We start from the raw sequence: 72,089 nt of genomic DNA, 5'->3' as shown, positions 1-72,089 counted from the left end.
GAAGTTTAAAAAAGAAGTAATCGATTTACTTAATAATTAAAAAATCAATCGAATCGTAATCTTAGCATACTACTTTTAAGCGAATAGAATAATAAAACGCGGCTACGGAATAATTAAAAACGCATTAAATAAGCTTAAAAGCACCGATTAAATTGCGCAATTGCTAGCCGTTTTATTCGCCGACCGTATTTCGGTGTATAATCTTACCGGATTCACCTTTTTTTATATAGTATATAACAAAAAAGCAATACTTTCGATCAAGACTCGAATCTAATCTTAAGCTACGTTATTTTAAGAACTAATAATTAATCGTATTAAGTTTATCGAATTAAAAGCACGCTAATTTCGAATGCGAAACGAAGATGCTACGGAAGCTATATTCAAGAAAACCCGCTACCGTTAAAAAGAAAAAGATGCTTTTAATAATAAAAAAAACCTTCGAATTAAACCTTTAAAAGTAAGTGACTTAATCCTTAAGCACGATTCGATACGTAAAGTAAATATATCTAACGTTAAAAAGCTAGATTTTCGATAGCTTAGCTTTTATTAAATTTCGTCGGTAAATACAAAAAGATATTATAAGTTAAAAAAGCTAAGAAAAGACGAAGCTGTTGGATTGCTTCTAAGCGATTGGGAATATATTCGTAAGGTCGTAACGGTCGTTAAAGTACTTGCAATTGCAAAACACTCGGTTGATAAGGTATCTGAATTCTGTCTGCTCCTTAAGACTCAAAGGAGCTGATTCCTTCTATATGATTAAAAGGAATCACGTGCACTAGCTAGCTAATAAGTTTACTAGTCAAGTTGAGGGTCCCTTGACTGCTGACATGCTAAGCGAGGCATGCTAAGTGACCCGTAAATCATAGTTCACGGGTGAGCTTCCTTAACTACTACTAGCTAGCTAAGGTCGATATAGATATACCGACACCGGCAACTCTTTCTTTAGCAAGCAGTGCCTTGCTAACTATTATATCGACCGAAAAAAGAAGGAAGATAACTAAACAAAGGTAATCAAACAAAGGAAAAACAATCTCCTCCTTCCTTCTTCTACAGCGGCCTTTCCACTTATCTATCCACTTGCACCTTTAAGGTGTTAGTTAAAACTAGCTCTTGCAAAGAGGTATTAGCCTCGATTTTGGTCATAGCGTTAGCAGGGTTGGATTTTCCTTCGATCTAGCGTACTTTAAAGAGCTCCCGCCTCTCGTATGACTCTCGAATAGCTATAATATCGATCATAAAGCGCTTCTCTTTAATAGTTCTTAGCTTTACTATGCACTCGTAAAGCGAGTAAGAGTTAATGCACACTATCACGAGGAAATTAAAGATTTTTAACTAAGCTGTGATTTGAGCAAAAGTGGTCGATATAGCAATAGCTATATCGATACTTAAAGACATAGCGTATAGCTTAAAAGCTAGTACTGCCTTTGTTACTTTTTTGCACTTTTATAACACTTAATAAAAGATATTACCCGTTAGAATAAATTCGTTTTCATTTACGTAAGCTTTATTATTAAGGATAGCTACGAAACTGATTTAAAAGCTAAGGTTAGCGTTATTAGCAAACGCTCCGTCTACGAATACAAAAAGCTTCGCCGTCCTTAAGTTTAAAAGCACGTAATAGATCTTTCGAGTTGAGTGATCGATTAACTATTAAATCACTTTATTAAAAGCTTTATAGTCTTCGTCTTTCGGTTTTTAGTACTAAGCAGTTATCGATAGAGCATAAGATGCCTTTAAGTAATAAATAGTAGCCAAATACGCTTTTCGAGCACGTTGCTTTAAGTACTCTTTAGCCCGTGTTATTAAATCGAGCTTGATTACGGCAAGCTTTTTACTTTGCTTTTTTTGCTCGATTAATAGTCCGAACTCGTCTTTATTTAAAGATAGCTTGCATTTATTAAAAATTATCGGCTCGACGTATGTAAAAGTCTTTATTTCTTTGTTTCTTAGTTTAGATTTGATTAACTCTTTCTTTTCTTTTGCTTTTATAACTCGATTGATAACTATAAGAATATCGTTCGTTTATAAAGCAGTTATTTTTAGTTGATCTTTATTAATTAATATAAAAAAGCAAGAGTTAAAGCTCGATTGCTTTATACCGAGGTTGTTTATAAAGTGCTTAAAGAAACGCTTATACTAATGCGTCTTTGCTTCGAAGATGCCGTATAAAAGGCTAGTCATAAGGAATAAAGTGCCGGAAAAGAATCGATAAGTGATCTCTTTAAGTAATCGCATAACGATTATTCAAATGAGCTTCGTACTTGATTAAGTGTAAGCTTGCGTGATATCCTTATTATAGACTTAATACTCGTAGTCTTTTATTAAAGAAAGAGCTAAAGCATAATAAAGTCTTTAGCCCGCTCGTTGCACCGTAAGTGACTCGGTGAGTACTTTCGTTTTGCTTTTGTTTTAAAAGGCTTAGACTATTATACGAGACTTCTCGTATAGCGTAAGTGTTCTTTTGCTTTTGATCTTATTAATAAACTTAAATCCGAAGATCTTAGCGCTTTTAGCACGTAGATCGGTGCTCGAGATTATTTAAAGAATGCTTTAAGCTATTAATCTTGCTAATTCTTTTGCTTTAGACTTTTAAAACGGTGCTTTAAAGCTTTTGATAATTCTTTCGGCTCGTAACTTAATTAAAAGCTTATAGTTTCGGCGTTTTTTATCGGTAACAAATACTTCGGAGTCTTTAGTAAATAGAACGTAAGAATCGCTTTCTTCTTCGTCGAGCACGGTCGAGATATTAAGATCGTACTTTTAATAAAGTATTTAGACTATTAGTATTATTAACTTTTAAAGATTAGTAAATTAAGAGTTAAGAAAGCTGTTTATTAATCTTAACGAGCTTTTTAGATTAAGCGACTTCGGTAGATTAAGCGAATGTTAAGGTTTAAGCGAATTTTGTAGTTTTAGCTCTTTTTCGCTTTCGCTTTAATCTTCTTCTACCTCTTCTTTTACTTTTACTTTAAGTACTTGTAACTCTTTTAGCAGCTTTTCAACTTTAAAGTAATAAGGTTTTATTAAGGTTGACTTGAATTCCGTAAGTCTCGGATATGCTATTATGCACGTGTGCCTTTGCTTGTTAAGCAGTTAAAAAAAGCCTTTCTATCTTTGATTTTCCCGTTATACGAGTACCCGTGAATTAATAAGGAGGTCTAAAGTATGCTCCGTAATTAGTCCATTCTTTCTTTTGAGCGCGTCTTTAATTTGCTTCGCGGCGTAGCATTTTCGTACTTTTTTTATAGCTTTGTTAATAGCAGTAGCACGCTTTTAAATAGACGCGGCAAGTCGATCTTGTTCCGTCAGCCTTAATAAAGTCTTAAAAACGAAGAGCGTAAGGACCAGGCTATTAAGTCCCGCCGTGTCGTTGATCGCTTTAATAGCCATTTGAAGCCGGTCTTTCTTTAAGGTTTTTAGAAGCTTATTTGTGACGATCTTAAAAGCGCGTCGCACAAAGACGTAATAGCGTTTTATTAGCCCGACGCTGTAATAAGCTTTTATAAGCATCTGCTTTAAAGTGCTGCTAATATCCTTGAGGTAGCTTCGGAACGTTGCCGAATTGAAGTTGGTGTAAACATCTTGCCTGATGGGGTACCTGCTATGGCTATTAAGGCCACACTAGACGGACCCATCTTTTATAAGAAGGCACATATCTCTTAGCTAAAACAATCAACGAGCTTTTTACTTATCTTTTTTAGCACTTCTTTTGTGAAACTATAAGGTCTAGCTTTAGAGCTAAGCTTTTATACGGCATATCTTTTTAAGTGCTTTTACATTAGTAACTTACGCAAGGATTCAAACTTTTAGTTTTTATTTTTATATAGTTTATTATAATCGCTTGATTCGTAGTCAAGTTGACTTTCGTTTATTATTCAGCTTTCTTTATATTCTTTATAACTATAACTTTAATACAATTAAAACTTTATTCTCGATAGGTTCGGACATCGAAACGCTATAATAGCCGACGTGCAATATTTTAACTTTTTAGCAAAAACTCTTTTTTATTATTAATAAGAAAGAATTTTCACTTATTAATAAAAACATCTTTTTATATCTTAGCTTTTATTTTAAATTAAAGCATTTAATATAGTCCGGAGTTATTAGCGAGGTTAATTAATTGATTCTTAAGTTTTTTATAATTTTAATCTTGATTATTAGTTTACTTTTGTAAAAAGTTTATTTTTTTTAATTTCGGATCGAAAATACTTTGCGAAAATCGTTTATTTAACTCGTGAACCCGGTTTACGAGTTAAAATCAAACAATTTAAAAACCTTTAATTAACTTGATCATTTTTAACACATATATATATTTGATTTTTAGAATATCGAAAACCTTTTTAAGATTTTTAATATCGAAGTCGGCGCAAAGTCACTTTTCTTTTCGTTAAAATCTTTTGAATTTATTGAATCTTTTAATCGTATTTTTATAAGCTTCGGACCATTTTTATTTTACTTCGACTTTTAATTAAAACTTTTACTTTTATTAAAAACGCTTGCTTCGGAAATGCTTTTTAAAATTAACACCGGTTTTAAGATCTATACCACTCTTTTTCTTTTTGCTCTTTTATTAAGCCTTGCGTTAATTATAATCGACTTTATTATCTTTTACGCTTTTATAACTACTCGCATACTATTGCTAAGTGCTTTAAGAGCTCTTTGCTTTAATAATGTTAATATTATCGACTTTATCGAAAAGTACGAAAAAACTTATAATAACTTTAATATTTTTTAAAAACGATCGGTTCGTTAAGCTCTTTCGTTACTGCGATAACTTTCGCAAAGAAGTTATTAAAAGCTTGCTCGAATAGAAAGCTAAAAAAGATTAAGCTGCTTTCGTTAAAGCTTTAAGAGCCGAGTTTCGTAAAAACGATACTTAACAAATCAAAAACTCGATCGCTTTTTTACGGAAATTTGCTATATAAAAACGGGATATCAATGACTTGAAAAACTATTATCGTATTTTCTTTCGAGTCTTCGAAAAGCTTACTTTAATATACTTTTTAAGCAAGACCGAACAAAGCCGCTTATTCTTTTTCGGATTACTCGTCGGAATTCGAAATAAAACGATTAAGCATTATAAGATCGACGAACTCGATTTAAACTTTTATACCGCTTTCGACGACTTCGTCGCATTCGCTTTTAAAACCGATTAAAGTGTTAAGACTATCGAAGCTATAAATCGAAAAAAGTCTTTTTTAATCAACTTTATTAAAGATATTTAAACTTTAATCAAAGAACACATCGAGCTAACGAGCGTATTTAAGTTTATTAAAAAAGCTTTAGTAATAATGCCGTTCACTCGTGAATCACAGTTTACGAGTAAAAAAAAGGAAATTAATAAAGTAAGTTCTATAATTAAAAAGTTTTTTAACTTGCAAATCGATGCGATTTATAATCGAATTGATTACTTTAAAGACTAAGTCGCTAATTTAACTTCCCGACGCTTTATTTAGTCTTAGCTTTAAGTTCGATTCGAAGATTACGACGAAGCTTTTATTAAATATATAACTTAAAATGCTCGAAATAAAGTCAGCTTCGAAAGTAAAGTTTATATTGCTATTACCAGGGCAAAGGACCAAGTTCTTTGTAATGTCACCAACGAGCTAATTACTCGATTTATAAGAATCTTAATATATTTAAATCAAAATTATAAAATGAATAATAATAAAAATGAAATAAATATAAAAGTATTATTATACGAGAAATGATTTAATATTTTATTATAAAAAGAAACCTTTTGAAACCTTTTTTTTTTCCGTAAAGACTTAAGATCTTATTGCGAATTACTTATATTTCGATAATTTATTTTAAAAGAGGTATCTTTTAAAACCCTCCTCTTTACTAAGGAAATCTTAGACCTTTTTGCAAATTACTTATACTTAATAATTTAATATAAGGGGGGGACCCTCTTAAACCCCCCTTTTTATTAAGCAAACTTCAAACCTTTTTGCGAATTACTTATACTTAATAATTTAATATAAGGGGGAGACCCCCTTAAACCCCCCCTTTTTACTAAGGAAACCTTAGCCCTTTTTGCGCATTACTTATACTTAATAATTTAATATAAGGGGGGGACCTCCTTAAACCCTCCTTTTTATTAAGGAAACCTTAGACCTATTTGCAAATTACTTATATTTAATAATTTAATATAAGGGGGGGACCCTTTTAAACCTTCTTTTTTTAATAAAGAAATCTTAGACTCTTTTGCGAATCACTTATATTTAAGGCAGCAGCGTGCGTTACGTATAGCAGCCTTACGTAAGCTACGTGTGGCAGCTTAGCTGCAATGCTTTACGTATTACGTAAAGCAATGCTAGCGACGTGCGTTATGTAAAGCAGCGACGTGCGTTACGTAAAGCAGCGACGTGCGTTACGTATAGCAGCCTTACGTAGGTTACGTATAGCAGCCTTACGTAGGTTACGTATAGCAGCCTTGCTGCAATGCTTTACGTATTACGTAAAGCAGTGCTAGCGACGTGCGTTACGTAAGGTAGCGACGTGCGTTACGTGTAGCAGCCTTACGTAAGTTACGTGTAGCAGCCTTACGTAGGTTACGTATAGCAGCTTTACGTAAGTTACGTGTGGCAGCTTAACTGCAATGCTTTACGTATTACGTAAAGCAGTGCTAGCGACGTGCGTTATATAAAGCAGCGACGTGCGTTACGTAAGGCAGCGACGTGCGTTACGTATAGCAGCCTTACGTAAGTTACGTATAGCAGCCTTACGTAAGTTACGTATAGCAGCCTTGCTATAATGCTTTACGTATTACGTAAAGCAGTGCTAGCGACGTGCGTTACGTAAAGCAGCGACGTGCGTTACGTATGGCAGCCTTACGTAGGTTACGTATGGCAGCCTTACGTAGGTTACGTATAGCAGCTTTACGTAAGTTACGTATGGCAGCCTTGCTACAATGCTTTACGTATTACGTAAGGTAGTGCTAGCGACGTGCGTTACGTAAGGCAGCGACGTGCGTTACGTGTAGCAGCCTTACGTAGGTTACGTATAGCAGCCTTACGTAGGTTACGTGTGGCAGCCTTGCTGCAGTGCTTTACGTATTACGTAAGGCAGTGCTAGCGACGTGCGTTACGTAAAGCAGCGACGTGCGTTACGTATGGCAGCTTTACGTAGGTTACGTGTGGCAGCCTTACGTACGGCAGAATTGATAGCGGTGGCTGAATTAAGCTTAGCTGTATTTCATATTTAATTCGGGCCGACCCGTTTTGAAAAAAGTTCAATAGATTAATATAGAATAAAAGTCTTAGCACGCTTATAAATCTTGCTAGATCCGTATAGAAAATTTCACGTGATTGAATAACTAATCATTATCACAACTACTGGAATTAATCTTGGGTCACCGTTAGTGACAATTAGCTACGGATTATAAAGACGAAAAAGAAAAAGAAATAGAAGATACGAGAATTAAATGCAAGATTATAGCTTTTGCGAAAACTTCGAAGATATAACTTAAGCTTTTTATTAATACCGGAATAAATATAAAGCTTTTAAAAACATAATTAATAAAAAATATATTTATATTAATAATTACGAACGCTTTTGCTTAAGACTTAAAAAGATCGATGCTTTTATTATTTAAAAGAAGCAAAGAAAGACTTGGTTTAGATCTATCGTGCTAAACGTTCGTAAAATAAAATACGATAATATTTTAAAAAATCGACTTACTAGCGGACTTAAGACTTATAAACACTTGCTTTTTTATTAACAACTAATCTAATAGCTAATTTAGTATCAGCCCGATCAAAATGCTTAACAACTAATCAATTAGTTAAAAGAGCTTACTATTATCTTTAAAAGACTAGTCGATATTAAAAATATTAATATTATAAGATAGATTAATACGCTTAACTATTTATTTAATATAAAGGTCGCTTCGATCGAAATCAACGCCGCCGCAAAAGATAAAGTTAAAAAGCTTCTTTTGCTTTCGAAAGGATCTAAGCTTATTAAAGTTAAGAAGAATGTCCGATAATAAAAAAAAAATAATTACGGCACTCTTAAGGCCCGTGCTTTTTAAAAATCGATTATTGCTATAAAGATAGACTTAAAAGATAAGTTGTTCGATAATGTAATTAAAGAAAAGTTTTTTAGACTTTTTAAATTAATTAAAGCCGACGAAGTTATAAAGGATATAAAAAGAAAAGTTAAGATTATTTAACAAATGTTAAGAAAAAAGAAAAAGAAGACTTATAAACGAAAAAAGTTTATTAACTTTTACGTTATTATTAAAGCTTAAGAAAAAGTAGTAGCGGCGATTATAAAATCGAAAATCGAAGTTTAAATTAAAGACTTGTTCGGATTCAGCTTTCGCTTCGATAAACTATTAAATTATTATATTTTAATAGTTCTCGATGTTAAAGAAAACGTAAAAGTCTTTTAAGGTAAGCTTATTTTCATAAACGCTTTAATTATTAAACGTTTAAGTCGGAATAAAAAAAGCAAGCTAAACTTTTTAACGACGTAAATTCGCAAATAACTTATCTTTCGCAATTGTTTCGAAGTAACGATAAAGACTTTAAAAGTTTTTATTAATATCGACGGTATAATTAAAAGTAAATCTCTTTTTGATAATAGATTTAAAGTTAACGTAATAAATAAAAAAGTAGCTAAGATAGCTAAACTATTTATTATAACGGATCGAGCTTTAATTTATATTATCGTGTTTAAAGATTTTTATAACTTCGATAAGTAAATAAACGACGTCGAAATCATTATTAGCGGAATCATTAACTACGCTGATTTTTTTATTATTAATAATAACAATTACGAAGTTATTTTAAGCATGCTTTTCTTTTTAAAATCTTAACTTTTTTTTTTTATTTCGATAATAATACGATAAAAGCTTTTTTTTAAAACTACGATCGATTTACTTAAAGATAAATTACTATTGTAAAGGATAAGTCGGATTTGATTAAAGACTCGAGAAATTAATAACTAATATGCAAGCTAAGATAGATGCTAAGCTAAAAAGAAGTTTAAAAAGAAATTCCGCTCGTAAACTATAATTCACGAATAGATCGGTATAAAAACAACAAAATTATAAAAAAACAATTCAACTTAATGTTAAGCAAAGTTCGTTAAAATTAAAAATATTAAAAATATTTGCAATTAAACTTAATAAATCGAAAAATTTTATATTTATTATCGATAACGATAAAAACTTTTTAAAAAAGAATATAATAAAAGTTAATACGATGTATAAAAAGAAAGCGGAAAAAGTTAAACCGATAGATTTAAAAGTATCGGATAAAAAAATACTTAAAAAGATCGACGATTAGTTTAAGCAAGATAAGAAAGCGAGACTTTTTAAATTTAAAAGACCTTTTTCGAAATACTTTATTAACAGGTTTTTAAACTTAAAAGTTAGATCGAAATTAACGAAAAAACGATTCGAAGCATTTACGATTAGCTTTTAAGTCACTTCGAAAGAAAGAAAGCTGCTTTACTAATGCTTTTTAAATCGAGAAAAAGCGATAGCTTAAGATTTTACTTATCTTAACTAAGTCCGAAAGAAAGTTATACTACTTTAAAAGATTAAGACGATACTTTACGAAGCTTAATAAGAAAAAACGTTTATAATATTAAAAGCTTTATAAGAAATAGTCATTATTATATTAAAAAAGCGATTAAAGCAAAAGGTTTTCGAATTATATTAAAGTTTTTACCGGAATAAATAGTTTATTATAATAAAAAAAAAAAAAGAAAATACAAGCTGATTACTATTGTAATTAAGATGAATTGTATTATAATTAAAGACGCTAATATTGCTTTAAACGTAAATTAGTTTTCGAACGAATTTACTAGTTTTATAATAGCTATACTCTTAAATTTCTTTTTTAAATACAACTAATTCTTTTTCGACGTTAAGTCTAAAGATATAAAAGCTATTTAAACGCTTATCGGATTGCTTCGAATGATTCGGATACTTATAAATGTTATTAATTCGATCGCTTAATTCGTTAAAATCATTTATAAAATCCTTATAGATTGTATTCTTAACGTTTGCTTGCTTTATATAAATAACGTAAGAGTTAAAAGATCGCGATCTTTTTATAATTACGAAAAGGTTTTGCTTGAAATACAACGATTTGTTTTAAAACATATTTAAAACATCAATAAAGTGCTCGTAAGGTTCGAAAGAGCTAAGACGATCGTCGGAACGAAGTCTTAATATTATATGCTTAGTTTTAATATCGTTAGATTCGTTACGGATAGCGAAAAACGCTATTTTTAAACCGTTAAAATTAAAAAGATATTAAAATAAACTAAGTACGAAGATGTATCGGAAGCTCGAGCTTTTATTAAGATCGTAGTTTATTATAAAATCTAAATTAAAAACTTCTTTACGATTGCTGCTTTAATTTACGCGATTATAAAAAAGAAAGTCGAATTCGAATAGTTAAAGCTTTAATAAAAAGCGATAAAGCTGCTTAAAAAAGCTTTGCTTTTTGCTTTCGTTTTTATTAAGATCGATTATAATAAAAACGGAAAGAAAATCTACTTAACGGTAAACGCTAGTCTTAAAAGATAAAAAGCAGTATTATAATAAAAAGATTCCGATAAGAAGCGATACTTTGCTAAATTCGAAAGTAGTTTTTAAAACTTTGCGAAGAGCAAGTACGACGCGACTAAGCGAAAATGCCGCGATGCTTTAAAAGTTATAAAAAAAATAAAAAGCGAATTATACGAAGTTTATTTTATCTTAAAAACCGACGTTAAAGTATTAATTAATTAATTCAATAAATTAGCGAGCGATTTGCTTAAAGCTTTCGTTACGAATTAAATTGCGTAAATAAGATTAATAGATTTTAAAATTAAGTATATCTTTAAAACTAAAAATACGACGGCGAACGGTCTTTTTAAAAAAAAAAGAAAGCATTTTTCAAATATTAAAAAAAGAAAAGAAAAAGATATTAACGATTAAATTATTAACGAGTTAAGCATTGTTTTAATATTCTTAATTAAACGATTCGTAAATTATAATTCACGAATTAAAAAAAGAGTTTTAAAGCACGATTACTTATTCGACTCCGAGTTTATTACTTAATTCTTTATTACTTTTAAACGTTTTCTTTCGATCAAGACTTACGACTTTTAAAAGTTTAAGAATAAAGCACTTAACTACTTAATTAAAGATAATTACTTTTATAAGCGAGCAGATAATTCTTATTCGATTAAGTTAATTGTCGACGGAACTTAAAGACGTTATATTATTATTTCCGACGCTTATCGAAAATCTAAATACAAAAGAGCTAAATCAATTTATTATCGCACGTTAAAACTCTTCTTTTAAAATAAATGCTACGAAGATTGCAAAGCTTTCGTTTAAAACTATAAGCTTTATTAAAAACGTAAAGCTAACCGAATAAAAAACTTTTTATATTCGACTTAGCTTATTTAAATGTGATTAAAAGTTAGCTTAAACGTATTACGAGTACTTATTATCGATAAAAAAATAACTTGCTTCGTATTAATTAAAAAAAATCTATTTAAATAGTTAAAAAAGCGATTATTTCGATTAGCTAACGCCGAATCTATTATTAAGTTCTTTTAAAAAGATATCGTTTATCGTTACAAACTATTTAAAAGATTAATTATCGATAAAAGATTCGAAAATAAAGCAATTGTTAAAGCCTTCGCTATTAAGTACGAGATCAAAAGGGTTTAAATCTTAAGTTATAATTTAAAAGCTAATAAAATAATTAAAAAAAAACATAAAGACATCTTGGATAGCTTATTAAAAGTCATAAATAAAAGATTTAAAAATTAAGTTCGCAAATTTAATAAAATGTTCTTTGCGGTTCGGATATCGATATACGCATTTATTAGAATTACTTTTTTCTTTTTAAATTACGAACGAAAAGCTAAGCTACTTTTAGAATTACGATAACTAATTTAAAAGTTATTACTATAATAAAAAGTTCGATCTCGCGCTGACTTGCTTGCTATAAAGTTTAGATAATTAAAACTTCGAGATAAAGATATCGACGAGATCATTTTAAGAAAGAAGCGCTATCGACTTGCCGCTAAAGCTACTTAAGAACGAGTCAAAGTCTTAAAGTCGGAACTTATTAAAAAGAAAGACTTAGTATTGCTTTACGACGTTAAACGCAGCATCGATATGTCCGCGGATATTAAGCTAAATTATAAATAGTTAAGACTTTATATCGTTTTTAAAGCTTACGATAAAAGATATTATAAGCTTTAAGAAACCGATAAGATTAAGCTTAAAAGCACTTTTGCAGCTAACCGCTTTAAACGATTTTATCGCCGCGATTAAACTTTTTTTTTCTTTAACGAAGACGATAAAGAAAAAGAAGAAGAAGATTCGAGTTCTTCGGACAACTCGGATTTTAATAAATACGAGCCTTTAGACGACGGCAAAAGTAAACTATTCAATTTAAAAGTGATTTTTAAACTTAAGTCCGTTAACTTTTAAATTATTTTTTTAATACTTTCGAAAGAATAAAAACTAGCTTATAAAACTGTTTCTTAATCTATTCTTTATTTTGTTTTCTTACTTTTTTATCTTTTCTTTGTTTTATATTTATTTTATAAAAGGACGTGCTTTTAATAATCATTCTTTTTGTTTTAATAAAGAAAAGTATTTTTTACGTTTGTTTTTTTACATTTAAACTTGCTTTTTAATATATTCATTATTCTTTCTTTGTTCTTTTTACTTTATTAGCTATTCACTTATCTTATATAGATTATTTTTATTGTTTAATTGTTTTTCACTTGTTTTAAGCTTATACGGCTATTTTTTATTTTTTATTTAAGATTGTTCTTTTGTTTTAAACGTGCTTAATTACGTATATTCGAAAGTGAACTGCTATTAGAAAGAGTAAGTCTTTTTTATAAATATACTTATATAAAAAAGCTCTTTCTTTTTTTTTTTTAATATTTTCTTTTTTTATATAATAACAATTATAATAATACTACTACTACCTTTTCTTCACAACTATATAATATTATATTAATACTAACGACTTTTAATCATTACTTAATTAATTACTACTATTATTAGTTTTATTCCGTTATTTTATATTTAGCTCGTAAACTGTAATTTACGAATCAAATATGCTTTTTAAGTCAGCCGCCGTTAAAAGAAAAGCTTTTGTCCGAGATATACTTTTTAGCTTATTAATAAGCGAAAAGCAAGTTGCTTTGGCTCGATAATCGAGTTTCGAATTAAAGTTCGAAAGACAAGTTATTAAGACCTTTAATAAGTTCTTTTAGACTTACCGTTAAATAAGCAACTTTAATCAATTAGTTATGCTTAAAATAATAACTTTTGATTTTAATAACAGATTAAGTAAAGAAGACGACTTGATTTTATAATACGATTAGTTCTTGCGAGCCGAATGCGTAAGAAAAAACATAAACGCTAAAGACTTTTTTTCGGCTTACGACCAGTTTATTATTAAAGTTACCGCTATCTACTTTTTACGTAATAAAAACGCTAAAAGATATAAACGAATTAAGAAAGCTTTCGACGGCGCTAAAAGCTAATTGCTATACGACGATTACTTTAAAGCTATATGCACTTTAATCCGCAGCGCTCGCTAACTAAGCGTTATTTTAAAGACTTGCACTTTTAACGCTTACGCTATTTAAGTTATTAATTATTATATTATTGCTTACGTCGCTTTTTAAAAGATTATAATTAATATAGCTCGAAAACGCAAGTTTATTAAGCTTAATGCTACGATAGTTAACCTCACTTGCTAAATCGTAGAAAACAAAATTAATATTAAATAGAAAGATAAGATTGCTATTCCGAACGAAAGACTTTTAAAGAAGCTAAGATTAAAGATCTTATTATATAGCTTGTTAGTTTTAGCTTTCGATAGTATTAAAAGCGAATACGACGAGCTTAAAAAACGTATAAAGTTCGTCGACGAGAATTAAACTTAGAATTTCGTTTTATAAAAAAAACTCGAATCCGAAATTCTATTCGTAAATTATAATTTACGAATACTAGATGATTTAGCAATTAAAGCGAGATTAAATCAACTTTTTGCTTTTAAGACTTTATTGCTTAGATCACTTATTACGCGCTTTTCGCTATTATTAGCTTTATTTTAAAGATCGACGTTATCTTTTATTAATAAGCTTTCGAACGCTAAACTAATTGCTTCGATTATATTTACTTTACGTAAGTTTATCGACGCGAGCTTTTTTTTAGCTTTTGCATTTAAAATGCAACGCGACTTTTTCGAAAATTAACTGCTACGAGCATTACTCGTTAAAAAAAGAGACAGCTTCGAATACGAACTAATTAAAGCCGTGTTAAACCGTTGCTTCGGACTCGTCGAGATTAAAGACTTTATAAGTATAAACATAACTTTTATTAACTTTTATTAAAACTTTTATTAATCAACTTTCGACCGCTTAAATTTAAACGAGAATATCGATAATGCTTTTTAAGTTGCCGCGGAATTAATTAAAAAAGCTATCAGCTAAATCCGTAAGCTTTTAAAAAACGAATTTTTTAATAACGCGATTTTACGACTTTTCGACCGTCGTAGCTAAGTAAAAGTAAGTAAAGAAGAAAGCAAAGTAGTGAACTACTTTTTATTATTCGAGATCTTTAATTTAAGCTTTAACGACGACGATTGCGATTGCATAAAGATCTTTTAAAAAGTAAAGAACGTATTAGAATTTAAAAATAAGTTTAAAAAACTCTTTAACTTAAACGTTTAGATAAAGCTCCGTTTTAGCCGTAAAGTCTTATCGTTCGCTATCGAACTATTAGATAAAGTCTTTTGCGAAGTTTATACTTTCGAATACGTTAAATATCTTAAGTTAATTACGAAAAGCTTTATAATAGTAATAATTCGTTTTAACTTATATCGATTTATCGAAGCTTATTAAATTAACGCTTTTAATAACTTTATGCTTTACTCGAGCAATTAATCGATATTCGCTATTAAGATTAAAAGCAGTACTTTAGTTAAGAAAATGTCTAGCTTAAGCTCTTTTAAGTTTAAAGCTAAGCCGATGTCTTTTAATAATGTAAAAGCACCTAAAAAGATGTGCCGTATAGAAGCCTAGCTTTGAGGCTGGACTTCATAGTCTTACAAAAGAAGTGCTAAAAAAGATAAGTAAAAAGCTCGTTGATTGTTTTAGCTAAGAGATGTGTGTCCTTTTATAGAAGATAAGTCCGTTTAATACGGCTTTAATAGCTATAGCAAGTACTTTATTAAGCAAAGTGTTTATATCCGTCCTTTTATAGAATAAGTAAGCGCTTCCGCTTATTATTAAGCAAGAAGAAAAAAAAGAAAGTGTAAAAGAAAGAAAAATCTAATATATAAAAAAAAAAAGGAGTATCTTGTTTTTAAACTCTAAACATTTAAATTACGCTTCGGCAGCTTCTTTATAGTCTCTTTCCGTGCTTACGTCTTTAACTCTTTCGTTCTTTTCAAGCTAAGAAAGTCTTCTTTTTTTAGTTAAGCTAGCATTAAATGACGACGTGTTAGTAGCAGTATCTTTAAAAATGAAAAAGCGCGTGTCGTTTTTACGTTTATTGTTAGTTGCATTGTTAATAAGTATAAACTTGGCCGACGGAAGGTTAGCAAAGCTAGAATAAAGTCCGGAGCTATTAGTTAAGTCGTTTTCGTTTTCGAGCAAGTCCATTTAAGGCTTTTATAGCTTTATCGAATACGCGGTTTAAAGATTCCGGCTAAGAAGATAATGTTTTAAGATCGTCGATTTAGCTCGTAAACCGTAGTTTACGAGTAGATTTCGCACTTTTTAGATTGATTTTTATACTTGAATCGAAGTCGTTAAAAGACAATTTAATCGATCGCATGCTTTTTTTAAAATCATTTAACTTATCGGCGTTTATAAAGTCGTTAGCTCGGCGGTTCTTGCTTTTAGAAAAGGACTTGGTTCCGTAAGTCTTAGCTTTAGCATTTAAGATAATAGCAAATCCTTTTTTAAATGCCGAAAACAACTTCTTTTTATACTTGATAAAGTGTTTTTTAGGCTGCTCCATGGGGTGGGGGCCCCATGGGGTTTTCCTCCTTATTCCTTTTATAAGGTCTTGGCCGATAAGGGACTTTTTTTTTTAAACTTTATAAGGAGGATTTTTTTAAGTCAAATTCTTTACGAAGGATAGGGAAACCTTATAAGTTTAAAGTAAGACAGCTAAAAATAATATATATAAGGCCGTTAAAAATAAAACAAATTTACGAATATTTATTAATTTTACTTAATTATTATATTTATTTATTATATTTATTAATCATATATATTATACTTTACAATTATATTATATTATATTATAATAAATTAAAATTACTAAATAAAACTTTTAATTATCATTTTTCGCAATTTCTTAACTAACGCTATATCTTTATTTTAAATCGTTATTCGTTTAACGTAAATAGCACATAAGTTCGTTATTAAAAGTGATTAGTAAATCGATTAGTAAATCGATTAGTAAATCGATTAGTAAATAAATATATAAGTATTTACTTTTAAACTCTCTTACGAGGAATGCTTTTAAAGCTTCTTGTAAACATTTTAAAGCATCGCTTTGAAATTTAAAGTCTTGTTTAAAATCGTAAGTAATCTCTCGAACAAGACGCTAAAAGAAAGTCTTTTTAATAAGAAGCTCGGTGCTTTTTTAGTATCGTCGGATCTTTCTTAACGTAATAGTTATATAAATTAATAATTGTATTTAAGAATTAATTTATTAATTAATTGAACTTACTTCTTAGCTTATAGCGACGGCGCTTTCGTTAGCTTAAACTTCTTTTTTTCGTAATAATTGCAAACTTCTTAAGATACTTGCTTTTTTTAGATTTTTAACGAGAAGAAATTTTAGCTGCCGAAAGTGATTTGCTAGCTAATAAAACGGAGCGAGCAGCTTTAGCCGTCGAAAGTAATTTTTTAACTCTTTTATATTAAAAGAAAAAAATATCATTTTCATTTAAGTTTTCTTTATTATCGCTTTGTTCTTTTTCATTTGTATTATTATAAAGCATCGTTTTCGTCGCGGTTTTTGTAATTATAATTAGGCTCGAGATAATAAAAGACTTTTTAAGAGCTTTTTGCGCGAAAGCTTTTTTAATACGATTGCTAATAAAAGCAAAAGAAGGTTTAGCAACTATAAAAGAATTGTTTCTAGCACTTAAGTCGTAAAACGGATCTTCGTTTTAAAGCTAAGCTAATGCACTCGCTTAACTCGTCGATTATTATATTGCTTTTAAAGCAGTTTTAAAACAATTAGCGAACGAAAAAAAAAAGTTTAAAAAGATTAAACTTTTTAAAAGCTATTAATACTTATATTAATATTATTAAGAACGATGCTTTTGTTCATTTCGGATTAAATAGCTGGAGTAAATCTAATTGCGTTTGTTAAAAAAAAATTTAATTAATAAATATTTACTAATTATAAGTCAAAAATATTACCGGATCGAAGTTTAAGAGATAATAAGTGTTAGTTTGTATTTACGCGAGAGTTTATTAGTGTTTAAAAAGCGTTACTTAAAATAATAAAAATTAACAATTATTAATTAATAAAGTAATTAATACTTATTAGCTTAACTTTAAGAAATTCAGCGAAAAAAGGACGAAGATAAATCGGTTTTTTATTATAGACTTACAATACCGCGCGAAGTTTTAAGAATTTCTGTAAATACTTATTAGCTATTTGCAATTGATTTATTAATCAATTTACTAATCAAATACTAATCGGATAGCTATCGAGTTATAATAGCGCGGCGCTTAGTAAAAATAAGGTTAAGAATTTCTATAAATGCTTATTAGTTATTTGCAATTAATTTATTAATTAATTTATTAATTAAATATTAACCGAATAACTATCGAGTTATAATAGCGCGGCGCTTAGCAAAAGTAAGGTCTAGCGCATCCGTAGCTAATTAAGCTTTGCTAAACTAAAGATAAGGATTTGCGTTAAGCAAAGTAATTGAAAAAGTATTAATAATACTTTAATTAATTAAATATAAACTTACTTTATTTATCTTGCAAATTTAAGTTTTCTTTTTCTACGCTTTCGCTACGTATTATATTTGCTTTACTTTCTTATGCTTCGTCCTTATCTGCTTGATCTTTAGCCGCTTGACCTTTAGCCGCTTGACCTTTAGCCGCTTGACTTTTAATCGCTTGATTCTTAATTGCTTTATCAATTAACTTATTTTAGCTTACGTTATTTCTTTTAGCCGTAGTGCTTAGTATATCGGTAAAAAGAAGTCGGTCCGAAAGTAAAAGTTCGTTTAATAAAAAAGCTATTTAAAAGTATTAGTAAAAAGACTTGATCGCGATAATCAAGTTTACGATTAATAAGTTGATAATTTTAAATAAAAAAAGGACGACTTTATAAAGCAATAAATAGCGTTATATTTAAAAGCGTAGCAAATAAGAAAGCGATAGTTGTAATTGATTATTAAGTAATAGTAAAAAGAAATCAGACTTTACTTTATAAAGTAAAAATTGCGCGAGGCGGCCGCTTTATTTTAATTGCGGCCGCTTTATTTTAGCTGCAGCTGCTTTATCACTTCGTAAATTCATTAGCGGCCGCGCTAAGATGTTTTAGAAATAAAATGTACGAGTTCACTTTTAACTTTAACACTTTTATTTTATTACTTTTGATTTTACTTTAAACAATTACTCTTAACGTTTAGCTTCTTTATAATACTATTTAATATGGCCGCTTATTAGCTTGATTCGATAGAAAGTATCATTGCAAATATAGATCAGCTTGATTTAATAAAAAAGATTAAAAAATTTATAATAAAAATCATTTTCTTATTTATTAATCTACTTACTAATTAAAAACGTCTTTTTTAAAATGCGGCCGATACGACGGCAATCGTAGCGGCAAGCAATTCGGTATTAAGAAACTTTAGCAAGCGCAAAGTAAGTATCTTTTTTACGTAATATTTTAACTTTTATTAATTTATTAATTTTTTTTAAAAAGAAAGGCTAAAAAGAAGCTAATTATCAACTAATCCTTATACGATAAAGGCTAATGCTCGTATAGCAAAGCTGAAACAAGATCTTTAAGCAAATAAGCTTCGAAAAGCTAAAAGACGAAATCAAGCAGCCGTTAATTAGCTTTTTGTAATTTAAAAACAAACTTTAAAATATTCTTAAGCATTAAAAGCTAAAAAGAAAACTCGATAAGCCGAAATGCGAAAGAATTTTATAAATGAACGGTACTTTTTCTTTTCTTTAATTTACTAAGCAATTTATTAATCGATTTTAAAAAGAATCGAAGCATTTACGCGGATAATCTTGCTATGCAAGCCGCTTTTTATATAACTAGATTTAATAATAAAAAATACTTAAATAGCGATTGAGTTAATAAAGCATTTAATTTAAACGAAAAAGCTTATAAAGAATTTAATTTACGAAAAGACGAAGAAAAAAATAATAATATACTTCGCGATAAATACGTTTCGATTACCGATAAAAAGATAAAAAAAGTTATTCGGCAATTAGCATGTTAGCACGTATAAGTAAGCTTTTATTTTATTTAAATATTTATATTTTGCTAATAATATAAAGTCACGCTATATAATAACCGTTTAGCAATTTCGTCGCTATTAATAAAGTATAGCGCGGTCTTTATTAATAAAGTGCCGAGCTGCTAATTTAAAAAGTAAAAAAGCTTTTTTTAAATTGATAGTTTAAAACTTAATAAGCACGGTTTTAAAACGAACTAAGTAAAAATTCATTTTATTATGCTTTTAATCAATTGAATTAATATTATAACTTTTAATCTTTATTTAATCAAGCTTTTTTACGTTTACTTTTCTTTTAATAAAAAGAAGTATTAGCGAGTTAAAATTAAAGCAAATACCGATAAGATTAAATACGAATTACCGAGTCTAGCCGCTTAATAAAATATAAAAGGATTCGAAAAGAATATTGAATTTAAAGAAGCTGATTGCGATCTTATTTTATTTCAACGCGTTATGCAATTGATTTAAAAAAAGGACGAGCTAGCTCCGGAGTTGTTTTACGGCGTTAAAGATAGCGATACGGAATTGAAATCATTCTTAAACTTAATGCTTAAGTTTATATAAAATAGAATTTACGATTAATTATAAATTTTATTTTTTATAAAAATACTTTTATTTATTTTATTTATTGATTATATTTATTAATAATACTTATTAATTATATTTACTTATTATATTTATTAATCATATTTACTAATTATATTTACTAATTATATTTACTAATTACATTTACTAATCGTCGGTTTTTTATATAACGATACGCTAAGTCTTTTAAACGTACTTTATATGCGCTAAGCTACTTTCTTCTTTTTTTCTTTCGTATTTTTCGTATTCTTTTATTCTTTGCTTTTGACTTATAAACTATAGTTTACGAGTCTTTAGCGCTTTTACTTTCGTATATATAAACCTTAACTACTTTCGACTTTTACACTCGGTAATTATTAATTTTAAATTATTACTTTAAAATTTTCTTAAGCTTTTATATAAACCTTTGCGCTTTCGTAAGTTCTTTTAAGTAATCGCTTAAAATCGTTACATTTTAAAGTTTTAAATCAAAAGAATTAATCGACTTGCTATATTTAAAATCGATATAAATATATTAATAAATTATTTTAATATTTACATTTATAAATTATATTTAAAGTTAATTATATATATATTTTATTTAATATAATAACGATTTTAAAATTATTTATATAAACTCATTTATTAATTTATAATAATGAAATTCAAAAGGCCTTCGCAAGCTATCGAATTTATTACTTTCTTTTTTTGCGATACTTTCTTTTTATATATAAAAAGTCTTTTGCTTGCTAACAATACTAATTTTATAATATCCGTCGTTATATTCGTTTTTATTAATCTATTTAATAGATAGCTTAATTTTATAGCTATTATTTAAAAATCGCTTAACTCGATATTCGTTTATTTTAATTAATTAGCTACGATTACGCTTTTTTTCGTTTAGCATTTTTATTATACACCGAGCGTTTCGACCGTTCGTTCGTTTAATAAAAAAGGAATAATAAGTTTCATTATCTACTTTAATAAAGATCGAGTTTAATTAATTTGCAATCTTTAATAAATTAATAACTTAATTAATATATAAATAATAAAACGGCACTTATAAATAAATCGGCAAGCGTCCGTTGAAATATGAATTTCTTTTATTTATTCTTTAATTATAATAGATATTCGAGCTTATAAATATAATTATAAGTTAATACGATTATAAAGTGTTTTATCGTTTTATATAATAAATTTTTAATTAAACGCTTTTATTTTTAATATTTATCAGATTATATTAATTTTATTTACCGTATAGCAGCAGTCGAAAAGAAAGCTGCAAAGATTATATTTAAATTAAGATTTTTATAAGCACTTTATCTTGATATACTAATTAAACTTTAATAAATTTAAATAAGTATTTGTTATAACGACCTTAAGCGATTATTTAAAAAATTTATAAAAAAGCGAAAGGATTATATAAAGCTTAAGAAGATTATAAAATCATTATTTGAATTTGAAATTAATAATTATCGAAAGTAAAAGTTGAAAAAAGCTAAGTGTTAGAATCTTTTGAAGCGATTAAAGAATGTATTCGTAACTTCGTAACGGTCGTTAAAGTACTTGTAATTGCAAAATACTCGGTTATAAAAGTATTTAAATTCTAATTGCTTTTTAAGATTTAAAGAAGCTGATTCTTTTTATATAATTAAAAGGAATCACGCGTATTAGCTAACTAATAAGTTTATTAATTAAGTTAAAAGTCTTTTAATTAGTATAATATGCTGAGCGAAGCATATTAAGTGGCTCGTAAACTCTTTTAAATACTATTAGCTAGCTAAGGTCGATATAAATATACCGATATTAAAGTCTATATATAAAAAAGCTATTCGTAATAGTCAACTTAAATAAAAAGAGCTTAAAAGCGTTAAAAGATATAATTATAATTAAGCTTTAATAAAAAGGAAATAAAAAAAAATGAAAAGATAAAAAAAAAAAACCGCTAGTTAAAACTTAACGCTCGCAAAAATGCTATTTAAAAAGAATTAAGTATAAGCAAAACTTTTTTTAAAAATAAACTAACTTAATAAAATATATTTAAATTATAAAATAATATTATATAATATTCAAGTATATAAGACGTTAATATATAAGTTTAAATCAATAGTTTAATAGCAAATTCGCTAGAATTTAAACATGTCTTTTCAAGCTACTGATTCGTTTTTATCTTAAATTACTTTAATTATTTACGAAAATACCGATCTATTTTAAAATCAAAAGTTCGAAAGCTCTATAACTAGTTTCTTTAGCCTAATACTATTAGCAACTATTAGATGTTCTAATCAATATTATATTTAAAACGTTAAAAAGATTAAGACTTTTAATACTTAATAATTATAGACCTTATAGTATTCTTAATAACAAAAGGCTAATTAAAATCCTTTGCGAATCGATTAGAATAAAAAGAAAACTTCTTTTATATAAATTAAATTCGTTCAAGCAGTTAAGAAATCAATAAAAGAGCTTATAATATATTATAAAAAGTGCGACCGAGCTTTAAAGCATCCGAAGCTAAAAGCTTTTAAAACGAAAGCATTAGCCGATCATTAGAAAACGGACGTTTGCAAACGCGTTGTAAATAGGCCAAAACAAAAGCTTTAGCAAACTTAATTAAGATTTAAATCTTTTTAACGCAATTTGATACGTTTGTTTTTATTTATAAATTCGATTAATAAATCTAATAAATCTAATTAATAAATCTGATTAATAAATTTGATTAGTAAATCTAATTAATAAATTTGATTAGTAAATCTAATTAATAAATCGGATTAGTAAATCTAATTAATAAATAATAAAATCAATATTAAATAAACATATCTATTACGAAGAACGCTTTCGTATTAAAACTTAAAATCAGCATTTCGAAAAAGTGTTTTAAATGTTATATTATTTACGCGAAGCTCGTTTCGAATAATTAATAACTCGAATTGGAAATCTCTTTACGAATTACAAAACTTATATCTTAAGCTCTTTAATGCTTTAACTATTAAGCGAGACTTCGACGATAAGATTTTAAAAATTGATCGCTATTTATTAAACAATTTATTAATTAATTAAAAACTTAGCATTTTATTAAACTATTAGTCTAGCATTAAGCGCTATTCTTTTATATGCATAATCGGAACTGCAATTATAAAAGATTAATATATGATTTAACTTATACTTAGATTTATATACGTTGAGTTTAATTATATAAAAAAAAAATTAATAAGAATTATTTACGAACGCTTTATTAAATTAAACTTAATAAAAAAGATAATCGCGATTATAACGGATAACGTATCTTTAAATAATATAATAATAAAAGAGTTGCTTAAATGCATCGAAGATGCATTTAAAAAAAAGCTTTTTATAAGCTAAAAGATTCTATACATTTCGTATATAACTTACGTCTTGCAATTATCTTTTAAAGCGTTGCTCGAATCGCGATTATCGTTAACGAACGAAAGCTTAAAAAAGCATTAAAAAGAAGATTTTAATATAAACGAGCTAAAAAGAGCAAGAAGACGCGATAAACGAAAGATTGCATATACACTTGCGATTATAAGTTTTTTTTTTAAAAAAAAATATTTATTAATTATATTTATTAATTATTAATTAACGTATTTAAGTTCGGAAGTTTGTTAAATGTATTACAGCTAGCTAATTTCGAAAATCGCGATTTAATAAAACGATAAAAGCTTTTATTAACGATTTAAAGCATTTTTTAACGAAAAGCTTAAAGCTTGTTTTAAATGTTATTATAAAATAAGATTCTATATTTTATATGCTTAATCGATTTATAATTCTTAAAGATATTATTTAAAAATATTATATAAAGATCGATAAGATAAGTATTTTTAAATTATCTGATATTTAATAAAAGCAAATCTTATAGCTAATCGATATCTTTTAACCGTTTCACTTTTTAATTATGCACTTAAGTAAAAAGCTTAATCTTATTATTTAATACGGATTTTTAATATTCGATAAAATATTCGAACGTTTAAATAAAGCATAAGTACGATTAAAGTTTAAATATATAAAGATTTCGAAAGAAGATCGCAATGATTTTAAATAGATCTTACAATTAAAAAAAAGCGTTATTAATGCTATCGAGAAATTAAATAAGTATTATAAGAAAACGCAAAAGCCGTTAAAAGATATTTTTGCTTTCGCGATAATCTTATATCTTGCTATTAAGCTAAAGACTTTCGACTTAAATTTTTCTTAGCTTTACGAAAGTAAAGATTAATCTGCAATATATCGAGCGAGATTCGAAAAGCTTTTTAACGAATATTATAAGTCTTTAATATCTATAACTTAACGTATTAATAATATTAAAGCAATCGATCGTTAACCGATAGCCGCTTTATTACTCCGCGGTAGATTAATATTAAGTTTTTTTTTATAAGCTTTTTTCGAAAATATAAATCACGAATCGTCGAAAGTGTATAATTATCTTTTAGTTCGTAAGTTTAAAATTTTAATTCAAAACTTTAATTTTATTGATTTTTATTAATTAAGTTTAACGGTCGACGGACGAAAGATTTTAACTTCTTAACGAAACTTTAAGCTTTAGTACTTTAATTTAGCTCGAATAGCTAAAGATTTTCTATGCATTTCTTTAACTAGTGTTTGCGTAAAAAAAGTATTTAATATTATAAAAGATATTTGCGATTATCGTCGTAATAATTTATCGCTATTAACAATCGCAAAAGAAATAACTGCTTTATATTTTAAGATGTGTAATACTCGCTTAAATAAAGCTCGGCATTTATTCGAATCGATTTTAATAAATTATAATAATTTAAATAAAGATCAACTTAAAAAAGAATTCGAATAAAAAGTACAAAAGTTTTAAAAATAGTAAAATCGTTAATTTCAAAGCTTATCTTGTTTTAAATATATCTTTGCTTACGATAATCTTACGATCGATCAAGACTTTCGAATAATAAGTTTTAAGTAACGAAAAGTTAAATTGATAATATTAAAAGCTAAAGTGCGAAAATTACGTAAGTTTAAATAATATTAATTTCATAAATATTTATTAATTATATTAAATAAAAGAGAACTTAAATAGGTTTTAAGATATTGATAAAAATATTTCGTTTAAAATGCGATAGCTACGGTACGGAAAATCTTTAAATTACGAAAGGCATTTAAAAAGTAAGTTAATTTACTTGCGATATTTTTACTTTTTATCGATTTACTAATCGATTTATTAATCGATTTACTAACTATTATATAAGATTATATAAAGCGCATTCTTCCGCTTTTCAAAGCAAAGTCGTAGCAAATCGATTATATTCTTTACAAAGAAAACCAAGCAAAGTAAATCAATCGAAAGTAGCTACGGATATACTTTTCGATAAGTAAACTTAAAATGATATAAATTAAAACGTTTTTAATAATATAAAAAACGAAAACGATTTAGAAAATTCAAATTCGAACGGTACGAACGAATCGATTAGCTTTAAACGCTATATAAATTATAAAAATAAAATGCAACGAAATACGATATTATATAATATACGCTTTTATTTAGATATAAATTCTAACTTAAATATTAACGATAGTAAATTTATGCGATCAAAACGATTCGAATAATATTTCTCGATAAAATTATTTTAACGCAAAAGAAATATTAAGTTTTAAGCAAAATAATAAAAAGATAATAAGTAAAAAAGAAGCTAATAAAATACCGGACTCGGCTTCGCTATCTTATAGAACTTTAAATGCCGCTTAAACTTCGAAACTTAATATTTCGAAACTTAAAACTCTTTTAATCGTTATTTAAAGTCAAAATAAGTTAATTATTATATATAAGTTTAACGACCGTAAATTTAATACTTTTATAAGCGAACGAATTATAAATTTATTATCAACTTTAAAGCGCAAACGAATAAAAAAAAAAGAAGATGATAAAGCGGGATTAGTATAAGATAAAAGGAAAAAAGCTTCTTTTGGAATCAAGCGTTTAATTGCAAAGAGTATCGCTTTTGCTAAGTTTTATAATTAACGAATTTTATTTTATTTATTAAATTGCTTTTTTTATATTATTAAGTTTTTATATTTACTTATTTACAATTGATTACAATGATTAATTAAATTCTTTTTTATCGATATCTTTAGTTTTTTTATTATTATTAATATATTTATATCGACTTTAGCTAGCTAATTAAGAATACCGGTAATAGTAGTTAAAAGAAGAGTTCATTCGTAAACTATGGTTTACGGGTCAATTAATATGCTTCGCTTAAAATATTATATTAATCAAAAGACTTTTAACTTGATTATAAAACCTTTTAATTAATTAGTGCACGTAATTCTTTTAATTATAAGTATTACTTTTATTAAACTTTAAAAGAGCTGATTCTTTTTATAATTATTAAGTTTTTTAATAAAGTTAAGTTATTCGTAAAGCTATATAGCCCGTAAACTATAGTTTACGAGTAAGTTACGTATAGCAGCTTTACGTACGCTACGTATAACAGCTTTACGTAAGTTACGTGTAGCAGCCTTAAGTACGTTAGGTATAGCAGTCTTACGTAGGTTACGTATAGCAGCCTTACGTAGGTTACGTGTGGCAGCCTTAAGTAGGTTAAGTGTGGCAGCCTTACGTAGGTTACGTATAACAGCCTTACGTAGTTTACGTGTGGCAGCCTTAAGTACGTTAAGTGTAGCAGCCTTACGTAAGTTACGTATAGCAGCTTTACGTAGTTTACGTGTAGCAGCCTTAGGTACGTTAAGTGTGGCAGCCTTACGTAGGTTACGTATAGCAGCCTTACGTAGTTTACGTGTAGCAGCCTTAGGTACGTTAAGTGTAGCAGCTTTACGTAGGTTACGTATAGCAGCCTTACGTAGGTTACGTGTGGCAGCCTTACGTAGGTTACGTATAGCAGCTTTACGTAGGTTACGTATAGCAGCCTTACGTAGGTTACGTATAGCAGCTTTACGTAAGTTACGTATAGCAGCTTTAAGTACGTTAATTCTTTTTGTACAGCATTTATTAATTAGATTTACTAATTAGATTACGTACGGTAAAGCACGTGCTATAGCCGAGCTATAGCCGAGCTATAGCTAAGCTATAGCCGAGCTAAGCACGTGTAGCAAAAAGACGTGCAGTATGCAAAGTTTCTTTTCGTATAGTATTTATTAATCAGATTTATTAATCAGATTTACTAATCAGATTTACTAATTAGATTTACTAATCAGATTTATTAATTAAATTTATTAATTAGATTTACTAAGCAAAGCGTTTTTTTTTTGTTCCGCGTCGAGTTCGTATTTTAAATATTGTAATTCACTTTTGTTAAATCGAAGCATTGCATCGATTATTATTAAGCGACGCGTTATTTTCTTTGTTCCGCGTCGAGTTCGTGTTTTAAATATTATAATTCACTTTTGTTAAATCGAGGCATTGCATCGATTATTATTAAACGACGCGTTATTTTCTTTGTTTCGCGTCGATTTATTGTTTTAAATATTACCAGGGCAGAGGACCAAGTTCTCTGTAGTGTCACCAACGGGCTAATTACTCATTAGTATATTATTAAATTAGATTTTTATAAAATTAATAATTAGCCCGTTGATAATATTATATCGGACTTTATGTTTTGCTAAATATCAAACTTATTAAATAGATCGTAAAATAAAAGTAAATATATATAAAAGTATTATTATATTAAAAACTATCGAGTTTATAATTTATTATAAGGGGGAGACCCCCTTAAACCCCCCTTTATTACTCATCTTTTCATTTTTATACCGGGGAGACCCCGGACCCCCTTTATTACTCATAATTATATATTTACTTATATTACGAAAATATTAGAAGTTACAGAAGTTACAAAAATTACAAAAGTTATCATCGCGTTTATATTTTATTATAAGGGGAGACCCCTTGAACCCCCCTTTATTACTCATCTTTTCATTTTTATACCGGGGAGACCCCGGACCCCCTTTATTACTCATATTTATATATTTACTTATATTACGAAAATATTAGAAGTTACAAAAGTTACAGAAGTTACAGAAGTTACAGAAGTTACAGAAGTTACAGAAGTTACAGAAGTTACAGAAGTTACAGAAGTTACAGAAGTTACAAAAGTTACAGAAGTTACAGAAGTTACAAAAGTTACAGAAGTTACAAAAGTTACAGAAGTTACAAAGGCTATAAGATCATACAAGTCACAAAAGTTATAAGAGTTATCAGGTCCAAGAATATGCATTAAAGAGGGTCTAAACCCGAATCTCTAACCCAGCTGTAGGAGGTGCACCTGGAGGAGGGGGGGGGGGGGGGGGAAGGTCTCGAGCAGGAGAAGGGGGTCCAGGTCCACGTTTCTTACGTGGGCTCTTTTTAGACGCAGTACACTTCCGAAGAGACCACCGACAGCGAGCACACGCATCCCCCGAATTAGATATTTGTGCCCTACCGGCCGAAGAGTATGCCCAGCACTCTTGGCGGGCAGCAGCGCACGCATCGCAAGGCGGGTCCACTGGCTCACCCCTATATATTTGTATTAGCCTAAGGTTGCTAGAAGATAAGGGAGGGTAATTCTTACAATTCGGTCTCCATGATACGGCCGACGTGGCCGATGACAGCACGGCGAGGGGGGGGGAGCTTTGATAAGTCCGATTGCTCATACGACCACCACATGCTTATAGCGGAAGGCGTGTATGGGTCCTTGTTCTTCTTTTGGGTAGTCCAGGCCCAAGGGAGCCGCGCAAACCCGGCAGTCGATTGGGCTTGTTCAAGCTGAGCCCTAGTAAGGGGGGTCCCCCCACCAACGGCCGGCGGGGACGCAAACATCTATTGATTTGATCAATAGGCATCAATAAAGGATGTGAAATATACTTACGCTTGTGCCCCATTGTAAAGGTAGGATCGGTCCAAAGCTTGTAGGGCGAGGGGTGGCAGGTGGCGTAGCAGGGGGGGGCACGGCGGCGGCGAAGAATATAGGAGCCGGGGCGAGGCTGGAGCCGGGACGCTGATAGGAATCGATGGCGCGGAAGGGACGAAGAGAAAAGGGGAGGGAGAGCGAGAGATCATTGGCTCAATCATATCGTCGTCGTCTTCGAATCTATATATATATATATCATTAGCGTGGGTAGCGGGAATGTATCACTTGATCTCAAGATGACTTACATTGCGGGCCCAGAATCCTCTATCACCTCATCTTCCTTTACCTCTCTCTCAACCTCAGGGAGAGGGAGAGGGAGAGAGAAGGGAAGAGGCAAGGCAGCAGCGGGGACGGCGGGGACGGTATGAAGGGGGGAGAGGGAAGGAGAGCGAGAGATCATTGGCTCATTCTCATCATCGTCGTCCTGATTAAATCTATATATAATATTAGCGTAGGTAGCTAGAATATATCACTTATCACTTACACCGCGGGCTCAACCAAGGCAACAGGCAAGGCAAGAGGCAAGGCAACAGGCAAGGCAACAGGCAAGGCAACAGGCAAGGCAACAGGCAAGGCAACAGGCAAGGCTTGTTGAGGGGGGGGGAGGGGGTGTAAAAGCAGCCACTGCTGCCTGCGAAGTAGTTGTACCTGCCGCCTATAGGCCGGATCCGGCCGACCCACCCGCCCTGTATAAGGTCCGTCTCGAAGGTTGCGCTGGCGGAGTGAGATCATATTGCTGATGTAGTTGTAATCGTAGTTGTAGCTGCAGTTGGGGTTGAGGTTGAGGTTGGAGTTGAGGTTGAGGTTGGAGTTGAGGTTGATGTTGATGTTGATGTTGAGGTTAGGAAGAATATTTGGGTTATAGTAAATATTCAAAAGTGACAGACGAATTCACCTTTCAAAAAGGTCCGTGCTCAGCCAAATTCTCATACTTGCCGTATTCGTCGGTATAGCAGTATATCTATACTATATTTTATAAAGTAACTTGTAACTCTTGTAACTTCTGTAACTTCTGTAACTTCTGTAACTTCTGTAACTTCTGTAACTTATATAACTTTTATAATATAGGTAAATTTTTCGCTCTTGCCAAATCCATCGGCTTGGCATGCATAATCATATAAAATTATCAAGTTATAAAAGTTACAGAAGTTACAAAAGTTACAGTTGATTCGGCGCAATTAAAATTACAATCTAAATACATTGTTTACCCTTGATCAATTGCCAATAGCCATACAACCACCTTTAACAATAAACCATTGGTGTACATCCCATAATTCGTTGAGCTTATACTCCTCTATGGCCATCAATCGGTGAGCCTTAAGCTCGATCTTTGCGTGAGCTTTTAAGCTTTGAATGGCCCCTTTTATACGCCCATCTGAAACACATAAGCGCCAAAAGGTCCGCTTATTGCGACAGTGATAACAGGTATGTAAGTTATCCAGCTCTCTCCATGGGAATAGACTTAAACAGCCCCAACAAGGTTCGTCCGCCAATTTCGCCGTATATTCCGACATCATCACATCTGCTAAATTGCCAACCAAACACTTCCGAGCTGTATCCCGAATAAAGTACTCCTTAGCCAGCTCGTAGCGTCGTTGGTAACAGCAATCCAGGCAGGTAGTAAATCGCAGACCAGTGTTCAGGATAGGGAAGTATAGCAATGGGCGGAAGCTGCTGCACTTGGTGCACTCGATTTTGATGGGTCCTTTAGGTAGCTGGGCGAGTGCGAGAGGCGTAGGACGCGGTAGAGATTGATAGATCGTATCCATGCCTGGCCCAGAGGTTGGAAAGAATGGAGGAAGGGGCAAATCTAGCGCTAAATCTAATGCTTCCGCTTTAGCCTTGATCTTGTTCGATTGCTCGATCTGCTTGAAGGCGCGGTGTACTTCGGGATCGTCGTATATTTTCTTGTCCTTATACATCGTGTATATGAACCTAGAAAGATCCGTGGGTATAATATCCTGGCCTCCTTTTTGCCCACTTCGCTCTTTTGTTTGCCCTGAGCATCATCTTGTGTCTTATCATCGCCCTGGGCATCATCATTGGTCTGTTGGCTGCTTTGGGTATCGATGAGTCCTTCAGGGTTGATCTCACTCATAATGCGGGTCATCTCGTCGTCACTACCGAAGAGATCGGGTGACTCATATCGATGGCGTGGCAAGCTGGATGATGGTGCTATAGGAGCGCGTTGTGGGGTTGCGTAGTAAAGGTCCTCTAATAAAAGAGTTTTTGGTGGTGGTGTAGTAGCCTCCTCCTCAATATCCCCCTCCTCCTCAATGTCGCCCTCCTCCTCAATGTCGCCCTCCTCCTCAATTTCCCCCTCCTCCTCAATGCCCCCCTCCTCAATCTCCCCCTCCTCAATCTCCCCTTCCTCAAGCTCCCCTTCTTCAAGCTCCCCTTTTTCAATATAGTTGGTAGTACTCTCTTTCTCTTGCTTCGTATTCATGATGGCAATAGGAAAGGCGATGAATGGTTGATTGCTGTGTGTTGTTTGATTTTGGTATGTCGTAAAAGTAAAGTGTTTGAATGCAAAGAAAGTATTCTACTAGGATTAAATGCACGTGGCAATGAGCCTTTGTTTGAATTAAGCGAGGAATAGAGGCTTCTTATTGGTTCTTGTAACTTCTGTAACTCTTGTAACTTTTGTAACTTCTGTAACTTTTGTAACTTCTGTAACTTTTGTATAATACACAAATATATATATTTACACGTTTTACAACCGCTGTGCAGGCTGCCCCCGATACACATGATCTGTATCCCGATCAATACTAGTACTAGTAGACTTCTTCTTGAAGCGGCAAAAATCAAACACATTCTCAAACATAACCCCCGCCAAAGTCTTCACCCTAGAAGCTGATACATAGTGTAGCCCATGGGCAAATTCAGCCCCAGCCCAGCTAATCACTGCTTTAATCAAGGAAATTCCTTGACTCTTGTATACCGTGATTGCGTAAGCCACGCGAAGAGGGAGCTGCCGACGATTGCAAGGCTTATTGTCGTAAAAAAAGTCTCGATCGACGGTAAATACTGGGAACCATCCAGTTTCTTCGAAGGTAGGACCAGTATAATCCTCGATCTCCATCATAATGCCTTGTGGCAGTTCTTCGCGTGGTTTGGCGCCTGCCTCCCAGAAGATATCCTTAACTATTCCTATAGACCCATTGACTACCCCCATTTCTGTCCAGAGATTCTGATTCAACATCACTTTGGCTCCAATACATATATCAATGCTTTGCTCTAAGCCCTCAGCTTCTTTCCAATCAGCGTTGTAAGCTTTCGCGCTGCCCGTATTCTCTGACTTGAGTCTTAGGATAGGCGCGTTCAGCTTTTTTAGCTGCTCGTGGTTGTATTCTCTCACTTCCGCGTTCGTAAAGTAAATACGAAGGGCATCTTTGAAAGATTCTCTATCAGCCGGCCGGATATTCATTTTAGCTCGAGAAATGAGGAGTTCCCAGCTGTCTACCGAAAGGTTATCTTCTCGGAGTTCTAAAAGGGCTTTGCGGAAATTGATAGCTTCCAAGGACTCGCCCTCTTGACGCATGATGACCTCAAATCGAATGGTTTTGTTGAATAATCGATAAAAAGACTGACCGATCTTTTGTTCCGGCGAAAGGTTGTGGGTTACAAATAAGGACTTCCCTCCAACTGGCGGTAACTGGTAAAAATCACCACAAAGGTAAATACTCAGACCTCCAAATGGCTCTTGAGATTCAGGGAAAATCTGGGCACAGCGCCTTTGAATTCGAGCGAAGTCTTTTAAATCAATCATTGACTTTTCATCAATGATTAAATACTTGCAATCCTTGAATTTCGCTTGGAGGGTCTGGAGGGTGGCAGGAGAATTGTCCATAGAATGGTGTTTGACTGGTAGCGCTAATAATGAATGTAATGTAGCTCCTGCGATGCCAAAGGCAGCAACACCTGTAGGCGCTGCTCGGATGACTGGATTGGGCTTGCCAGCTTCATCCGCCATATCTTGGAGCCGGACGCAGGTAGCTAAAATAGAGTAGGTTTTGCCCGTGCCAGCCTTGCCGTCGAGATGAATTAGCAGCTGTGGAGGGGTCTGGTTTAGTAATACCATAGTATAGTGGTCTACTATAGAATGGTAAAACCTCTTCTGTTCATCGGAAAGCCTTTCAGGGTCACAACCTCGAGTAGCGCTAACCCGCATGTCAGATACTCCTGCAGCAGCTCTCCAATCTCGAACATGGGTGGATAGAATATTATATTTGCCAACATGTGAATCCCAATTATAAGCAAGATCCTCAGGCCGGTTCGATATGTCGTCCTCGTCTATAAGCATAATACGAGGGTTCCGAGGGTTGCGCAAATTCCATTCTTCCCCTGCGTCAATATCATTACGGTCTCGAGGCTCAGGGCCTTCCATGTCGTATTCATCGTCTGAACCAGCCTCATCTTCCTCGTCAGCTATAGAAGGAGGATCGTAGTAATCGGGCATATGCAAAGAATCGCCATGAGGATCTCGACAAAGGCGCTTGCAAGCGCTATAAGCTAAAGCGAATGTCGGATGCTCCTCTCCGGTAACATCAGTGAGTAAGTCGTCCTCTTTTCGGTGGGGATGGTGCAGCATTAAGTGGGTGCGTGCGTTGTGCTCATAATTGTCGTGGACCTCAATATTTGAGTATTGAGGGAAGTAATTGATGATCCAAGGCTTGCCTTTTCGTAAAAAATTCTTCTTTTTGCAAGTGTATATATCGTAGACCCTAAGGAAGTCCAAAAGAGTAACCTCCTCGATTCGCTCGGGGCGTTGTCGGTACCGCTGAAGGTTAGAGAGTTTGGGTTCTAATCCATACTCATTTAATTCCACTTGGTACTTCTTGTCTTCATCTGGTCGGCAATCCAAATTGATGAAGTTCCGAGTGGATTTAGTCAAATTGATCCCAAGGAGCAAGTGACAAACCTCTTGGGCGCTATAATCCCTCTCTCCTAGCAGCTTATTAAGCATCTTAGAGACTAGCGAAAGGGCTGGAGCCCTAGCATTGATGTGTTCTAGCACCACATTGACAATATCTCTGTAAGAGTCGGATTCTTTTTCATGCTTAGAGCAATACTTGGAGGCGTACTCTAAGAGACCCTTGAGGCTGGATACAGGCTGTATATCCGTGTTGGCTAACCAGCCTAATACAAAAACAGGTGAAAAAGGGTTTTGCAAAGGATGATTGCGCTGAGCGGCGAATTGATACCTGCGAGGATTGATCTTTCGATTATAATCAGCTGTCGGCTGCATAGGGCGCTTGTAGTAAAATCTGCAAGAAAGGACTCCTGTATCCTTGTTTTTGCGTAAACAGTATTTGGTTGAGCAAACGCGATGGATCTGCATCCGATTAATTAACGCAGTGAGTTGATCGACGGTATTCTTGATCATACTGAAGGGTAGAGAGGTGGGGTTTTGCAGATCTGGTAAACGAGTGGCATCAGGGTTATAAGCGGTAATATAATCCTCCCAAAAGCTGACGAAGTCCAGAATACGAAAGTAATCGTCCTTCTTGAAGTTCATACCAGGTCCAGGCTCGCCCGCATCGTTCGGTCTGCCCTCCAACCAAAATATACCGTGATATGGCCCGAGCCACGGTCCTGCCACTCCCATCGTGCCCAAAAATCAGTATACGGCAAATAATGACCTAGGATGTCCTGCAAGAAGGCTTGCCAACGGATGTAGATGTAATGAGCAATGATAGCCGGGTTCTCTTGGACATTGACCCATACTATCTTGGCTCGCTCAGCTTGGTTGGCGGCCTTATATTCATCATACCGAGGAAGATGGCGCTGAAGGTCTTCCCATTGCATGTCCGCAACACTCCATGTAAGAAAAGCTGCTGTAGCGTTTGGCTGGGACTTGGCCAATGCTTCTAGCTGATAGCCTTGCTTCTTCCAAAAAGGACGAGTGCCATCGATAGCTTGCCCACAGCGCACGATCTGATTGAGGAGGGCTGGCTGCTCTTCCAATTGATCTCGCAAACCATCAATACCTAAGTCCTTGATATCTTTCCGAGACTTGACAAAGTAAGAGGATACTTTTGCGACCTCAAGGCGCATCAGAATATTGAAAAGGTAGAACCGGAAACGAGAGTGGGTCGCAAAACGCCCATCGCGGTACCTCATTAAGTGTTCAGCATAATCCTTCATACTAACCTTTCGGAATCGTTGAGTATGGAAATCGCCTGCGCCGGTAGGGAAAAGTGTAGGAAAGGCCAAACTAAAGAGCTTTTGATTAGGTTTTAGCTCAGAGATTGGGGTGGACCGCTGGCTTGGAGCAGAGGCAAAAACATGCTGCTTCGATGCGAGTTTATTGACTTGGGCAAGGAGCTGATTGGATTCCGTAGTATCTGGATTCAAATCGGGAACGGTGGTCTCTAAAGGAGGACGCTCTTGATCATCAGGTAAGTCATCGTCAGGATCCAAGTGATCCCCTACATCAGGTAGGGCATTCTCATCGTCTGCAAGAGCTTCATCCTCGCTCGAATTTTCTTCAAGATTACCGCGAGCTTCTCGGCGCAAGCGGCGGCGTTTCTGTGCCGATGACTCTGTAGCTGCTGGAGCCGCTGTCCCTGGTAAAGGCTGTTCAGGTGTTTCGTCCTCAATAGTTGTGACCCGCTCTCTCATATCTTCATCCACGGGCAAGGAATCCACTAGGTCCCAGTCTATATTGATATCAATATACTCAGGATTATTTGCCTTCAAGAAGGTAAGCCAGATATGGATTGCAAAGCGCCGAACTCGGCATTCCTTCTTGAACTGCCTGCTGATCCGAGGGTCTTCATCAGTACCCTTCGGCTTGAGAATAATTACGTTGACTTCTTCAGGCAGCAAAGGAAGGTTTTCAAAGAACTTAGCGTTATTGGAAGCAAAGGTTACCACGTGGCCCGAGTACTTATATTGGTGGCCGCGGTGGCGCCAAAGCGACATGTTAACATGCAACGGTGAGATCAACGCTTCTTCTAATGCCGAAAGCTTCGGCAAGTAATCCGGCACCTCACCTGGGTCCATGTTATTGCCAGCTGTCATGAGATAAGGCTGCCCAGGAAGATCCGGTTCTTTGATAAATCTATCACGGCGGTTACACTCGTGACAAATAAGATCGCCGCGGACTACCTTTAGTCTCATTTCGAACCATCTCTCATTGCAGCGAGAGCAGAGGTCCATTTGGATAGCTCCCATAGTCGAATGAAAATCCTGGATCATCTTCCATTCTTTTCTACTAACCGCCGGCTTGTATTCGGCTGGAGTAGCATACGGTTGTGATAGGTCCGAGAGAGGGATGGACCCTTGGAACTGGAAGGTGCGGCGGCGTTCTTGTTCGGCCCAAGCAGCCTCTTCAGCAGCCTTTCGTTCATCCTTTCGCTGTATGCGGTTCTCTCGTTCGATATTGGCTTGGATCCTTCGAGCCTCACGTGTCTCACGACCTTGCCCTAAAGCGTTTGAGCGATGGCCGGTAACTTCTAGGTCGGATCCGGAATCAGAAGAGAACATTTGGTTCCGTGTAATGCTAGACGATTGTGGAAGAGATGGGCTAGAAATTTGTTTTCTAGGACGGCCACGACGCAATTGCAATTCTGATGGAATGCGAACAGCAGGTTTTCTTGGACGACCTCTTCGCCCTTTCATTAAGGGGGATGAAGACGGGAGTGGGAGTTCATCATCCTCAGAGTCCTCTTCTTGGTTATTGTCTCGCTGTGGTTGATAGGACGGTGGCAAAGTACTAGGAACCTCTTCAAAGGAAGACGTGTTATCCGTATTGAGTACATTGAGTGGTGGCAAAGTGTATGGGATCAAAACGGTGGGCTTGGATCGCATATTAGAAGAACCTAATTAGTATTAGTAACTTTAGTAACTTAGGTAACTTGGGTAACTCTGGTAACTCTAGTAACTTGGGTAACATACCTAGACCGCCTAAGCTTCTTTGGAAAGCTTCAGACTCTGCTGCAAATCCAATGCGCCGATTCGGAAGAAGTGAGCCTTAGCAAATTAGTAACTCTAGTAACTCTAGTAACTCTGGTAACTCTGGTAACTTGGTTGGAGGGGCCTACTTATGCTACCTTGCGGCGGCCTACGTATAGAACCGTATGAACCCTCAACAAAACCCGAATCCTGCACGCGCTGGGCCGTATAATCGAAACCTTGGTAACTTCAGTAACTCTAGTAACTCTGGTAACCTGGCTGAAAGGACTTACCCATGCTACCACTTGTGCCACCACTCATGCTACCACTTATGCTACCCATCTTACCACCTCGGGCAAGCTCACGCGTAGAATCACCGTATGTATGTCCATCAAAACCTGAATCCTGGGTGTGCTGGGCCGTAGAATTGAAACCTTGGTAACTTTAGTAAGTCTAGTAACTCTGGTAACTCTGGTAACTTGGCTAGAAGGACTTACCCATGCCACCACTTGTGCCACCCATCCTATCACCTCGGGCAAGCCTACGCGTAGAATCATCGTATGTAGTAGTATATTTATCAAAACCTGAATCCTGGACGCGCTGGGCCGTATAATCGAAACCTTGGTAACTTTAGTAACTCTAGTAACTCTGGTAACTTGGCTGGAAGGACTTACCCATGCCACCACCTGTGCCACCACTCATGCTACCACTTATGCCACCCATCCTACCACCTCGGGCAAGCCCACGCGTAGAATCACCGTATGTATGTCCATCAAAACCTGAATCCTGGGTGCGCTGGGCCGTAGAATTGAAACCTTGGTAACTTTAGTAACTCTAGTAACTCTGGTAACTCTGGTAACTCCGGTAACCCTAGTAACTTGGCTGGAAGGACTTACCTATGCCACCACCTGTGCCACCACTCATGCTACCACTTATGCCACCCATCCTACCACCTCGGGCAAGCCCACGCGTGGAACCTGTATGTCTTCGTAATGATGGTGAGGGCGGGCTGAGCCGAAGCGCAGGATTGCGCAACATTGTAGGGGAAGATCCAGGCGGGTATTTGCGAGGGGTACGCTGCGAAGGGTGAGGGTGACCGAGCTTGAATGGGGAATATCGTGGTGAGCGCTGCGATTTCCGAGGAGAGGCTCGTAATGGAGAAGCTGCAATTGGAGCACGTCGAGGTCGACCTCGAGGTCTTTTTGCTGGCTGACTATCATTAAGAGGAAGAGTATGTTTCGATCTGAAAAGAGATAGCCTAGCATTATTCCCATCTCTACAACCTTTGCAAGTAGCGAATACTTTGCTTTGATCGTCGTTCTGAAATGACAAGAGAGGCTGAAAAACATCTTTTAGCAGGCATCTGCGGTTGGTACAAAGTTTCGTCTCCATATTGTAATAAAAGTGGTTGTTGAGAAGGTCAAGTTGTTGATTAATCAAGGCGTTACGCGTAAGGGTATCAAGGTGACGCGACGATATATGCGGCAGAATTGATGGCGGTGGCTGAATTAAGCCTAGCTGTGTTTCATATTTAATTCGGGCCGACCCGTTCCGAAAAAAGTTCAATAGATTGACATGGAATAAAAGTCTTGGCACGCTCACAAATCCTGCCAGATCCGTATAGAATAGTCTCACGTGATTGGATGACTAACCACCACCACAACCTCAGGACCCCTGGATTACTCACCACCACCACAACCCTTGGATTACTCATCACCACCACAACTACTGGATTACTCATCACCACCACAACTACTGGATTACTCATCACCACCATAACTACTGGAATTTATCTTAGGTCACCGTTGGTGACAATAATTCACTTTTATTGAATCGAAGCATTGCATCGATTATTATTAAGCGACGCGTTATTTTCTTTGTTCCGCGTCGATTTATTGTTTTAAAACGCGTTATTTTCTTTATTCCGCGTCGATTTATTATTTTAAATATTATAATTTACTTTTGATGAATCGAAGCAATGCTTCGATTACGATTAGATTATACTTTTATTTTTATATAAGTACTCGTTCTTTTTCTTTTTCCTTTTCTTTTTTTCATTATTATTATAATTACTTTTTATTCAACTTCTTAACCTTAACTTTAACACTTAACTTTTTAATTTTAACTTTAACACTTAACTTCAACTTCTTAACTTTAACACTTAACTTTTTAACTTTAATTTTAACACTTAACTTCTTAATCTTAACTTTAATACTCAACTTTAACTTCTTAATTTTAACACTTAACTTCTTAATTAACTTTAATACTTAATTATAATTATACTTAACTTAAGTAATTATTTTCTTTTTGATTCTTTGCTTTTTAATTCTTTACTTTAAGCTAATCATTTTCTTTATTTAGCAATGTCGATTCTTTTCTTTTATAACGCTATAATCGAGGTCAACCTTTTTAGCATCGGTAGTAATAAGCTAATTAACGAGATACTTGGTCGCTATAAGGATTTCGTAATCGTTTATATTGATAATAACGTTATTAATTCAATGTTTACTTGCTATAACAAAGAAGATACCGCTTTGTTTTTAAGACTAATCGGCTTCGATTACGAATGAAAAGGTCGCAAAGGTTTTATCGACGAGTTCGGTATCAAGCATTACGATGCTAATAAAGTTAATAATAACATTTATATATTATAATTACTAATTGATTTTTTATTTAAAAAGAGAGCGCTTAAGTCTTTTATTTCCTCGATCACTTTGTCTTTTTTCTTAACTTAATTGAAAAGCAATTCACTTATAAGAATATTAAGGTTCGATTGATTTTAAATGATCTTACTCTTAAGCTTTTCGATAGCGATTATGCCGAAGCTAAAAGCATCTTAAAAGAGCTATTAATGCTATACTTCTTTATTATCGATAGCACTTTAGTATACAAACGCTTCACTCTTAAGTTCTCGGATGAAAATGAGTTTAAGTAAAGCAATAAATGCTAAAAGCTAAAAGAGCTATTTAAGTCAGACGAGATTTATTTGAATTATGCTTATAAGCAAGAATTTGAGTTAAAAGCGGAGATCGAGTTGAACGTATTCTACGTAATTGCAGAAGGACGGGTCTTTATCAACTCTTTGTAACTAATAGACTTAGGCTAAAGAACGAGTCTTTTAAACCTTTGGGCCTTTATAATTAATAAATTTAACTACTACTTTAAGTCTTTGATTAGTAAATGTAATTAGTAAATATGATTAGTAAATGTGATTAGTAAATGTGATTAGTAAATGTGATTAGTAAATGTGATTAGTAAACTTGATTAATAATTATGCATATGCATATTTTTATGTATATAAACCTTATAGAGTAACCCCACGCTTTATAGGGTTTCCTTATAAGGAGGGGCAGAATTTTGTACCTTCCGTGGGTTCCTCCGTAAGGAGGACTCAAAACTCCGTAGGGCCCCATGGGGCCCTATGGAGCAGCCTAGTGTTTTTAAAATTAAATCCGAGATATAGCAAAGATAACGGTCAATTCTTTTATTATTCGGAGTTCGTTTTAGTTTATCTTTTCGATTAAAGCTTTCGATACGTAACTAACGTAATTTAATTAAATTGTAGCGGCGAAAGGTTAGCTTAATTTATTAATAATTCTTTATTAAAAGGTTAGCGGCATGCGTTTTAAAACGATCGTGCAAGCGTGCTTTGCAAAGCTGACTTTATTTTTTAAGATATTATCGTTTAACAAAGCGGTATAATTGTTAAAGAAGATTGCTTATTTATAAAAAGAATTTTAAAAAGCGTTTATGTTTAAGAAAACACTTTATTTCGTAATAACGGATATAAAAGTAGCGAGATCATTAATTATAACGAGAGGTTAGCGTAGCGCAATGTTCTTAAAAGCATCTAAGGTTTTCGACTTAAATCTAAAAGCTTTTTATTTAATAGTCTTTTTAAAGGTTGTATCGTAAGTGTAGCTTTTAGGCTAAATAGCTAAGCTTCCGATCTGGCTCTTTACGCCGTAAAGCATTAAGTGATAATTTAAAACTCTGTCTTTTACTCGTGAATTACGATTTACGAGTCGTTTAATATTAACGTCGTGCTTGGTCGCAATTACTCGAATACTATTATTGTATTTAAAAAGCTAAAAAGGTTCCGAGTAAGTAATAAGCTTGTAGTTTCCGTTTCGGCGATTAAGCAAAGCGGCAAGGTATAGCTTATGATAGCTTCGGAAGACTTACTAGGTCAAAGAGTATATTATATTAAAGAATGCACTAGTCGAGGCTCTTTTTAAATCACTAGTCCGAAAGTAGTGCAAGTACATCTAAATCTTTTTGTTTATAATAGTGAAAAAGGTTTGGTTGCCGTGCTTATCGTTTAAGAAAAAAGCTCTTAATATAAGCTAAACTTTCGTATAGCTACTCGCATTTATAATATTAAGAAGGCTGTTTTTCTAAGCGGCGCTTATCAGGCTAATGCTTTAGTTCAGCTTATTAAAGGACATCGGCTAAGCTTTGAATTTAAAAGAGCTTAAACTAAATATTCTTTTAGCTAAAGTATTGCTTTTAGTCTTAATAGCGAACATCGATTAGTTGCTCGAATAAAGCATAAAGTTATTAAGAGCGTTAATTTAATAAGCTTCGATGAATCGATATAAGTTAGAACGAATCATTATTATTATAAAGCTTTTCGTAATTAGCTTAAGGTATTTAACGTATTCGAAAGTGTAGACTTCGTAAAAGACTTTATTTAATAGTTCTATAACGGATAGTAAGACTTTGCGATTAAAGCGGAGCTTCGTTTAAACGTTTAAGTTAAAGAGTTTTTTAAATCTATTTTTAAATTTTAATACGTTTTTTACTTTTTAAAAGATCTTTATATAATCGCAATCGTCGTCGTTAAAGCTTAAATTAAAGATTTCGGATAGCAAGAAGTAGTTTATTACTTTGCTTTTTTTTTTATTTACTTTCACTTAGCTACGACGGTCGAAGAGTCGTAGAATCGCGTTGTTAAAAAATTCGTTTTTTAAAAGCTTGCGGATTTAATTGATAGCTTTTTTAATCGATTCCGCGGCAACTTAAAAAGCATTATCGATATTTTTATTTAAGTTTAAGCGATCGAAAGCTGATTAATAGAAGTCTTAGTAAAAGTTGATAAAGGCTACGTTTATACTTATAAGGTTTTTAATTTCGACGAGTCCGAAGCAGCGATTCGATACGGCTTTAATTAATTCGTATTCGAAGCTGTCTTTTTTTTTAACGAGTAATGCTAATAACAGCTGGTTCTCGAAAAGGTCGCGTTGCACTTCGAATGCAAAAGCTAAAAGAAAGCTCGCGTCGATAAACTTGCGTAAAGTAGACATGATCGAAGCAATTAGTTTAGCGTTCGAAAGCTTATTAATAAAAGATAACGTCGATTTTTAAGATAAGGTTAATAATAATAAAAGGCGCGTAATAAGTGATTTAAGCAAAAGGGTTTTAAAAGCAAAAGGTTGACTTAATTTCGCTTTAATTATTAAGTCATTTATTACTCGTAAATTATAATTTACGAGTAGAATTTCGGATTCGGGTTCTTTTTGCAAAACGAAATTTTAAGTTTAATTTTCGTCGGTAAACTTTATACGTTTTTTAAGCTCGTCGTATTCGCTTTTAATGCTATCGAAAGCTAAAACCAATAGGCTATATGATAAGACTTTTAGTCTTAGCTTCTTTAAAAGTCTTTCGTTCGAAATAATAATCTTATTTTTTTATTTAATATTAGTTTTGTTTTTTACGGTTTAATAAGTAAAGTTGACTATCGTAGTATTAAGTTTAATGAACTTGCGTCTTCGGGCTATATTAGCTATAGTCTTTTAAAAGGCGACGTAAGTAATAATATAATAGTTGATAATTTAAATAGCGTAAGCGTTAAAAGTACAAGTTTTTAAAATGACGCTTAATTAACGAGCGCTACGGACCGAAGTGCATATAGCTTTAAAGTGGTCGTCGTATAGCAATTAGCTTTTAACGTTGTCGAAAGCTTTTTTAATTCGTTTATATCTTTCGGCGTTTTTGTTGCGTAAAGAATAAATAGCGGTGACTTTAATAGTAAACTGGTCGTAAGTCGAAAAAAAGTTTTCGGCGTTTATATTCTTTCTTGCGTATTCGGCTCGCAAGAACTAGTCGTATTATAAGATTAAGTCGTCTTTTTTATTTAATTTATTATTAAAATCGGAGGTTGTTATCTTAAGCATAGCTAGTTGATTAAAGTTGCTTATTTAACGGTAAGTTTAAAAGAACTTATCGAAAGTCTTAATGATTCGTTTTTCGAACTTTAGCTCGAAATTCGATTGTCGAATTAAAGCAGCTTGCTCTTCGCTTATTAATAAGCTAGAAAGTGTATCTCGGACAAAAGCTTTTCTTTTAACGGCGGCTGACTTAAAAAGCATATTTGACTCGTAAATTACGGTTTACGAGTTAAATATAAGATAGCGGAATAAAAGTTGATAGTAATAGTGATTGATTAAGTAATAATTAAAGGTCGTTAGTATTAATATAGTATTATATAGTTATAAAGAAAAGGTGGTGGTAGTGTTATTGTAATTGTTATTATATAAAAAGAGAAAATGTTAAGAAGAAAGAAGGGAAAGCTTTCTTATATAAGTATATTTATAAAGAAGACTTACTCTTTTTAATAGCAGTTCACTTTCGAATACACGTAGTTGAGCACGCTTAAAACAAAAGAACAGTTTTAAATAGGAAATAAAAAATAGCTGTGTAAGCTTAAAACAAGTAAAAAACAATTAAATAATAAGAACAATTTATATAAGACAAGTGAATAGTTAGTAAGGTGAAAGGAACAAAGAAAGAATAAAGAATACAATAAAAAGCAGGTCTAAAAGTAAGAGAATAAACGTAAGAAATACCTTTCTTTATTAAAACAAAGAGAATAATTATTAAAAGCACGTCCTTTTATAGAATAAGTGTAAAACAAAGAAAGGATAAGAAAGTAAGAAAAAACAAAATAAAAGAAACAAACTAAGAAATAGTTTTATAAGCTAGTTTTTGTTTTTTCGAAAGTGTTAAAAGAATGATTTAGAAGTTAATAGACTTAAGTCTAAAGGTTACTTTTAAGTTAAGTGGTTCACTTTTGCCGTCGTCGAAAAGCTCGTATTTATTAAGGTCCGAGTTGTTTAAAGAACTCGAATCGTCTTTTTTTTTTTTTCGTCGTTTTTATTAAAAAGAAAAAAGGTTTGATTGCGGCGATAGAATCGTTTAAAGCGGTTGGTTGCAAAGATGCTTTTAAGCTCAGTTCTATCGGTCTTTTAAAGCTTGTAATACTTTTTATCGTAAGTTTTAAAGACGATATAAGGTCTTAGCTACTTGTAGTTTAGCTTAATATCCGCGGATATATTGATACTGCGTTTGACGTCGTAAAAGAGTATTAAGTCTTTCTTTTTAATAAGTTTTGATTTTAAGATTTTGATTCGTTCTTAAATGGCTTTAACGGCAAGTCGATAGCGTTTTTTCTTTAAAATGATCTCGTTGATATCTTCGTTTTAAAGTTTTAATTATTTAAACTTTATAATAAGTAGGTTAGCGCGGGATCGAACTTTTTATTATAATAATAGCTTTTAAATTAGCTATCGTAATTCTAAAAGTAGCTTAGCTTTTCGTCCGTAGTTTAAAAAGAAAAAGGTAACTTTAATAAGTGCGTATATCGATGTCCGGATCGCAAAAAGCATTTTATTAAATTTGCGAACTTAATTTTTAAATCTTTTATTTATAACTTTCGATAAGCTATTTAAGATGTCTTTATATCTTTTCTTAATTATTCTATTAGCTTTTAAATTATAGCTCGAGATTTAAACCCTTTTGATTTCGTATTTAATAGCGAAGGTTTTAGCAATTGCTTTGTTTTCGAGTTTTTTATCGATAGTTAATCTTTCGAATAATCCGTAACGGCAAACGATATTTTTTAAAAAAAACTTAGCAATAAATTCGGCGTTAGCTAATCGAAGTAATCGCTTTTTTAATTATTTAAATAAATCTTTTTTAATTAATACGAAGCAAGTCATCTTTTTGTCGATAATAGATACTCGTGATACGTTTAAGTTGACTTTTAATTATATTTAAGTAAGTTAAGTCGAATACAAAAGGTTTTCTATTCGTTTAGCTTTGCGTTTTTGATAAGGCTTATAGCTTTAAACGAAAGCTTTATAATCTTCGTAATATTTATTTTAAAAGAAGAGTTTCGACGTGCGATAATAAGTTGATTTAGCTTTTTTATATCCGGATTTTCGATAAGCGTCGGAAATAATAATATAACGTTTTTAAGTTCCGTTGATAACTAACTTAATCGAATAAGAATTATTTGCTCGCTTATAAAAGTAATTATCTTTAATTAAGTAGTTAAATGTTTTGTTTTTAAACTTTTAAAAGTCGTAAGTCTTGATCGAAAAAGAGCGTTTAAAAGTAGTAAAGAATTAAGTAATAAGCTCGAAGTCGGGCGAGTAATCGTGTTTTAAAACTCTTTTTTTAGCTCGTAAATTATAATTTACGAGTCGTTTAATCGAGAATATTAAAACAATGCTTAGCTCGTTAATGATTTAATCGTTAATATTTTTTTCTTTTTTTTTTAATATTTAAAAGATGCTTTTTTCTTTTTTTAAAAAGACTATCCGCTATTGTGTTTTTAGTTTTAAAGATATGCTTGACTTTAAAGTCTATTAATTTTATTTACGCAATTTAGTTCGTAACGAAAGCTTTAAGCAAATCGCTCGCTAATCTATTAAGTTGATTAACTAATACTTTAACGTCGGTTTTTAAGATAAAGTGAACTTCGTATAATTTGTTTTTTATCTTTTTTATAGCTTTTAAAGCACCGCGGCATTCTCGCTTAATCGCGTCGTATTTGCTTTTCGTAAGGTTTTAAAGACTACTTTCGAACTTAGCAAGATATCGCTTTTTATCGGAATTCTTTTATTATAATACTGCTTTTTAGCTTTTAAAACTAGCGTTTACCGTTAAGTAGATTTTTTTTTTTTTTTATTATAATCGATCTTAATAAAAGCGAAAGCAAAAAGCAAGGCTTTTTTAAGCAGCTTTATCGCTTTTTATTAAAGCTTTAACTATTCGAATTCGACTTTTTTTTTTATTATCGCGTAAATTAAAGCAGCAATTATAAAAAAGTTTTTAATTTAGATTTTATAATAAATTACGATTTTAATAAAAGCTCGAGCTTTCGATATATCTTCGCACTTGATTTATTTTAATATCTTTTTAATTTTAGCGGTTTAAAAGTAGCGTTTTTCGCTATTTGTAACGAATTTAACGATATTAAAGCCGAGCATGCAATATTAAAACTTCGTTTCGATAATCGTTTTAACTTTTTTAAACTTTATAAACATTTTATCGATGTTTTAAATATGTTTTAAAACGAATCGTCGTATTTTAAGCAAAACTTTTTCGTAGTTATAAAAAGATCGCGATCCTTTAACTTTTATATTATTTATATAAAGCAAGCAAACGTTAAGAATGCAATCTATAAAGATTTTATAAATGACTTTAACGAATTAAGCAATCGAATTAATAGTTTTTATAAGTATCCGAATCATTTAAAGCAGTCCGATAAGCGTTTAAATAGCTATTATATCTTTAAACTCGACGTTAAAAAAGAATTAATCGTATTTAAAAAAAAAGTTTAAAAGTATAATTATCGTAAGAACGGCAAATTCGTTCGAGAACTAGTTTACGTTCGAAGTAATATTAACGTTTTTAATCGTAATATAATTTATTTTAATTATAATAATGATTAGCTTATATTTTCTTTTCTTTTTTTTTTGTTATAATAAACTACTTATTCCGGTAAAAGCTTTAATATAATTCGAGAACCTTTTGTTTTAATCGCTCTTTTAATATAATAATAATTATTTCTTATAAAGCTTTAAGTATCGTAAACGTTTTCTTTTATTAAGCTTCGTAAAGCACCGTCTTGATCTTTTAAAATAGTATAACTTCTTTCCGGACTTAATTAAAATAAATAAAATCTTAAGCTATCGCTTTTTTTCGATTTAAAAAGCATTAATAAAGCAGCTTTTTTTCTTTCGGAATAACTTAAAAGCTAATCGTAAGTACTTCGAATCGTTCTTTCGTTAATCTCGATTTAACTTTTAAGTTTAAAAACTTATTAATAAAGTATTTCGAAAAAAGTCTTTTAAGTTTAAAAAGTCTCGCTTTTTATCTTGTTTAAATTAATCGTCGATCTTTTTAAGTATTTTTCCGTCCGACACTTTTAAATTCACCGGTTTAACCTTTTCCGCTTTTTTCTTATATATCGTATTAACCTTTATTATATTCTTTTTTAAAAGGTCTTTGTCGTTATCGATAATAAATATAAAATTTTCCGATTTATCGAATTTAATTGCAAATATTTTTAATATTTTTGATTTTAATAAGTCTTGCTTAATATCGGATTGAATTGTTTTTTTATAATTTTATTATTTTTGTGCCGATTTATTTATAAACTATAGTTTACGAGCGGAATTTTCTTTTAAGCTTTCTTTTAGCTTAGCATTTATCTTAGCTTATATATTAGCTATTAGTTTTTTAAGTCTTCGATTAAATCCGACTTATTTTTTATAATAATAATTTATCTTTAGGTAGATCGATTATAGTTTTAAAAAAAGGCTTTTATCGTGCTATTGTCGAAGTAAGAAAAAAAGAATTAAGATTTTAAAAAGAAAAGCATGCTTAAAATAACTTCGTAGTTTTTATTATTAATAATAAAGAAATCGGCGTAATTAATAATTCCGCCGATAATAACTTCGACGTCGTTTATTTACTTATCGAAGTTATAAAGATCTTCGAACACGGTAGTATAGATTAAAGCTCGATCCGTTATAATAAGTAGTTTAGTTATTTTAATTACTTTTTTATTTATTACGTTAACTTTAGATTTATTATCGAAGAAAGATCTGCTTTTAATTATACCGTCGATATTAATAAAAACCTTTAAAGTTTTTATCGCTACTTCGAAGCAATTGCAAGCGATAAGTTGTTTACGAATTTGCGTCGCTAAAAGGTCTAGCTTACTTTTTTTATTCCGATTTAAACGTTTAATAGTTAAAGCGTTTATAAAAATAAGCTTACTTTAAAAGATCTTTGCTTTTTTTTTAGTATCGAGAATTATTAGAATATAATAGCTTAATAGCTTGTCGAAGCGAAAGTTAAGTTCGAATAAGTTTTTAATTTAAACTTCGATTTTCGATTTTATAATCGCCGCTATTGCTTTTTCTTAAGCTTTAATAATAACGTAAAGGTTAATAAACTTCTTTCGTTTATAAGTCTTCTTTTTCTTTTTTCTTAGCATTCGCTAAGTGATTTTAACTTCTTTTTTTATATCTTTTATAGCTTCGTCGGCTTTAATTAATTTAGAAAGTCTAAAAGACTTTTTTTTAATTATATTATCGAACAATTTATCTTTCGAGTTTATTTTTACAATAATACTCGATTCTTAAGAAGTACGGGCTTTAAAAGTGCTATAGTTCTTCTCTTTTTATTATCGGACATTCTTCTTAACCTTAATAAGCTTAAATCTTTTTGAAAGCGAGAAAAGCTTCTTGGCTTTGTTTTTTACGGCGGCGTTAATTTCGACCGAGGCGACTTTTATGCTAGATAAGTAGTTAAGCGTATTGATTTATCTTATAATATTAATATTTTTAATGTCGATTAGTTTTTTAAAGATAATAATAAGCTTTTTTAGCTAGTTGGTTAATTATTAAGCATTTTAATCGAGCTAATACTAAGCTAGCTATTAAATTAGTTATTGATAAAAGAGTAAATGTTTATAAGTCTTAAGTCCGCTAATAAATCGATTCTTTAAGATATTATCGTATTCTGTTTTACGAACGTTTAATACGATAGATTTAAATTAAGTTTTTCTTTGCTTTTTTTAAATAATAAAAGCATCGATCTTTTTAAGTCTTAAGCAAAAGCGTCCGTAATTATTAATATAAATATATCTTTTATTAATTATGTTTTTAAAAGCTTTATATTCGTTTCGGTATTAATAAAAAGCTTAAGTTGTGTTTTCGAAGTTCTCGTAAAAGCTATAATTTTATATTTAATTCTCGTATCTTTTATTTTTTTCTTTTCTTCGTTTTTATAATCCGTAACCGATAGCAGCAATTTGAATTCCACTTTCGAAGCTAACTTTACTTCGAATATCTTAAGCGGTATACTTAATAAAAGTTTCGTCGCGGTTTTCGAATCGAACTTAAAGTTAAGATTAAATAAAGCGTCGAGAAATTAAATTAGCGATTTAGTTTTCGAGATAATTAATTCGATTATAAATCGTATTAATTTATAAGTTAAAAAACTTTTTAATTATAAAATTTACTTTATCAATTTCTTTTTTTTTACTCGTAAACTATAGTTTACGAATGAACGGCATTATTATTAAAGCTTTTTTAATAAACTTAAGAACGCTAGCTAGCTCGGTATGCTTTTTAATTAAAGTTCGAATATCTTTAATAAAGTTGGTTAAAAAAGACTTTTCTCGATTTATAGCTTCGATAGTTTTAGCACTTTAATCGGTCTTAAAAGCGAATGCGGCGAAGTCGTCGAAAGCGGTATAAAAGTTTAAATCGAGTTCGTCGACTTTGCAATGCTTAATCGTTTTATTTCGGATTCCGACGAGCAATTCGAGAAAGAATAAACGGCTTTATTCGATTTTGCTTAAAAAGTGCATTAAAGTAAGCCTTTCGAAAACTCGAAAGAAAGTGCGATAATAGTTTTTTAAGTTATTAATATCTCGTTTTTATATAGCAAATTCTCGTAAAAAAGCGATCGAGTCTTTAATCTATTAAATATAGTTCTTACGAAACTCGGCTTTTAAAGCTTTAACGAAAGCAGCTTAATCTTTCTTAGCTTTTTATTCGAGCAAGCTTTTAATAACTTTTTTGCGAAAGTTATTATAATAACGAAGAAGCTTGACGAACCGATCGTTTTTAAAAATATTAAAATTATTATAAGTCTTTTTATACTTTTCGATAAAATCGGTAATATTAGCATTATTAAAGCAAAAAGCTCTTAAAGCATTTAGCAATAGCATGCGAGTAGTTATAAAAGCGTAAAAAATAGCAAAGTCGATTATAACTAGCGTAAAGCTTAATAAAAGAATAAAAAGAATAAAAGGAAAAGGAGTAATATAGATCTTAAGACTAGTATTGATTTTAAAAAGCATTTCCGAAGCAAGTGTTTCCGATAAAAGTAAAAGTAAAAGTTTTAATTAAAAGTCGAAGTAAGATATAAATAGTCCGAAGCTTATAAAAATACGATTAAAAGATTTAATAAATTTAAAGGATTTTAACGAAAAGGAAAATGACTTTGCGCCGACTTCGATATTAAAAATCTTAAAAAGGTTTTCGATATTTTAAAGATTAGATATATATATATTATAAAAATAATCGAGTTGATAAAAAGTTTTTAAATTGTTTGATTTTAATTCGTGAATCGAGTTTACGAGCGAAATAAGCGATTTTCGCAAAGTATTTTCGATTCGAGATTAAAAAAAGTAAACTTTTTGCAAAAGTAAATTAATAATTAAGATTAAAATTATAAAAAACTTAAGAATCAATTAATTAGCTTCGCTAATAACTTCGGATTATATTAAATGCTTTAATTCAAGATAAGAGCTAAAATATAAAAAGATATTTTTATTAATAAGTGAAAATTCTTTTTTATTAATAATAAAAGAAAGTTTTTGCTAAAGAGCCGAAATATTATATTTCAGTTATTACGGCGTTTCGGTGTCCGAACTTATCGAGAATAAAGTTTTGATTATTTTAAAGTTGTAATTATAAAGTATAAAAAAGGCTGAATAATAAACGAAAGTCAATTTGATTGCGAATTAAGCGATTATGATAAGCTATATAAGGACAAAGACTAAAGGTTCGATCTTTGCGTAAGTCATTAATGTAAAAGCATTTGAAAAGATGTGCCGTATAAAAGCTTAGCTTTAAAGCTAGACTTTATAGTCTTATAAAAGAAGTGCTAAAAAAGATAAATAGAAAGCTCGTTGATTATTCTAGCTAAAAGATGTATGCCTTCTTATAAAAGATGGGTCCGTTTAGTACGGCCTTAATAGCTATGGCAGGTACCCCATCAGGCAAGGTGTTTACAATAAGCTGAACTAAAGCATTAGCTTGATAGGCGCCGCTTAAAAGAACAGCTTTTTTAATATTATAAATGCGAGTAGTTATACGAAAGTTTAGCTTATATTAAAAGCTTCTTTTTTAAACGATAAGTACGGCAATTAGACTTTCTTTATTATTATAAATAAAGAGATCTAAATGTACTTGCATCACTTTCGGATTAATGATTTAAAAAGAGCTTTAATTAATATACTTTTTAATATAATATAAACACCCTGCCTGATGGGGTACCTGCTATGGCTACTAAGGCCATACTAAACGGACCTATCTTTTATAAGAAGGCACACATCTTTTAGCTAGAACAATCAACGAGCTTTCTACTTACCTTTTCTAACACTTCTTTTATAAGATTATAAAGTCTAGCTTCAAAGCTAAGCTTTTGTATAATATATCTTTTTAAGTGCTTTTATATTAGTGACTTACGTAAGGATTTAAACCTTTAGTCTTTGTTCTTATACAGCTTATTATAATCGCTTGATTCGCAGTCAAGTTGATCTTCGTTCATTTAGCACTTCACTTTATAATTATAACTTTAAAACAATTAAAACCTTATTCTCGATAAGTTCGGACACCGAAACGCCGAAATAGCTAAAGTGCAATATTTCGGCTCTTTAGCAAAAACTCTCTTTTATTATTAATAAGAAAGAATTTTCATTTATTAATGAAAATACTTTTTTATACTTTAGCTTTTATCTTGAATTAAAGCAATTGATATAGTCCGGAGTTATTAGCGAAGCTAATCAATTGATTCTTAAGTTTTTTATAATTTTGATTTTAATTATTAATTTACTTTTATATAAAGTCTATTTTTTTTAATTTCGGATCGAGAATACTTTGCGAAAATCGTTTATTTTACTCGTGAACCCGGTTTACGAGTTAAAATCAAATAATTTAAAAACCTTTTATTAACTCGATCTTTTTTAATATATATATATGTTTAATTTTTAAAATACCGAAAACCTTTTTAAGATTTTTAATATCGAAGTCGACGCAAAGTCACTTCTTTTTTCGTTAAAATCTTTTAAATTTATTAAATCTTTTAATCGTATTCTTATAAGCTTCGGACTATCTTTATTTTACTTCGACTTTTAACTTAAACTTTTACCGCTATTTCTATCGAAAACACTTGCTTCGAAAATGCTTTTTAAAATAAATACCGGTCTTAAGATCTATATTACTCTTCTTCTTTTTGCTTTTCTTGTTTTTTTATTAAGCCTTGCGCTAATTATAATCGATTTTGCTATCTTTTACGCTTTTATAACTATTTGCATGCTATTGCTAAGTGCTTTAAAAGCTTTTTGCTTTAATAGTGTTAATATTATCGACTTTATCGAAAAGTACGAAGAAACTTATAATAACTTTAATATCTTTAAAGATAATCGATTTGTTAAGCTCTTTTATTATTACGATAACTTTCGCAAAAAAGTTATTAAAAGCTTGCTTAAATGAAAAGCTAAAAAAGATTAAGCTGCTTTCGTTAAAGCTTTAAAAGCCGAGTTTCGTAAAAACGATATTTAATAGATCAAGGACTTAATCGCTTTTTTACGAGAATTTGCTATATAAAAACGAAATATTAATAATTTAAAAAACTATTATCGCACTTTCTTTCGAGTCTTCGAAAAGCTTACTTTAATGCACTTTTTAAGCAAGACCGAATAAAGCCGCTTGTTTTTTTTCGAATTGCTCGTCGAAATTCGAAACAAAACGATTAAGCATTATAAAGTCGACGAACTCGACTTTAGGCTGCTCCATGGGGTGGGGGCCCCACGGGGTTTTCCTCCCCATTCGCCCCATGGGGCCTTGGCCGATGGGGGATTTTTTTTTTAAAGCCCTATGGGAAGGATTTTTTTAAGTGAAATTACCTACGAGGGATGGGGAAACCCCATAGGTTTAAAGTGGGGCTAGTTATAAGTCACGTTACTTGAAAAGATTTAACTTGCACGTGCTTGCCGAGCTCTTGAATTAAAGCTACGTATATTATATATATATATATATAATTGCAATTGCTTTTTTTTTATTTAAATGAATCGATAAGTAAATCTATTAATAAATCGATTAATAAATGAGATTAGTAAATGAGATTAGTAAAAGTTATTAGTAAATATAATGATTAAATGTGATTAGTAAATGTGATTAGTAAATATAATTAGTAAATGTGATTAGTAAATGTGATTAGTAAATATGATTAATAAATATAATTAGTAAATATAATTAATAAATCCATTATGAAAAATAAAATATAAGTTAATAAAAGTTAATATAAGTTAATTCAAGTCAATACAAATTAGCATAAGTTAATACGGGTCGATACAGGTCGATACAGGTCAATACAAGTCAATTCGTATAGCTAAAGGCTATTTAAGGAAGGGGGTTGTCGGTTAGTAAATGTGATTAGTAAAAGTGATTAGTAAATATATTTAGTAAATGTGACTAATAAATGTAATTAATAAATGTGATTAATAAATGTAATTAGTAAATGTGATTAGTAAATTTAATAAGTAAATGTGATTAGTAAATGCGATTAGTAAATGTGATTAGTAAATGTGATTAGTAAATGTAATTAGTAAATATAATTAGTAAATGTGATTAATAAATGTGATTAATAAATATAATAAATAAATATAATTAGTAAATATGATTAATAAATCGATTATTAAATATAAAATACAAGTTAATAAAGGTTAATATAAGTTAATATAAGTTAATATAAGTTAATTCAAGTCAATACAAGTTCGTATAAGTTAATACGAGTCGATACAGGTCGATACAGGTTAATACAAGTCAATTCGTATAGCTAAGGGCTATTCAAGGAGGAGGGTTGTCGGTTAGTAAATGTGATTAGTAAAAGTGATTAGTAAATATGATTAGTAAATGTGATTAATAAATGTAATTAATAAATGTGATTAGTAAATGTGATTAGTAAATGTGATTAGTAAATGTGATTAGTAAATGTGATTAGTAAATGTGATTAGTAAATGTGATTAGTAAATAGGATTAGTAAATATGATTAGTAAATAAGATTAGTAAATGTGATTAGTAAATATGATTAGTAAATGTGATTAGTAAATGTAATTAGTAAATAAAGTTAATAAATATAATTAATTAATCGATTATTAAATATAAAATACAAGTTAATAAAGGTTAATATAAATTAATATAAGTTAATTCAAGTTAATACAAGTCAGTACAAGTTAATACGGGTCGAAACAAGTCGATACAGGTCAATACAAGTCAATTCGTATAGCTAAAGGCTATTCAAGGAAGGAGAAGGAGGAGGGGGAAGGGGTATAATTCGCGTAATCTTATTGCTACTTGATTGTTAAAGCGCTAATATCGTTATAGCAATGCTTTGACCTTTAATTTAATTAATAATGAATCTATAATTATACTTCTTTTAAGATTTCCTATTTTTATTATATACTTTTAATACAGGTTAATAAAGTCAGGTCGATACAGGTCAATACAAGTCAATACGTATAGCTAAGGGCTATTTAAGGAAGGGGGTTGTGGGTACTTATTTGCAAGTGCTTAATACAAGTAAATACAGATCAATATAAGTAATACAGATTAATACAAGTCAATACGTATAGCTAGAGGCTATTGAAAGGGGCGGGGGGGGGAGGGTGGAGGGGTGCAAATAACTGGCGTATTGTATTGCTACTTCGATTAATAAATCGATTAGTAAATCGATTAGTAAATCGATTAGTAAATCGATTAGTAAATCGATTAGTAAATGTAAAACGCAGGTCAATACGGATTAATACAAGTCAATACAAGTAACACAGATTAATATAAGTTAATACGTATAGCTAAGGGCTATTCAAGAAAGGGAGAAAGAAAGGGGAAGAAGGGGGGGTATGAATCGCGTAATTGTATTGCTATTTAATTATTACAGCGCTGCACTGCTGCAGCCGCTACTATCGTTATAGCAATACTTTGACCTTTAATTCAGTAAGTAACGAACCGATAATTATTCTTCTTTTAAGGTTTTTTATTTTAATTATACTTTACGATATACGAAACATTAACTTTAACTTATATTCGCTGATTTATCGGTCGCAAATTAATTAATCTTTTAAAGTCTTATCAATTGCAATAAGGGGAAAAGGGGGGGGAGGGTGGGGGAGTGCAAATAACTAGCGTATTGTATTGTTACTTCGATTAGTAAATCGATTAGTAAATCGATTAGTAAATATGAAACGCAAGTCAATACGGATTAATACAAGTCAATACAAGTAATAAAGATTAATATAAATTAATAAGTATAGCTAAAGGCTATTCAAGAAAAGGGGAAAGAAAAGGGAGGAAAGGGGGGTATGAATCGCGTGATTGTATTGCTATTTAATTATTACAGCGCTGCACTGCTGCAGCCGCTACTATCGTTATAGCAATACTTTGACCTTTAATTTAATAAGTAACGAACCGATAATTATTCTTTTTTTAAGGTTTTTTATTTTAATTATACTTTACGATATACGAAACATTAACTTTAATTTATAATCGCTGATTTGTCGGTCGCAAATTAATTAATCCTTTAAAGTCTTATCAATTGCAATAAAGAAGGAGAAGGGAGAGTGCAAATAACTGGCGTATTGTATTGTTACTTCGATTAGTAAATCGATTAGTAAATATGAAATGCAGGTCAATACGGATTAATACAAGTCAATGCAAATAATACAGATTAATGTAAGTTAATAAGTATAGCTAAAGGCTATTCAAGAAAGGGGGAAAGAAGGAAGAAGAAAGGAAGGTATGAATCGCGTGATTATATTGCTATTTAATTATTACAGCGCTGCACTGCTGCAGCCGCTACTATTGTTATAGTAATACTTTGACCTTTAATTCAGTAAGTAACGAACCGATAATTATTCTTCTTTTAAGGTTTTTTATTTTAATTATACTTTACGATATACGAAACATTAACTTTAATTTATAATCGCTGATTTATCGGTCGCAAATTGATTAATCCTTTAAAGTCTTATCAATTGCAATAGGGGGAAGGAAAGGGGTGCAAATAACTGGCGTATTGTATTGCTACTTCGATTAGTAAATCGATTAGTAAATCGATTAGTAAATCGATAAGTGAATATGAAATACAAGTCAATACAAGTCAATACAAGCTAATGCAAGTTAATAAAGGTCAATATAAATTAATACAAATCAATATAAGTAAATACAAGTCAATACAAGTAATATAAATTAATACAAGTGAATGCGCATGGCCAAGGGCTACTTAAGGAAAGGGGGGGATATGATTCGAGTAATTGTATTGCTATTCCGATTAATAAATCAATTAGTAAATCGATTAGTAAATCGATTAGTAAATATAAAATACAAGTCAATACAGGTCAATACGTATAGCTAATTTCTAAGAGCGACTCAAGGAAAGGGTAAGAGGGGTAAGACGGGGTAAGATTCGCGTAATCTTATTGCTACTTGATTATCAGAGCGCTAACATCGTTATAGCAATGCTTTAACGTTCAATTTAATTAATAATAAATCTATTATTATATTTCTTTTCAGGTTTTTATTTTTATTATAGACTTTTAATATAGGTGAATGCAAGTGAATACAAGTGAATACAAGTCAATACAAGTCAATTCGTATAGCTAAGGGCTGTTCAAGGAGAAGGAAGGAGGAGGGGGTAAGATTCGCGTAATCTTATTACTACTTGATTGTCAAAGCGCTAACATCGTCATAGCAGTGCTTTAACGTTCAATTTAACTAATAATAAATCTATTATTATATCTCTTTTCAGGTTTTTATTTTTATTATAGACTTTTAATACAAGTGAATGCAAGTGAATACAAGTGAATACAAGTCAATACAAGTCAATTCGTATAGCTAAGGGCTATTCAAGGAGAAGGGGGGGGGGGGGGGGGGGGGGGGGGAGAAAGGGTAAGATTCGCGTAATCTTATTACCACTTGATTATTAAAGCGCTGATATCGTCATAGCAATGCTTTAACGTTCAATTTAACTAATAATAAATCTATTGTTCTATTTCTTTTTAAGTTTTTATCTTTATTATAGACTTTTAATACAAGTGAATGCAAGTGAATACAAGTGAATACAAGTTAATACAAGTCAATTCGTATAGCTAAGGGCTATTCAAGGAGAAGGGGGGGGGGGGGGAGGGAAAGGGGGAGTATGAATCGCGTGATTATATTGCTATTTAGTTATTATAGCGTTGCACTGCTACAGCCGCTGCTATCGTTATAGTAATACTTTGACCTTTAATTTAGTAAGTAACGAACCGATAATTATTCTTCTTTTAAGGTTTTTTATTTTAATTATACTTTACGATATACGAAACATTAACTTTAATTTATAATCGCTGATTTGTCGGTCGCAAATTGATTAATCTTTTAAAGTCTTATCAATTGCAATAAGGGGAAGGAAGAGGGTGCAAATAATTAGCGTATTGTATTACTACTTCGATTAGTAAATCGATTAGTAAATCGATAAGTGAATATGAAATACAAGTCAATACAAGTCAATACAAGCTAATGCAAGTTAATAAAAGTCAATATAAATTAATACAAATCAATATAAATAAATACAAGTTAATACAAGTAATACAAATTAATACAAGTGAATGCGCATGGCCAAGGGCTACTTAAGAAGAAGGGGGGATATGATTCGAGTAATCGTATTACTATTTCGATTAATAAATAAATCAGTAAATCAATTAGTAAATCGATTAATAAATCGATTAATAAATGTAAAATACAAATCAATATAAATTAATACAAGTTAATACAAGTTAATACAAGTTAATGCAAGTTAATAAAGGTTAATATAAGTTAATACAAATTAATATAAGTAAATATAAGTTAATACAAGTAATACAGATTAATATAAGTGAATGCGTATAGCTAAGAGCTACTTAAAATAAGGAAAGTGATTCGCGTAATCGTGTTGCTACTCCGATTAATTAATCGATTAATAAATCGATTAGTAAATCGATAAGTAAATGTGAAATATAAGTTAATATAAGTTAATACAAATCAATATAAATTAATATAAGTTAATACAAGTCAATACAAGTAATACAGATTAATACAAGTGAATACGTATAGCTAGGGGCTACTTAAAAGGGGAAAGGGATATGATTCGAGTAACTGTATTGCTATTCCGATTAATAAATCAATTAATAAATCGATTAATAAATCGATTAGTAAATATGAAATACAAGTCAATACAAGTAATACAAATTAATACAAGTGAATGCGTATAGCTAAGGGCTATTCAAGAGGGGGGGGGATATGATTCGAGTAATCGTATTGCTATTCCGATCAATAAATCAATTAGTAAATCGATTAGTAAATCGATTAGTAAATCGATTAGTAAATATAAAATACAAGTCAATAAAGGTCAATACGTATAGCTAACTTTTAAAAGCGACTCAAAGAAAGGATAAGAGGGATAAGACGAGGTAAGATTCGCGTAATCTTATTGCTACTTGATTATTAAAGCGCTGATATCGTTATAGCAATGCTTTAACTTTCAATTTAACTAATAATAAATCTATTATTATGTTTCTTTTCAAGATTTTATTTTTATTATAGACTTTTAATACAAGTGAATACAAGTGAATACAGATGAATACAAGTCAAAACAAGTTAATATAGATTAATATAAGTCGATACAAGTCAACGCAAGTTAATACGTATAGCTAAGGGCGACTTAAAGAAGGAGTAGCAAGAGTAAGAAGGAATAAGATTCGCGTAATCTTATTGCTACTTAATTATTAAAGCGCTAACATCGTTATAGCAATGCTTTAACGTTTAATTTAATTAATAATAAATCTATTATTATATTTCTTTTTAAGTTTTTATTTTTATTATAAACTTTTAATACAAGTGAATGCAAGTGAATACAAGTGAATACAAGTGAATACAAGTTAATACAAGTTAATACGAGTCGATACAGGTCGATACAAGTCAATACAAGTCAATTCGTATAGCTAAGGGCTATTCAAGGAGAAAGGGAAGAGGGGGTAGGATTCGCGTAATCTTATTGCTTAAGAAACCGATAATTTTACTTTTTTTTAAGTTCTTTATTTTTAATATACTTTGCGATATACGAAATACTAACTTTAAATTATCTTCGCTGATTTGCCGATCGCAAATTGATTAAAAGTTTAAATTTTCTATTGAAATGTAGTTAGTAAATATGATTAATAAATATGATTAGTAAATCGATTAGTAAATCTGTTATGAATGCAGTCTGGCCTTGCACGTGCTCTTTTACACGTGTCTAGTAAGCTCCTTTGCGCTTAAGCTATCAAGCGAAGCTGCGTGCTATATATATATATAATATAATTGCTCTTTTGCTCTTTTGTTCTTTTAAATAAATTAAATACTATTATCGTTACCTTATCAATTTGTGCTTTACTTACTTAAGTATATTATATTTATTATTTTAAAATCGATTAATCAATCGATTAGTAAATTAATTAATAAATATAATTAATAGATGTGATTAGTAAATATGATTAGTAAATCGATTAGTAAATATGATTAGTAAATGCGATTAGTAAATATGATTAGTAAATGTAATTAGCAAATATGATTAGTAAATATGATTAGTAAATATAATTAGTAAATGTGATTAGTAAATCGATTAATAAATATAATTAGTAAATCGATTAATAAATATGATTAGTAAATCGATTAATGAATATAATTAGTAAATGTGATTAGTAAATATGATTAGTAAATCGATTAGTAAATATAATTAGTAAATGTGATTAGTAAATATGATTAGTAAATGTGATTAGTAAATATGATTAGTAAATATGATTAGTAAATGTGATTAGTAAATCGATTAATAAATATGATTAGTAAATCGATTAATAAATATAATTAGTAAATGTGATTAGTAAATATGATTAGTAAATCGATTAGTAAATATAATTAGTAAATGTGATTAGTAAATATGATTAGTAAATGTGATTAGTAAATATAATTAGTAAATGTGATTAGTAAATCGATTAGTAAATATAATTAATAAATCTATTAATCAATATAATTAGTAAATATGATTAGTAAATATGATTAATAAATCGATTAGTAAATATAATTAGTAAATCGATTAGTAAATATAATTAGTAAATGTGATTAGTAAATCGATTAGTAAATATGATTAGTAAATGTGATTAGTAAATATAATTAGTAAACTTGATTAGTAAATATAATTAGTAAATGTGATTAGTAAATATGATTAGTAAATCGAATTAGTAAATATAATTAATAAATATAATTAATAAATATGATTAGTAAATGTGATTAGTAAATATAATTAGTAAATCGATTAGTAAATCTGTTATGCAGTCTAGCCTTGCACGTGCTCCTTTGCACGTGTTTAGTAAACTTCTTAGCGCTTAAGCTATTAAGCGAGGCCACGTGATATGAATATATATAAATAAAGAAACCCTATAGGGAAACCCTACCCCCTATAGGGTTTCCCTATGGAGAAGGCCGATTTTTGTACTCCCCGTGGGTTCCCCCGTGGGGAGGACTCGAATTTCCATGGGGCCCCATGGGGCCCCATGGAGCAGCCTACTCGACTTAAACTCTTATACCGCTTTCGACGACTTCGCCGCATTCGCTTTTAAGACCGATTAAAGTGTTAAGACTATCGAAGCTATAAATCGAAAAAAGTCTTTTTTAATTAATTTTATTAAAGATATTCGGACTTTAATTAAAAAACATATCGAACTAATTAGCGTTCTTAAGTTTATTAAAAAAGCTTTAATAATAATATTGTTTACTCGTAAAATACGGTTTACGAATGAAAAAGAAGAAATTAATAAAATAAGTTTTATAATTAAAAAGTTTTTTAATTTATAAATTAATATAATTTATAATCGAATTGATTACTTCGAAAACTAAGTCGTTAATTTAATTTCTCGACGCTTTATTTAATTTCAATTTTAAATTCGATTCGAAGATTACGACGAAGCTTTTATTAAGTATATCGCTTAAGATGCTCGAAGTAAAGTCAGCTTCGAAAGTAAAGTTTAAATTATTATTATCGGTTACGGATTATAAAAACGAAGAAAAAAAAAAGATAAAAGATACGAAAACTAAATATAAAATTATGACTTTTACGAGAACTTCGAAGATATAATTCAAGCTTTTTATTAATATCGAAATGAATATAAAGCTTTTAAAAACATAATTAATAAAAAATGTATTTACATTAATAATTACGGACGCTTTTGCTTAAAGCTTAAAAGGATCGGCGTTTTTATCATTTAAAAAAAGCAAAGAAAGACTTGGTTTAGATCTATCGTTTTAAACGTTCGTAAAACGGAATACGATAATATTTTAAAAAATCGACTTATTAGCGGACTTAAGACTTATAGACACTTGCTTTTTTATTAACAACTAATCTAATAGCTAGCTTAGTATTAGCTCGATCAAAATGCTTAGTAACTAACTAATTAATTAAAAAAGCTTACTATTATCTTCAAAAGATTAGTCGATATTAAAAATATCAATATTATAAAGTGGATTAATACGCTTAGCTATTTATCTAATATAAAGGTTGCTTCGATCGAGATTAACGCTATTGTAAGAAATAAAGCTAAAAAGTCTTTTTTACTTTCGAAAGGATTTAAGCTTATTAAAATTAAAAAGAATATCCGATAACAAAAAGAAAAGAATTACGGCACTTTTAAAGCTCGTGCTTTTTAAGAATCGGGTATTATTATAAAAATAAACTTAAAAAACGGGTTATTCGATAATATAATTAAAAAAGAGTTTTTTAAACTTTTTAAATTAGTTAAAGCCGACGAAGCTATAAAAGATATAAAAAAAGAAGTTAAAATTACTTAGCGAGTGTTAAAAAGAAAGAAAAAAAAGATTTACAAACGAAAAAAGTTTATTGATTTTTACGTTATTATTAAAGCTTAAAAAAAAGCAATAGCGGCGATTATGAAATCAAGAATCGAAGTTTAAATTAAAGACTTGTTCGAACTTAGCTTTCGCTTCGATAAGTTATTAAACTATTATATTTTAATAGTTTTTAATATTAAAAAAAACGTAAAAGTCTTTTAAAGTAAGCTTATTCTTATAAACGCTTTAATTATTAAACGTCTAGGTCGGAATAAAAAAAGCAAGCTAGACTTTTTAACGACGCAAATTCGTAAACAACTTATCGCTCGCAATTGCTTTAAAGTAGCGATAAAGATTTTAAAAGTTTTTATTAATATCGACGGTATAATCAAGAGTAAATCTTTTTTCGATAGCGGATCTAAAGTTAACGTAATAAATAAAAAAGTAATTAAAATAGCTAAACTATTTATTATAATAGATCGAGCTTTAATTTATATTATTATATCCGAAGATCTTTATAACTTCGATAAGTAAATAAACGACGTCGAAGTTATTATTAACGGAATCATTAACTACGCCGATTTTTTTATTATTAATAATAGCAATTACGAAATCATTTTAAGCATGCTTTTTTTTTTAAAATCTTAACTTTCTTTTTCTTACTTCGATAATAGCACGATAAAAGCTTTTTCTTAAAACTACGATCGATCTATTTAAAAATAGATTATTATTATAAAAAATAAATCGGATTTAATCGAAGACTCGAGAAATTAATAGCTAGTATATAAGTTAAGATAGATGCTAAGCTAAAAAGAAGCTTAAAAAGAAATTCCGCTCGTAAATTATAATTTACGAATAGATCGGCATAAAAATAATAAAATTATAAAAAAACAATTTAATTTAATATTAAGCAAAGCTTATTAAAATTAAAAACATTAAAAATATTTGCAATTAAACTCGATAAATCGGAAAATTTTATATTTATTATCGATAACGATAAAGACCTTTTAAGAAAGAATATAATAAAAGTTAATACGATATATAAAAAGAAAGCAAAGAAAGTTAGATCGATAGATTTAAAAGTATCGGATAAAGAGATACTTAAAAGAATCGACGATTAATTTAAGCAAGATAAAAAAGCGAAACCTTTTAAATTTAAAAGACTTTTTTCGAAATACTTTATTAATAAGTTTTTAAACTTAAAAGTTAAATTAAGATTAACGAAAGAACGATTCGAAGTACTTACGATTAGCTTTTAAGTTATTTTAAAAGAGAGAAAGCTGCTTTACTAATGCTTTTTAAATCGAAAAAAAACAATAATTTAAAATTTTACTTATCTTAGCCAAGTTCGGAAAGAAGTTATACTACTTTAAAAAATCAAAATAGTGCTTTACGAAGCTTAACAAAAGAAAACGTTTATTGTATTAAAAGCTTTGTAAGAAATGATTATCTTTATGCTAAAAGAACGATTAAAGCAAAAAGTCTTCGAATTATACTAAAGCTTTTATCGAAATAAGTAATTTATTATAACAAAAAAAAAAAAGAAAATACAAGTTAATTATTACCGTAATTAAAATGAACCGTATGATAATTAAAGACGCTAATGTTGCTTCGAACGTAAATTAATTCTCGAACGAATTTGCCGGTTTTACGATAGTTATACTTTTAGACTTCTTTTTTAAATACGATTAATTCTTTTTCGACGTTAAGTTTAAAAACATAATAGCTATTTAAACGCTTATCGGATTGCTTTAAATAATTTAAATACTTATAAAAGCAATTAATTCGATTGCTTAATTCGTTAAAATTATTTATAAGATCTTTATAAATTGCATTTTTAACGTCTACTTGCTTTATATAAATAATATAAAAGTTAAAAGATTTCGATCTTTTTATAATTATAAAAAAGTTTTACTTAAAATATAACGATTCGTTTTAAAATATATTTAAAATATCGATAAAATGCTCGTAAAGTTTAAAAGAGTTAAAACGACCGTCGGAACGAAGTTTTAATATTATATACTTAGCTTTAATATCGTTAAATTCGTTACGGATAGCGAAAGACGCTACTTTTAAATCGTTAAAATTAAGAAGATATTAAAATAAATTAAGTGCGAAAATGTATTAGAAGCGCGAGCTTTTATTAAGATCGTAGTTTATTATAAAATTTAAATTAAAAACTTCTTTACGATTGCTGCTTTAATTTACGCGATTATAAAAAAAAAAGTCGAATTCGAATAGTTAAAGCTTTAGTAAAAAGCGATAAAGCTGCTTAAAAAAGCTTTACTCTTTGCTTTCGCTTTTATTAAGATCGATTATAATAAAGACGGAAAGAAAATTTACTTAACGGTAAACGCTAATCTTAAAAGATAAAAAGTAGTATTATAATAAAAGGATTTCGATAAGAAGCGATATTTTATTAAGTTCGAGAATAATCTTTAGAATCTTACGGAAAGCAAGTACGACGCGATTAAGCGAGAATGCCGCGGTGCTTTAAAAGCTATAAAAAAATAAAAAGCGAATTATACGAAGTTCATTTTATTTTAAAAATCGACGTTAAAGTATTAATTAATTAACTTAACGGATTAATAAGCGACTTGCTTAAAGCTTTCGTTACGAATTAGATTGCGTAAATAAGATTAATAGATTTTAAAATCAAGTATATCTTTAAAATTAAAAATATAATAGCGGACGGTCTTTTTAAAAAAAGAAAAAAGCATCTTTTAAATATTAAAGAAAAAAAAGAAAAAGATATTAACGATTAAATTATTAACGAGCTAAGTATTATTTTAATATTTTCGATTAAACGACTCGTGAATTATAATTTATAAGCTAAAAAAAGAGTTTTAAAGCACGATTACTCGCTCGACTTTAAGCTTATTGCTTAATTCTTTATTACTTTTAAACGCTTTCTTTCGATTAAAACTTACGATTTTTAAAATTTTAAAAACAAAGCACTTAATTACTTAATTAAAAATAGTCACTTTTATAAGCGAGCAAACAATTCTTACTCGATTAAGCTAGTTGTCGACGGAACTTAAAGACGTTATATTATTATTTCCGACTTTTATCGAGAATCCGGATATAAAAAAGCTAAATTAACTTATTATCGTACGTTAAAACTTTTTTTTTAAAATAGATATTACGAAGATTGCAAAACTTTCGTTTAAAGCTATAAGCTTTATTAAAAACGCAAAGCTAAACGAATAAAAAACCTTTTGTATTTGATTTAACTTACTTAAATGTAATTAAAAGTTAGCTTAAACGTATTACGAATACTTATTATCGATAAAAGGATGACTTGTTTCGTACTAGTTAAAGAAGATCTATTTAAATAGCTAAAAAAGCGACTACTTCGATCGGCTAACGCCGAATCTATTATTAAGTTTTTTTAAAAAGATATCGTTTGCTGCTACGGACTATTCGAAAGACTAACTATCGATAAAAGACTCGAAAACAAAGCAGTTGCTAAAGCTTTCGCTATTAAGTATAAGATTAAAAAGGTTTAAATCTTAAGCTATAATTTAAAAGCAAATAAAATGATCGAAAAAAGACATAAAGACATCTTAAATAGCTTATCGAAAGTTATAAATAAAAGATTTAAAAATTAAGCTCGTAAATTTAATAAAATGCTTTTTACAATCCGGACATCGATATACGTACTTATTAAAGTTATCTTTTTTTTTTTGAATTACGGACGAAAAGCTAAGCTACTTTTAGAATTACGATAGCTAGTTTAAAAGTTATTATTATAGCAAAAAGTTCGATCTTGCGTTAACTTATTTATTATAAAGTTTAAATAATTAAAACTTCGAAACGAAGATATCGACGAGATCATTTTAAAGAAAAAACGTTATCGACTTGTTATTAAAGCTATTTAAGAACGAATTAAAGTCTTAAAGTCGGAACTTATTAAAAAAAAAGACTTAGTATTACTTTACGACGTTAAACGCAACATCGATATGTTCGCGGATATTAAATTAAACTATAAGTAGTTAAAACTTTATATCGTTTTTAAAACTTACGATAAAAGATATTATAAACTTTAAGAAACCGATAAGATTAAGCTTAAAAGCACTTTTGCAGCTAACCGTTTTAAACGATTTTATCGCCGCGATTAAACCTTTTTTCTTTTTAATAAAAACGACGAAAAAGAAAAAAAAAAAATTCGGATTCTTTAAACAATTTAAACTTTAACGAATACGAGCTTTCCGACGACGGCAAAAATAAACTACTTAACTTAAAAGTGACTTTTAGACTTAAGTCTATCAACTTTTAAATCATTCTTTTTAACACTTTCGAAAGAATAAAAACTAGCTTATAAAATTGTTTTTTAATTTGTTTTTTTTTACTTTGTTTTTTTTACTTTCGTATCTTTTTTTTGTTTTTTACTTATTTTATAAAAAGACGTGCTTTTAATAATTATTTTTTTTGTTTTAGTAAAAAAGAGTATTTTTTACGTTTGTTCTTTTACTTTTAAACTTGCTTTTTATTATTTTCTCGGTTCTTTTTTTGTTCTTTTTACTTTATTAGCTATTCATTTGTCTTATATAGATTATTCTTATTGTTTAATTGTTTTTCACTTATTTAAGCTTATACGGCTATTTCTTATTTTTTATTTAAAATTGTTCTTTTATTTTAAACGTGCTTAATTACGTATATTCGAAGATGAATTACTATTAAAAAGAGTAAGTCCTTTTTACAAATGTACTTATATAAGAAAGCTCTTTCTTCTTTCTTCTTAACATTTTCTTTTTTTATATAATAATAATTATAATAATACTATTATTACTTTTTCTTTATAATTATATAATATTATATTAATACTAACGACTTTAATTATCACTTAATTAATTACTATTACTATTAGCTTTTATTCCGTTATTTTATGTTTAGCTCGTAAACCGTAATTTACGAGTCAAATATGTCTTTTAAGTCAGCCGCCGCTAAAAGAAAAGCTTTTATCCGTAATGCACTTTTTAGCTTATTAATAAGCGAAAAGCAAGCCGCTTTAGCTCGATAATCGAGTTTCGAATTAAAGTTCGAAAGACGAGTTATTAAGACTTTCGATAAGTTCTTTTAAACTTATCGTTAAATAAACAACTTTAATTAATTAATTATACTTAAAGTAGCAACCTTCGATTTTAATAATAGATTAAGTAAAAAAGACGACTTAATCTTGTAATACGATTAATTTTTACGAGCTGAATGCGTAAGAAAGAATATAAACGTCGAAGACTTCTTTTCGGCTTACGATTAGTTTATTATTAAAGTCACCGCTATTTATTTTTTACGCAATAAAAACGTTAAAAAACATAAACGAATTAAAAAAGCTTTCGACGGCGCTTAAAGCTAATTGCTATATAACGATCACTTTAAAGCTATATGCACTTTAGTTCGCAGCGCTCGCTAATTAAGCGTTATTTTAAAGAACTATACTTTTAACGCTTACGCTATTTAAGTTATTAACTATTATATTATTACTTACGTCACTTTTTAAAAGACTATAATTAATATAGCTCGAAGACGCAAGTTTATTAAGCTTAATATTATAATAATCAACTTTACTTGCTAGACCGTAAAAAACAAAAATAATATTAAATAAAAAGATAAGATCGCTATTCTTAACGAAAGATTTTTAAAAAAGCTAAGATTAAAAGTCTTATTATATAGCTTATTGATTTTAGCTTTCGATAATATTAAAAGCGAATACGACGAGCTTAAAAAACGTATAAAGTTTATTAACGAGAATTAAACTTAGAATTTCGTCTTGTAAAAAGAACTCGAATTCGAAATTCTATTCGTAAATTATAATTTACGAGTAAAAGATGACTTAGCAATCGAAGCGAGATTAAGTTAACTTTTTACGCTTAAGACTTTTTTACTTAAATCATTTATTGCGCGCTTTTCGTTATTATTAGCTTTGTTTTAAAGATCGACGTTATTCTTTGCTAATAAGCTTTCGAACGTTAAATTAATTGCTTCGATTATGTCTACTTTACGCAAGTCTATCGACGCGAGCTTTTTTTTAACTTTTAAACTTAAAGTGCAACGCGACTTTTTCGAGAACTAATTACTATTAATACTATTCGTTAAAAAAAAAGATAGCCTCGAATACGAACTAGCTAAAGCTGTATCGAACCGTTATTTAAGACTCGTCGAGATTAAAGACTTTATAAGTATAAACGTAGCTTTTATTAATTTTTGTTAAGACTTTTATTAATTAGCTTTCGACCGCTTAAACTTAAACGAGAATATCGATAATGCTTTTTAAGTTGCCGCGGAATCAATTAAGAAAGCTATTAGCTAGATCCGTAAGCTTTTAAAAGACGAATTTTTTAATAACGCGATTTTACGACTTTTCGACCGTCGTAACTAAATAAAAATAAGTAAAGAAAGAAGCAAAGTAATAAACTACTTTTTATTATCCGAAATCTTTAATTTAAGCTTTAATAACGACGATTGCGATTGCATAAAAGTTTTTTAAAAAGTGAAAAACGTATTAAAATTTAAAAATAGATTTAAAAAACTTTTTAACTTAAACGTTTAAACGAAGCTCCGCTTTAACCGCAAAGTTTTACCGTCCGTTACCGATTTATTAAATAAAGTCTTTTGCGAAGTTTACACTTTCGAATACGCTAAATACTTTAAGCTAGCTACGAAAAGCTTTATAATAATAATGATCCGTTTTAATTTGTGTCGATTTATCGAAGCCTTTTAAATTAACGCTTTTAATAACTTTATGCTTTATTCGAACAATTAATCGATGTTCGCTATTAAGATTAAAAGTAGTATTTTAATTAAAAGAATGTTTAGCTTAAGCTTTTTTAAGTTTAAAGCTAAGCCGATGTCTTTTAATAAGCTGAATTAAAGCATTAGCTTAATAAGCATTGCTTAAAAGAATAGCCTTTTTAATATTATAAATGCGAATGGTTATACGAAAGTTTAGCTTATATTAAAAGCTTTTTTTTTAAACGATAAGCACGGTAACTAAACCTTTTTTATTATTATAAATAAAGAGATTTAAATGTACTTGCATTACTTTCGAATTAATAATTTAAAAAGAACTTCGATTAATGCATTCTTTAATATAGTACACTCTTTAACCTAGCAAGTCTTCCGAAGCTATTATAAGCTATACTTTATTGCTTTGCTTAATCGCCGAGACGAGAACTATAAGCTTATCGCTTACTCGAAACTTTTTTAGCTTTTTAAATGCAATAATAATGCTCGAGTGATTGCGACTAAATACGACGCTAATATTAAACGACTCGTAAACCGTAATTTACGAATAAAAAATAGAGTTTTAAACTATTACTTAATGCTTTACGGCGTAAAGAATTAGATCGGAAGCTTAGCTATTTAACTTAAAAGCTATACTTACGATACTACTTTTAAAAAGACCGTTAAATAAAAAGCTTTTAAACTTAAGTCGAAGACTTTAAATGCTTTTAAAAATATTACGCTACGCTAATTTTTCGCTATAATTAATAATCTCGTTACTTTTATATTTGTTATTACGAAACAAAGTGTTTTTTTAAACATAAACGCTTTTTAAAATTCCTTTTATAAATAAGTTATCTTTTTTAATAATTATATCGCTTTGCTAAACGATAATACTTTAGAAAATAAAGTCAGCTTTGCAAAGCACGCTTGCATTATCGTCTTAAGACGTATGCTATTAACCTTTCGATAAAAAGTTATTAATAAATTAAGCTAGCTTTTCGCCGCTATAATTTAATTAAATTACGTTAGTTTCGTATTAAAAGCTTTAATCGAAAGAATAAACTAAAACGAACTTCGAATAATAAAAGAATTAACTGCTATCTTTATTATATCTCGGATTTAGTTTTAAAAACACTTTATTAAGTATAAAAAAAAGTTGTTTTCGGCATTTAAAAAAAGATTTGCTATCGTTTTAAATACTAAAGTTAAGACTTACGAAGCTAAGTCTTTTTTTAAAAGCAAGAGCCGCCGAGCTAACGACTTTATAAACGCCGATAAGTTAAAAGATTTTAAAAAGAGCTTGCGATCGATTAAGTTGTCTTTTAACGACTTCGATTTAAGTATAAAAATCACTTTAGAAAATGCGAAATCTATTCGTAAATTACGGTTCACGAGTTAAATCGGCAACTTTAAAAAATCTTTTTTTTAACCGGAATTTTTAAACCGCGTATTCGATAAAGTTATAAAAGCTTTAAATAACTTGCTCGAAAACAAAGACGACTTAACTAATAGCTCCGGACTTTATTTTAGCTTCGCTGACCTTCCGTCGGTTAAGTTTATACTTATTAACGATACTATTAATAAGCGCAAAAACGATACGCGCTCTTTTACTTTTAAAAATGCTATTGCTAGCACGTCATCGTTTAATACTAGCTTTATTAAAAGGAAAAGACTTTCTTAACTTAAAGAAAACGAAGGAGTTAAGGACGTAAGTACGGAAAGAGATTATAAAGAAGCTGTTAAAGCGTAGTTTAAATGTTTAGATATTTAAAGTTTAAAAACAAAATACTTTTTTCTTTTTTTTATATATTAGATTTTTCTTTTTTTTACACTTTTCTTTTTTTTTTTTTTGCTTGATAATAAGCGGGAGCGCTTACTTATTTTATAAAAGGACGGATATAAACACTTTGCTTAATAAGGTACTTGTTATAGCTACTAAGGCTATATTAAACGGACTTATTTTTTATAAAAAGGCATATATCTTTTAGCTAGAACAATTAACGAGCTTTCCACTTACCTTTTCTGACACTTCTTTTGTAAAACCATAAGGTCTAGCTTTAGAGCCAGGCTTCTGTACAGTACATCTTTTTAGGTGCTTTTACAATAATACATTCTTTAACTTAACAAGTCTTTCGAAGCTATTATAAGCTATACTTTGCCGCTTTGCTTAATCGCTAAGACGGAAACTATAAGCTTATTGCTTATTCGGAACCTTTTTAACTTTTTAAATGTAATAATAATGCTCGAGTGATTACGATTAAGTACGACGCTGATATTAAACGATTCGTAAACCGTAGTTTACAAATAAAAAACAAAGTTTTAGATTACTACTTAATGCTTTACGGCGTAAAAAGCTAGATCGGAAGCTTGGCTATTTAGCTTAAAAGCTATACTTACGACATAACCTTTAAAAAAACTATTAAATAAAAAGCTTTTAAACTTAAGTCGAAGACTTTAAATGCTTTTAAGAATATTGCGCTACGCTAACCTTTTGTTATAATTAGCGATCTCGCTATTTTTATATCCGTTATTACGAAACAAAGTGTTTTCTTAAATATAAACGCTTTTTAGAATTCTTTTTACGGATAAGCGGTCTTTTTTAATAATTATATTGCTTTATTAAACGATAATACTTTAAAAAATAAAATCAACTTTGCAAAGCACGCTTGCACGATCGTTTTAAAACGTATACCGCTAACCTTTCGGTAAAGAGTTATTAATAAATTAAGCTAGCTTTTCGCCGTTATAATCTAATTAAATTACGTTAATTACGTATCGAAAGCTTTAATCGAAAAAATAAACTAAAACGGACTTCAAGTGATAAAAGAATTGACCGTTATCTTTGCTATATCTTAGACTTAATTTTAAAAACACTTTATTAAGCATAAGAAAAAGTTGTTTTCGATATTTAAAAAAGGATTTGCTATTATTTTAAATGCTAAAGCTAAGACTTACGGAGCTAAGTCTTTTTTTAAAAGCAAAAGCCGCCGAGCTAACGACTTTATAAACGCTAATAAGTTAAAGGATTTTAAAAAGAGCATACGACCGATCAAGTTGTCTTTTAACGACTTTGATTTAAGTATAAAGATCAATTTAAAAAGTGCGAAATCCATTCGTAAACTACGGTTTACGAGTTAAATCAACGACTTTAAAACATCGTCTTTTTAGTCGGAATCTTTAAACCGCGTATTCGATAAAGCTATAAAAGCTTTAGATGACTTGCTCGAAGACGAAGACGATTTAATTAATAATTCTAAACTTTATTTTAGCTTCGTTAACCTTTCGTCGGCTAAGTTCACACTTATTAACGATGCTATTAGCAACAAGCGCAAGAACGATACGCGCTCTTTTACTTTTAAAAATGCTATTGCTAGCACGTTATCGTTTAATGCTAGCTTTGCTAAAAGAAAAAGACCTTTTTAGCTTAAAGAAAACGAAAGAGTTAAAGACGTAAGCACGGAAAGAGACTATAAAGAAGCTGCCGAAGCGTAGTTTAAATGTTCAAGGTTTAAAAA

At 30.4% G+C, this 72,089-nt stretch overlaps 3 protein-coding genes across 3 annotated transcripts; all 3 read right to left on the bottom strand.

The window, feature by feature from the left end:
* Nucleotides 1-28,407: 28,407 nt before the first annotated feature.
* Nucleotides 28,408-29,698, bottom strand: L3040_000503 (uncharacterized protein; the record flags this gene model as incomplete). Its single annotated transcript, XM_066155180.1, has 6 exons — nt 28,408-28,418; nt 28,499-28,572; nt 28,628-28,875; nt 28,925-29,039; nt 29,212-29,400; nt 29,451-29,698. 6 exons carry the CDS (start codon nt 29,696-29,698, stop codon nt 28,408-28,410), a joined length of 885 nt encoding a protein of 294 aa, XP_066013226.1.
* A 1,090-nt stretch (nt 29,699-30,788) lies between these two features.
* L3040_000502 (uncharacterized protein) lies at nt 30,789-31,412 on the bottom strand (the record flags this gene model as incomplete). The annotated part of the gene is made up of 1 exon (XM_066155179.1): nt 30,789-31,412. The coding sequence occupies one exon, from the start codon at nt 31,410-31,412 to the stop codon at nt 30,789-30,791; it is 624 nt and encodes a 207-aa protein (XP_066013225.1).
* Nucleotides 31,413-34,480: 3,068 nt separating this feature from the next.
* On the bottom strand, nt 34,481-37,903 carry L3040_000501 (uncharacterized protein; the record flags this gene model as incomplete). The annotated part of the gene is made up of 8 exons (XM_066155178.1): nt 34,481-35,011; nt 35,120-36,792; nt 36,869-36,943; nt 37,015-37,104; nt 37,159-37,299; nt 37,363-37,485; nt 37,540-37,680; nt 37,762-37,903. 8 exons carry the CDS (start codon nt 37,901-37,903, stop codon nt 34,481-34,483), a joined length of 2,916 nt encoding a protein of 971 aa, XP_066013224.1.
* Between the last annotated feature and the right edge of the window lie 34,186 nt (nt 37,904-72,089).

This window comes from Drepanopeziza brunnea (genome assembly GCF_022702325.1).
Source record: "Drepanopeziza brunnea f. sp. 'multigermtubi' strain 214-2 chromosome Unknown ctg1, whole genome shotgun sequence".
NCBI classification, from domain to species: Eukaryota; Fungi; Ascomycota; class Leotiomycetes; order Helotiales; family Drepanopezizaceae; genus Drepanopeziza; species Drepanopeziza brunnea.
Note: the sequence above shows the minus strand (reverse complement) of the source record. Positions and strands in the feature narration are given on the sequence as shown.